Source organism: Miscanthus floridulus, unplaced genomic scaffold (assembly GCF_019320115.1).
Source record: "Miscanthus floridulus cultivar M001 unplaced genomic scaffold, ASM1932011v1 fs_720_4, whole genome shotgun sequence".
Taxonomy (NCBI): Eukaryota; Viridiplantae; Streptophyta; class Magnoliopsida; order Poales; family Poaceae; genus Miscanthus; species Miscanthus floridulus.
The window spans coordinates 3945-76033 of NW_027097165.1; the positions used below are offsets into that span (position 1 = coordinate 3945).

Below are 72089 nucleotides of genomic sequence, written 5' to 3' on the forward strand. Positions count from 1 at the left end.
ATGATTATTTCAAGCTCAAGAATGGAAATGAAAAGCTCAAGAAGGATCTTGAAAAACTATCGACCACAAACACAATTGTGATAGAGAATCTTGACAATGATCATGATATGGCTCTTGAGAATGAGATGCTTAGAGAAGAGAACAAGAGACTCAATATGGAGAAGAATAATGATGAATTTAGAGAAGAAAACAAGAAACTCAAGTTGGAGAAAGAACATCTCAAGACCGGTTTGAGTAAGTTCACAAGAGGCCAATATCTCCAAAGTGAGCTACTTATGAACACCGTGATGAAGATGGATAGAACTGGTATTGGGTTCTTGGCAAATCAAGAGAAGAAAGCTCAACATCAACATCAACAACAATACAAGTCAAAGCCTAAGCCAAAGAGATGCTTTGAGTGTGCACAAGAAGGTCACTTTGCTCATGAGTGTGAAACTCCACCACCACAACCCTTGCCCAAGCATGCTAGACCCTTTGCCTTCAATGCTCACTACATGCTTAGAAAAGATTCTAGTGGAAAGATGAAAGTCATGTTCTTAGGCCTAAGCAAATTTGGGTTGCTAAGTCACTAGTTGAGAAAGTCAAAGGCCCTCATCAAGTTTGGGTCCCTAAACAATAAGCTTGATCTCTTATGTATGTAGGTGAACTACAAGACCGGTGGAAGTCGTTGGGTTATTGATAGTGGTTGCACTCAACATATGACCGGTGATCCTCGTATGTTCACCTCACTAGATAAAGAAATAGATGGCCAAGAAAGTATTACATTTGGTGGTAATTCAAAGGTCAAAGTACAAGGATTGGGCAAAATTGTAATATCAAATGATCACTCAATATCAAATGTGCTATATGTTGCTTCATTGAGCTTCAACTTGCTATCCGTAGGTCAATTGTGTGATCTTGGCTTTAATGTTTGTTCACCGAGAAGAAAGTGGTTGTGTCAAAAAGAGATGATGATCAAGATATATTGAAGGGCTTTAGATACAACAACCTATATCTTGTGGATTTCATCTCTAAAGATGCAAACTTGAAGACATGCTTATTCACCAAAACATCACTTGGGTAGCTTTGGCATAGAAGACTTGCACATGTTGGGATGATCTCACTCAAGAAGCTAATGAAGAATGAATTGGTGAGAGGTTTGAAGGATATGAAATTTAAGAAGGACAAGCTTTGTAGTGCATGTCAAGCCGGCAAACAAGTTGCAAACACTCATCTAACCAAAGCTTACTTGTCAACAACAAGAGTGTTAGAGCTTCTCCACATGGATCTATTTGGACCAACAACTCACAAGAGTTTGGGAGGCAATCTCTATTGTCTTGTGATAGTTGATGACTACTCTAGATACACTTGGGTGTTCTTCTTTCATGACAAGACCGAAGTGGCCGCATGTTTCAAGAAGTTTTCCAAGAGAGCACAAAATGAATTTAAAGTGAAGCTCAAAAAGATAAGAAGCGACAATGGGAAAGAATTTGACAACACAAACATTGAAGCATATTGTGATGAAATTGGGATCAAGCATGAGGTCTCCGCAATCTACACTCCTCAACAAAATGGTGTAGTAGAGAGAAATAATCGAACACTAATCACCCTTGCATGAACAATGCTTGATGAGTACAATACACCTCAGTATCTATGGACAAAAGTCATCAACACCGCATGCTATGCATCCAACCGCCTATTTCTTCAAAAGTTTCTTGACAAGACCCCTTATGAGTTGCTCAATGGGAAGAAGCCGTACGTCTCATTCTTTCGAGTGTTTGGTTGCAATTGCTACATCTACAAGAAGCGACAACACCCAGAGAAGTTTCAAAGACGTTGTGATATTGGTTTTCTTGTTGGTTACTTATCAAAGTCCAAAGCATATCGAGTATTTAATCATGCCATCGATTTGGTTAAAGAAACATACGATGTGGAATTTGATGAATCTAACGGCTCCCAAGGGGCACATGAGAATCTTGATGATGTAGGTGATGAACCATTGAGGGAGACCATGAAGAACATTCCGGTTGGAGACATCAGACCTAAAGATGATGAAGATAATGTACAAGTGATTGATTGACCCTCTTCATCAAATGTACCACAAGATGATGATAAAGATACTCATGTCTCCCATGATCAAATGGTGGCACAAGCCCAAGATGTTGATGCTCCACAACCTCCTCCTCAAGCGGTTGATAGAAGAAATTCACCCCTACTACAAGTACATCCACAAGATCTCATCATAGGGAGTCCTTCAAAGGGTGTAATGACTCACTCTCAAAAACTTGCTTCATTTATTGAACATCACTCGTTTGTTTCTTGTATTGAGCATAAGAATGTAGAAGAAGCTCTTCAAGATCCGGATTGGATAAATGCCATGCATGAAGAATTGAACAACTTCACCCGTAATAAAGTTTGGACACTTGAAGAGCGACCACAAGATGCAAGAGTCATTAGAACAAAGTGGGTGTTTCACAACAAGCAAGATAATCAAGGCATCGTTGTGAGGAACAAGGCAAGGCTAGTTACAAACGGGTTCTCTCAAGTTGAAGGGTTGGATTTTGGAGAGATCTTTGCACCGGTTGCAAGACTTGAAGCCATTCGTATCCTTCTTGCATATGCATCTCATCATGAAATCAAATTATATCAAATGGATGTTAAAAGTGCATTTTTAAATGGTTCATAAATGAACTAGTCTATGTTGATCAACCTCCTGGGTTCGAAGGCCCTAGATATCCTAATCATGTTTATAGGTTGTCTAAGGCGCTATATGGGCTAAAGCAAGCCCCAAGAGCTTGGTATGAGCGCCTTCCGGATTTCCTCATTGAGAAGGGTTTCACCATTGGGATGGTCGACACCACACTATTCACCAAGAAGCTTGATGGAGATATCTTCATTTGTCAAGTATATGTTAATGATATCATATTTGGCATATCAAATGAAAACTATTGCAAAGAGTTTGGTGAATTGATGTCGAAGGAGTTCGAGATGTCTATGATTGGAGAGCTTACATTCTTTCTTGGTTTTCAAGTCAAGCAAATGAGAGAAGGGATCTTCATCTCTCAAGAAAAATATACCAAGGATCTTCTCAAGAGATTTAAAATGGATGAATGTAAGCCAATCAAGACACCAATGCCATCTAATAGACATCTTGACCTAGATGAGGGAGGTAAATCGGTTGATCAAACTCTCTACAGTTCTATAATTAGTAGCTTGTTATACTTGACCGCATCTAGGCCTAACATCATGTTTAGTGTGTGTATATGTGCTAGATTTTAAGCTAATCCTAAGGAGGCTCACGTGGTTGCCATTAAAAGAATCCTTAGGTATTTTAAGCACACACCAAGCATTGGTCTTTGGTATGCCAAAGGAGCTAGATTCCAACTAGTTGGCTATTCCAATTCGGATTATGCCAGTTGCAAAATTGATAGAAAAAGCACATCCGGAAAGTGCCATTTACTTGGTAGATCACTAGTGTCTTGGACCTCTAAGAAGCAAAATAGTGTGCCCTTGTCCACCGCCGAGGCGGAGTATATTGCCGTGGGTGCTTGTTGTGCACAAATTCTTTACATAAAGCAAACTCTTCTAGACTATGGTGTAGTTCTAGAAAGAGTACCTCTCTTGTGTGATAATGAGAGTGCGGTAAAACTTGCTAATAACCCGGTTCAACACTCTCGCACCAAGCACATAGATATTCATCATCACTTTCTTAGAGATCATGTTGCTAAAAATGATATATCACTATAAGGTGTAAGGACCAAGGATCAATTGGTGGATATCTTTACAAAACCGCTAGATGAGGCTACGTTTTGTTGGTTGAGGAATGAGCTCAATGTGCTTGGTCTAAGTAACTTCACAAAAAATGAGCTTGTGTTGTCCCTTGTATTGCATTGTAATATAAAACATGTTTAATTTTTAGTAATGCACTTAGGGCTTGTCTAACATGGTTAAGATAACCGCCAAAAAGCGTGTGAAGAAGCTTAACCTTGGATCAAACTTGATAAGCAACTAGATTTTCTTTCAAGTATTGTATTGCATATGCATGTGTGTTGCTTTGTCGTTTCTTTTCAGTTATCTTTTGAGCATCCGCTGTGTTCGTCCACAAATAGGGAGAGCATTTGAAGCTCCTATTGGTTATAAACCCTATTGGATGGCCACATGTTGCTCCTTGCCTCTTTTGTTGCTTATTTTTCTAAAATGAATTATAGCCGAAGGCAAATTATTTTGAAAATTTTGAGGGTTTGAGAGAGGTCTCCCATATATGTCCCAATTAGTGGTTATTTTGGTCTTATCGAAGTTGGGGCTTGATTGGGAGAAAGCATCACGAGGAAAGGAGAGGAAACTGCTTTGGAAGATGGACCGGACGTAGGGACCAGACTCACCCATGGTAGCGTCAGGTCATTACATCAAGAGGAGATGCATGTGCTGAAGAAGACCAGATGATGAACAGTGTTCCATCCGCTTCCGGTGATAAGTTGAATCCACGTCCAGTCAGGGCAAGTTGGAACACAGGAATGACCACACTCAGAGCTGCGTCCGGTCCGGGGTAATCGGATGCGTCCGGTCACATTTTGAGTCTCTCTGTACCTCTTTGTACTTGACTGCACTCTCGGAAGCAGCGTCAGGTCATTTTCACCTGTGCATCTGGTCGCAACTATCAAAGCAAAATAGATATATATTTTCTCTATCTGATGCTAGGGGCCCACACATACTTTTCTACTTCTCCCTCATATGCCCACCCCATGCTCCTTCCTATTTTCATACGCCGCTGCAACTCACCCATGCGCTAACCACTGTCGCAGCCGCCGTGCATTCTCTCTAGTGCTGCCATCTCATTCTCGCGCCATCGCATCACCTCCGTGCTGTGCCCATGCCACACCGCCACACCCATGCTGCGCTACCATGCTCGCCTGAACCCTAGCGCCGCCGCAGCGTCACTCTGGTCACCCTTCCGCACACCCACTCTCCCCACGCTCGCGCCCCTCCATTGTCGCCGCGGTGCCCTAACCACAGCCACCTTGGGTCGTCGCCACCACCATCGAGGTCCTTCGATCGACCTCACCGTTGATTCTCTTGACTCCAGTGAATGCGTACGCCCATCCTCATTGTTTCCTTAGCCGATTGAAATCATTCCCTAGTGACATTGTTGATTCCCATGTGGTGCCCCCCATGCTCGGTGTCTCATCCTTTTGTAGGTCCCAGACTTGATCTAAAGTAGCAAGCCATTCCATTTGTTCACTTACCTAATTGCTTGCTTCTTCTAAGGACCATCGCACCCCTAGTATATAATGTGGCTTATGTATACTTCCTACTCTATCTTGTGCAGCGAGTTTGGGCAGTGAGTTTGCTTGTTAGTGTTTTAGTTGTAGATAAATTCGGGGCCAAGCCCGCGCGTACGGAATAGAGGCCAAGCCTCTTGAGTGTCAGATGGCAGTGATCTAGCGGGAGTGTCAGTGGTCAGCAACAGTTGTATGTTTTGGCAGTGAGTTCTCTTAGTTTTAGTGGTTCCTTTTAGTGTCAGATATGGCTCATTGCAAGAACATCGGGGGTGGTCCCAGCATTGATGATGAGAGGCGTCCTCCATGCCTAACAACACAGTAAAAGGGGAAAAGGCCAAAGAAGACCACTACAAAGAAGAAGCATAAGAGAGGTGATATAGAGACAGAGAGCAGCAGCAGTGGCCGCCGCCGCAGAGCATGTTGAGAGAGGTGGCAGAGGCAGTGGTATTTGCATTGGCGATCAGTTGTCACCAGCTCAGAGGACCATAGTTTAGTAGCTTGAGGCTAGTCTTGGTAGTCCTCCTGGTACTATCTTGCTTGGAGGTCGGCGTATTGCTCTAGAGGATACACCAGAGGGCACTCAAGTGGAGGAGGTTGAGTCTCAGGAGGAGACCGAACAGCACGTAGAGCTAGCAGAGGAGGCAGAGGAGGCAGAGCAGCCACGACTTCAATGCTCTAGTCGCACTCACACCTAGGTGTCACCGAGGCCTCAGACACAGAGACATGGCTCTTGTCCACCTCCTAGACCACAGGGTCCACCTCCAGTGGTACACTTGGACCTGAGGGCAGCCATAGCTAGGCTGGTGTAGCAGCTCTGTTTTATGGAGTTTGAGGAGTGGTTTCCGCCAAGGCAGGATGTGCGTGCTTCAGAATAGTTCTACACAGTGCTATAGGAGGATTTCTACAATGCCTACCTCAACAGTGGTGTGGCATTCAGATCATAGAGAGTTTGCTCGTTAGAGGCTATAGTTGCTATTACAGGAGAGCAGATCTGTCCCCACCTCAACTACCTACCAGGTCTGGCAGATCTTCTAGGATGGACTGGTCGATATGTTCCGTCATGGGCCAGAGAGTTTTATGCTTCCTTGTGGATTGACCCGAGGCACATGTTCATTCACTTTGCCTTTAGAGGTTGTGACTATAGGCTATAGAGCCAGAGGGCAAGAGAGATATTGAGGATTCCAGAGTCTCCTATTTGGATTCATAAGATCTATTATGGAGAGACAGAGCCACCGAGACACCCTCACGGTGGACTAGTAGTCTAATCCTTCTCGGACCTAAATCTTAGTGCTAAGCAAGCTTGTAACACCAGGGGTGTTACAGGGGCACCCACACCGCTTGTATATTCAACTATGCCCAGCTATTGGGCTAGCGGCCATGGTGAAGGAGGCCCGTGAAGGCCAATTGAGTCTACCAACTTGAAGATCAAGGCACCTCAAGAATATCCGAAGCCATCATATCTGGACGATAGCGTAGGATCAATTTAGAATGCATTCCATGTAATAAACTAGGAATCCAATCTGCTAGCTGATCGCCCTCATTGTATGCCTATTCCCTAAGGCTATATAAGGGGGTGTAGGGGCCTCGCGATCGGGACAATTCATTGTCTTTGACCCCAGCTACTACATAGCTATGAGCAACAACCCCTATAACCGAGCATACGAATACAAAGATCCTCCTTGAAACTAGACGTACAACACCCCACATGCCTGAACCAGCATAAATCCTACGTCTTGTGTGCTACCTTCTGATTCATCTTACGCGATTAGTTGCTATGTATTGTCAGAGCTAACTCTTCTGATAGTTGGCACACTAGGTAGGAGCCTTTTGCATATAGATTCGTATTGTGTTCTAGATGGGTATCATCGACTTCAACTTCAGTGACGACGCAGAGAAGATGCATGAGCCGGTTGAGAGCATGAGTTCAATGTTTCTTTCTAGATCTGGAAGGATCAGGATCCCGCCCCTGAGACAGATCTGACATTATTGCTACCCGATCATGCTCCCTCTCGATTTCTAATTGGGTTAAGGAACATGATATTCCCATGATTTGGAACACTTCAATTGGTCATTAGTGATGGAGGGCCGCATTTCATTGACAAGACCTTACGACAGTTCCTGGCAAAATATGGAGTCAAGCACAACATTACAACTCCACACCATCCCTCAACAAGTAGTCAAGTTGACTGTGCATGAGATGGGTGAAAGGATCAAGATGCCCAAGAGCGGGGGTGAATTAGGCTAATTCTAAATTTCTTTCAATAATTAAGCCCTACACTTAGCCCATTTCATCCCCTTTGCCTAGAAGTGTTTCTATTGTTCTACCGTACAAAAGTTTTGCACCCTAGATTCTAATCCTACTCTAGCATGGCAATTCTAAGCATGTAAAGACATGAATTGAATTGATCAAATATAAATGCTCAAAGTAAAGAGAGAGAGAGAGAGGAACACGACGATGTTTTTTGAGGTATCGGAGAGTCGTCACTCCCCACTAGTCCTTGTAGGAGCACCCGCGTAAGGGTGTAGCACCCCCTTGATCTGTGCAAGGATCAAGTGCTCTCTACGGGTAGATTCTTTGACACTCCGTCATGGTGAATCGCCCACAACTGCTCACACCATGACTTTAGTCATCTACAAGCTCCACCGGATGATCAGCAAGCTTCCAATCACCATCGAGCCATCTAGGTGATGGTGACCACCAAGAGTAACAAGCACAAACTCTCACTTGACCAAGACAAGCCTAATGAGAAAGGTGGATGCACACTTGCTACTCCCTATGCACTAATGAGGTCTTTAATCTTAGATTATAAAATTTCAATCACCCTAGTAGGCTTTTGCTCTCCCTTGCACTCCAAAGGTGTTTCTTAGCTGAACAAATGGGCAAGAGAGCTCAATTAGACGAGTAGGATATGTATTTATACCCCCATTCAAAACACAACAGTTGGGGTTCAACTCAACATTTTTCGGGGTGACTGGACATGTAGGTCCATGTGACCGGACGCATCGGTCAATAGCCAATGGCTACATGGCATCACCCTATCAGAGAGGGCCGTTGGAGTGACCGGACATAGAGGAGCGTCCGATCCTCCTAGACCTGATGCGGCCGATCCTCAAATTTCCTCTCTAGAACCTTACTGATGTTGACCGGACACTGCAAACATAACATGTGGTCATTCACTGTTCAGCGTCTGATCCTTTATCAACACTGAGACCTAGCTGCTACAGTTGGTCGGCACCAGCGCGTCCGGTCCTAATCAATGTGTAGCATCTGGTCTCTCCTTGGCTTTTGTTGTGCGCGCTGAACATGGACCAGACGTAGCATCTGTGAGTCCGGTCAACACTAAATCACCGTCTGGTCTATCATTTGACCATTCATTCACATCCAATTCAAAATCCTTTGTGAATGAATTTGACTCCAATTGATCTTAGGGCTATTCCTGAGCTACCTAGTGCTAAGTTTGACAATAGAGGATAGGATCGTCTCAATAGTCCCTGTGACCAGAGTGGCTGTGGTAGGAGCAAGGACTCAAAACTCAGGCGGTGTAGGCTATCCTATGAGCTCACTGAAAGTAACACCCAAACTCCTAGAGATAGGGATGTCCATCACTAGCACTGATGTGGACTGAGTAGGAGTGAAGCCCATGACTATAGGAGTGAAGTGATGAGCCTGCTCTGTCCCTGGTGAAGCAAACCACTGAGACATCTGCTCGGTAGGTGAGGCAAACTATGCAACTGGCTGTCACTAACTCTGAAGCCCACTGGGCTATACAACTAGAGTCACTAGGGTAGTAGTAGCAGGCTGACCAAGCTGCAACGTGGGCTAGTGAGGAGCAATCCCTATGGCAGAAAAGACATGCTACATGAACCCAACAAGCTGTTGCCGAATGACTAACTGTTGCTGCTGCATGGCCTGCTGCTACTGCTAGAACTAATCCTGGTGTGCCTGCACCTGAGCAATGGCAACTGTTGTCTCCTATGCTTCACGAACCTAGTCTACCGCATGCTCTCAAGTATAGCCAGCAAGGCGAGGTCTATCCGCGGTGGCTGTGGCTATGGTGGACGTGGTGGCATATGCATGATAGGCTGGTAGTCCTCATCTAAGCTATCACTCAGGTCACTCTCGACCATGTCCTCCTGTTGTGCCTCTAGCTGCTCCAGCTCTATCTCAGCAATGGCCCTAACGGCCTCATCCTGCTCAACTACAGTTTTGGGCACCTCTGGTCTATGACTCAGCTGGCTAGGAGTCCTCCCATGATTGTGACATAACAGCTGGCTCATATCATACTATGGGAACTCTATAGTAGCACCACTCAACTCAGCCACTGTCTCTAGGGACATCTATGAAACTGCCTGCCTAACAAGACATGTGATCCAGTGAGCATATGGCAACTGACGATGGCCTCTAAAACCCTCTGCTAAGGTATCCTCCATCTCTGAAAGCATCATATCCCAAATGTCAAACACTATTTGGGAGACCAAGTGGTGGACTAGCCAAAGCTGAATATGGGTCAGTCCCTCTCGGTAGCCCCTCCTCAGGAGCAAAGACCTCCTTATGACTGCATCAAGGATACGAGCTATAGGTGTAAGGCCACGCGGTGTCCGACTCTATCCCTCTCCAAACGGCTCAGTGAAGCAAGCCCTGACCAAGTCTAAGTTTCTAGGTTTTAAAAATTTATAACGCACGTGAGGCGAAAAACAATTTCTATGAACAAGGATCAAACATAACTTGTATTTAGCACTTAAATAAAGTTGGAAGTGCAAACTTTGTAGATGACAATGCAACTTTAAGTTTTGGAAAATAGATGTTGTTAACTAACGTTTTGGGGAGCTCAAAAATCAAATCTAACGTTAAGATAAGCTCTTTTTGTTGTCGGAGAACACTTGAACTTATGTTTAAAAGTACCATTTTTGGCGAATTATATTGAGCAAACTAATTAAGTAGTGCGTAGATATTTGTTCTTATAAGTGGTATAAAGTATGGACTATTGCATGAGATATTTGTTAGTTGAAAGTAACAAGGTTTAGACCTTTTAAAAATTAAGGCAAAAGTGCTAGGGAATGTTAGTTCTAACTAAACCCTTGAATTCCCTAAGTCTGAAATGATAATAGACAATGCCATGTTGGCATTTAAATTCCAACAAAAATGATTAAGCCTTAGATCCATGTTCTTGTACTATTGGTTGTGTCAAAGTGTGTACTTGAGCATGGTGAAGGTTATAGCCATGTTGGGTGTCATGTTGTACTCATAAAAATTGCCCAAAACTCCTTAGAACACGCCGTGGATCATGTTTCGGTGCTCTGTTCGTGGACTGGCGTTCGGTGTGATGAGCTCATGTTGGCATGCTTCTATCCCCCTCTCTAGTCGCTCTCGGGACATGAGATTTGCTTTGCTAGCTAGTGGATATTGCTAGCTTTGGGTTAGAGTAATTGGTTGAACCTTAATCAAGTTAATCGATAGTTTTGATTCGCTTTAAAACTCATGCATGTCACCACTTACTCTTGTTCGGCATGAGCCGTGGTCATGGTCCACGCGTGAGCGCTACTGGTGCTGAGCTCCAACTATGGTCGGGCCACTACTGCTGGTCGGCTCAAGCGTCAGTCGGTGCCTCATGGCGTCCGTGTCCTGGTGTTGGCCGGTTCTGGCTGGCCACGGCCTGACTCCTGCTATCGCTATGCCGCTAGGCTGGGTCGAGGCAGAGACGGAGTCACTGGGCTAATGTGGTGCTCCTCCCACCCTCCGTTTGACCTACCGAGTCAAGCTCTAGGACATGCGCCACTGTTGTTGCATTAAGGTCACAGTGGCGATGGCGATGCCTCTCTGCCTCATTTGCCCCCGCTAGCCAATGTCGGCAAGCCAGCTTGGGCCTTGCTACTCCAATCCAAGCATGTCACGCCAAGCTCCTTTGTCTCGTCGCCTAGGTGCACATGCTCAGGGTGCCACTAGCGCTCGGAGCCACTGTCTTAAGCTGCTCGAGTTCACTCGCGTACCCCCCCCCCCATGAAATAACCTAGCCAGAGTACTGCGCCGCCGCCCATCGATTCACCTAGCTCAGGGCATTTGCAACTCGGGTCTTTTTCACCTGTAAGTGGCATAGGAAGCCAATTAGGTCCTCCATCTTCCTCATCCCTGGCCAAGCACTACGGACGGTCAATTTGGCGTCTTGATCATAGTCGATCGAGATGCCGCCATGAATTTGAACTTTGGGGAGAGGTATGATTTGTGCGGTAGTAGTTCGATTGTTTGCAACCATGAACTCGCCTTGACCCCATCCATCTGGTTGTAACACCCTCGGTGTTACATTGTATAGTTTTTGCTAAAACACTGCATGAGCATCATACTTGTTTGTAAATGTGTGTAATATAGGGTATAATTCAATGTACGACACTTGAAACATTCATCTAAAACACGAAACAAATGCTACATTTCATGTTGCTTTATATCATTTAGGGTTCTAAGTGAATTTTTATCGAACAAAAATGCTACAAAACGCATATGCGAAACTTTGATAAAGTTCATAGTACGAACTTCGTAGGCGATGATAAAATATGTGCGGTCGAGGACGAGGTTCGCTAGCTAGTGTATCACGTAGCTTGGAAAAGGAATTCGACGTGAAACCATTTGAAGCTAAGTCATTCCGTGTAAGTTGGAAAATGGGTCGACGAAGCCATGTTCGACAATTTTTGTAGAACGATCGGGTTAAGAAGTGGCAAGATATTTTGGATTAGGTCGATAGCCCTATGTACCCTCTTGAGGATAGAATAACTGGTTTGGCGTTTGGATCATCGGGTTTGTGTTTTTAGGATGCTTTAAAAAGCATGCAAGTCGCATGTTTGAATGGTGCCAGCGCCTGGGCGCGGTCACCATCCGGCTCTCGGTGTTGCCGCGTCGGCCACCCGTCACGCCTACACGCGCACACCCGCACGTTGGCTCTACGATGCCGGCCATGGTCTCCTACAGCAGCGCTCTGGCACACGACACACCCACGCACTGGGCTCGGCAATGCCTAGCTACTCTGCCCCCCTCCATCGCGTCCGCCCACGGCTACTGCTCGCTGTCACGTTGCATTACACCCCGGTTGCACTGTGCACCATCCAGCGCTGCCACACAGCTACTGCTCCCATTGAAGTTTGGCTGCGCACACATGGGCTTGCCCTCGTCCTCATGTTTGCACATGAGGCCATGCCAAAGTCTCCCAAGTCTGTGCATCAGATTCGTCAGTTCCTTGGTCTCGCTGGGTACTATCGGCGTTTCATCCTAGATTTTTCCAAGATAGCTCAGCCAATGACCAAGCTGCTCCAAAAGGAAGCTAAGTTTGATTGGAGCCCAGTCTGTGAAGAAGCCTTCCAAGCTCTAAAGACATTTCTGACCACTACTCCTGTGTTGGCCCAACTGGATATTGACCGACCCTTTGATGTATACTGTGATGCCTCAAAGACGGGGTTGGGGTGTGTGCTTATGCAAGATGGGCATGTGATAGCATATGCTTCGCACCAACTAAAAAATCATGAGGTGAATTACCCCACTCATGACTTAGAGCTGGCTGCCGTGGTCCATGCTCTGAAGATTTGGAGGCACTACCTATGGGGCAACAATGTGCATATCTTTACAGATCACAAGAGTCTCAAGTATATTTTCACTCAGTCGGAGCTGAATATAAGGCAAAGGAGATGGTTAGAGTTGATAAAGGATTACAACTTGGAAGTCCATTATCACCTAGGAAAGGCCAATGTAGTGGCTGATGCTTTGACCTGAAAGTCACACCAGGTTGAGGAAACACCTTTGTCTCTCAACCACGCAAAGGTGTTGGCTCACATTGCAATGGCCTCAGAATTACTGGAGCAGATTATTCGGGAACAAAGGGAAGATCCCGAAGAAATTCCCCACATCAGAAAATTGATTGCCAAAGGGCGTGGCCCTCACTTTAGTATTGATGAGCATGGTGTAGTGAGATACAAGGATAGACTGGTGGTTCCATTCAGTGAGGAGCTGAGAAGCAAGATTTTGAGTGAAGCCCATCATTCAAAGTTGTCTATTCATCCTGGCAGCAACGAGATGTATCATGACCTATGCCACTTGTACTAGTGGTCCAACATGAAGCAGGACATCACCTGGCACGTCACGGAGTGCGACACTTGTGGTAGGGTTAAAGCAGATCATATGCGCACCCTAGGATATTTGTAGCCCTTGCCCATTCCTGTTTGGAAGTGGGAAGATATTTCCATGGATTTTATGGTGGGTTTGCCTTGCACATCCAAGGGCTATGATTCTATTTGGGTCATTGTGGACCGTCTCACTAAGTCGTCTCATTTCATCCTAGTGGACACCAAATATACAGCCAAGGAGTATGTGGAGATATATTTTGATTGGATTGTGACCTTACACAGAGTTCTCCATACTATCATCTCCGATAGAGGGTCTGTTTTTGTCTCCCGTTTCTAGGAGCAACTACAACAATGCCTTGGTACTCGTCTCCTTAGAAGCTTCGCATATTATCCTTAGACTGATGGTCAAACTGAAAGGGTGAACTAGGTGCTCGAGGATATGTTGAGAGCTTATGTCATTTCTTTTCCTCAAAAGTGGGATGAATGCCTGAAATTAGCTGAATTTTCTTACAATAATAGCTACCAAGAGAGCATTCGCATGGCATCGTTTAAAGCTCTATATGGCAAGAAGTGTAGAACACCGCTTAACAAGGTTGAAGTGGGTGACCATGGGTACTTTGGTCCATAATTCATCGAAGAGGCTCGAGAACAAGTCACCATTATTCGGAGACACTTGAAGGCAGCTTAGAGCCGATAGAAGTCTTATGTGGACAAGCAAAGAAGGCTTTTGAAGTTTGGAGTCCTATGAGAGGGGTGCATCGGTTTGGTATCCATGGCAAGCTAGCTCCCCGATATGTGGGTCCCTCAAGGTTTTGGCACAGTGTGGCCCAGTGGCGTATCGTCTCCAGCTCCTCGATATCTTGTCTATGGTACATGATGTGTTTCATGTCTCACAGTTGAAGAAATGTCTACGGGTGTCTGATGAAGCTGTGGAAATTGAAGGGCTTCCCCTCCAGCCTGATTTGACTTATGTTGAGCACCCTGTCAAAATCCTAGACAAGAAAGAAAGAGTGACCAGAAACAGTGTGGTAAAGTTCTACAAGTGCAGTGGCAAAATCACTTTGAGGATGAGGCCACATGGGAACAAGAGAGATATATATTAAAGCATTACCCCACCTTCTCTCTAATCCTGATAGTTAGTTGTTATGTTGAAATGTACTCCTATCTTCTTCTCACACTAGGCACATGAAATATCGGGTCGAGATTTTGTTTTAGGGGGTAGATTTGTAACACCCTCGGTGTTACATTGTATATTTTTTGCTAAAACACTGCATGAGCATCATACTTGTGTGTAAATGTGTGTAATATAGGTATAAATCAATGTACGACACTTGAAACGTTCATTTGAAACACAAAACAAATGCTGCATTTCATGTCGCTTTATATCGTTTAGGGTTCTAAGTGAATTTTTATCGAACAAAAATGCTATAGAACGCATATGTGAAACTTTGATAAAGTTCATAGTACGAACTTCGTAGGCAACGATAAAATACGTGTGGTCAAGGACGGGGTTCATTAGCTAGTGTATCACATAGCTTGGAAAAGGAATTCAATGTGAAACCATTTGAAGCTTAGTCATTTCGCGTAAGTCAGAAAATAGGTCGACGAAGCCATGTTCAACAATTTTTGTAGAACGATCGGGTTAAGAAGTGGCAAGATATTTTGGATTAGTTCGATAGCCCTATGTACCCTCTTGAGGATAGAATAATTGGTTTGGCGTTTGGATCATTGGGTTTGAGTTTTTAGGATGCTTTAAAAAGCATGCAAGTCGCATGTTTGAATGGTGTCAGCGCCTGGGCGCAGTCACCATCTGGCTCTCAGCATTGCCACGCTGGCCGCCCGTCGCGCCTATGCGTGCACACCCGCCCGTTGGCTCTGCGCTACCTGCCACGGTCTCCTGCTACCGCGCTCTAGCACACGGCACACACGTATGCTAGGCCCAGCAATGCCTGGCTGCTCTGCCCCCCTCCATCGCGTCCGCCCACGGCTGCTGCTCACCGTCGCATTGCACTGCACCCCGGTCGCACTGCGCGCCGTCCGGCGCTGCCACACAGCTACTGCGCCTATTGACGTTTAGCTGCGCACACATGGGCTTGCCCTCCTCCTCACATTTGTGCGCGAGGCCACACCAAAGGTTCCCATCATGTCGCCTGGAAGGTCACCGGCCGGCCGAGCCACGCCAAAGCCAAACCAATGAGCTGGCCCTATCCTTGTTACTGAGCATGTTTGGTGGTCGAGTGGGAGGATAGCTTCATGCCTAACCTGCCACTGTTGCGGTGGTACAATGGAGGGGCGTCAATTTAAGGTTTTGCCATTGCCGGCCACCATAAGTCCATAGGCGTCGTCCTAGCAATTGGCCTCGCATACTCCACATCTTTCCAATTAACCATACACACTACGAGCTCTGATAGTTAGCTTTCGATTGGAGTTGTCCCGATGTTCGTTCGGCCTATAGTGAGGTAATGCGGGTCGTTCCCTTCGCGGTGGTCCGCCATGGCCGTCGAAGCGGGTGCACGGCCATGGCATCACATGGTGCTCCACTGTTTCAATTAGGCTGTGCTTTGTGTAGTGATTGACTTGGTGGCCTTGCTCGTGTAGCGGTTTCACTAGCGAAGCAACGGGTCACCGGGAACATCATTGCCGCTCTTGCCGGGAACCAGAGCAACCCCGCGTACATGGCCAGTCGCCTTGTCATGCCCCGTGACCTCATCCAAGTCATCCTACGTGTCTCTGGTAAGGCCCTCCTACTCCTAGGATAGTTGGGTGAGTTAATTGGGGCCGAGGCTGGCCGGAGTGCGTGGCCACCGCCGGCGGACGCCGTGTTGTCACTGTGTCCGTGGTCGGTTGGATTGGGAGAAGGATGGCTGTATCTAGAACCTCTAGGGTGTTATCGGTACTCTAGGAATGGAGGCTAGGAGTAGTGGTAGCGCTAGGCTGGACGTTTAGCCGGCGTCGGCGTCACCACGGCCAAACCCACCGTGGTGCATGGTCATGCCTCTGTACGCCACCAATCATGATGATGGGTACCTTGTTCAACTGTGTTTGCGTTGAGGAGTGTCTCGGTGGTGAGTATTGCTGCCAAGAGGGTCGGTGCTCGCTGGCATTGGCCGGAGACGCCGCGGCCCCTATTAAATCCGGCCACGGGTTGTCATAATGTAAATTCGAGATGAGACGGGCGGATAAATGCGAGTGTTAGTTAGAGAGTAGAATAGTAGGAGGGACGGTGGATTCATTTAGCGGAAAGTCAGGGTCTCTTTTGCATATTCGCCGGCGCGCGCGTGGGTCTCCCGCGTTGGGCCACCATCGTGGGAACGGGCCATCGCGTGGGCCACACTGGCGCGCGAGCGCGGGTTGCTGTTGTGGGCCGAGCCGCGTTGCGAGCTGGGCCGCGCTGTGAATTCATTTTCCAATTTTTCCCGCGATTTACAAATGTTTATTCAGTATAGTTTCTAGCTGAACTTTGATAAATTGTAGTAAATCTTGTAGATGTCCAAAAATAGTGAAACCAAGTTCGTTAGGTTCACAAAAATGACATCTATCTGTTAGTGTAGTTAGATTACAGTTAGCTATGACAATGGTAGGTTCATAAATTCAAACTAAAGAGCTTAGTATTACGTAGATTAATATTTGTAGGAATTTTTGTGGTAAATTGGTGATAGCTATAGCTATAAAAAAAATACAGTAGGCTCACTAGATTATTATGTACTTGCCGTAAATTTTGTAGTCCTAGAGTAGGTTGATAAATAGAGTAGTTATTATCCCTGTTTTATCATATATAGAGTAAATCGGTATTAAGAGTAAGAATACCTTTAGTTGCTGTGATGTTGTATGTCATGCTTCATACTTGTTAGTGGTAACAGTAGGTAGCTTAGCACTTTAGTTGGTAGAACTCACTTAGTAGTTTGATAGATGTATTCTTATTTTAAGAGTTGCTGTTGCCGTAATACTAAGTATTGCATCATCATTTCATGCATATAGATCATGAGTTGGTAGAGTTCATGCCGATGGACGAACAAGATTATGAGGAGGTCATCGAGGAGTACGAGGAGGAGATCCTCGTGCAAGAGGGAGCCCCGAAGCCTTTTGGAGCTGACTTTGCTGACACGTCGCCAGCCCAAGGCAAGCCCTGGTGCATAACCCATATTTTACTGATCACTAAATCTATATATATATGATGTGCATTTAAGTACAGGCATTTTATGAAACTACAAGCATAAATATATCTACATATGAGTCCTGCTAGTATAGGTCGAGTAGTTGCTATGCTCAGAATATCGGTAGCGTGAGTAACCTGCCGTTAGTCACAAATAGGTGACAAATATGATCACTTATGATAAAATGGTGGGAAGGAAAATAGTGACCGAGTAGGGGTATGGTTGGGTACTGGTGGGTGTAAGGAGTTATGTCCTGCGGCCAACAGGGCATAGCTCGGTTACACTTTTCCCTATCTATGTCAATTAAGGACCGGTCGTTGCATAAGTCTCAAGGCAAGTCACAGATCTATTATCCTGAACACATACTTGGGTATGGGCGCAGGGAAGACTCGTTGCTCTCTTATTGTGGATTCGGCTCTTTCTAGACCGACTGATTGGAGACATAGATGGTGGAGGTCCTTGCACCGCACTGAGTCCGAGTGGGGCTTGGAGTCCAAGTTTAGACGGAGACCTAGACACCCAGGATAGGAGGGTGATGGGTTAGTCCTACTTGTGCCTGGGGTACAAGCGGGGCATGTGTTTTTGAGGTACCCGGCTGGGGGCATTGATTTGCGAATCATCGGGCATCCAGTACGACTTGTTTTTGGATCTTGCACCGTAGTAAGAACTGAAAGATGGAAGGTGATGAAATGGAACTGATTGCTCAACTCTTGTTTGAAAGTAGAACAGGTGCTTATATAGACTGGATAGATAATAACTTAATACGGCTGATAATAATAACATAAATAAGGACTCACTATTAGTATTGCTTTCTGCCAAAAGAAACCAGCAAACCATAAAGCTTATCATATTCCTTGGAGTCGAGAAATTATTCCCACTAGTCGGATAAGTCTTGTGAGTACATGGTGTACTCAGGGTTTATCTACCCCTATTGCAGGTAATGCATGAGAAGTACCATTGTGTGGAGGATTCTTCTGGTGGGCACAGACAGATCCTCGTTCTTATCGCTAGATGATTATTTTAAATTCCGCTATTTATTATTCCACACTCTAACATTTGGTAATGTAATAATGAAATTTTTAAGAACTCTGATGTATTAAATCGACCAGTATTGTAACTCGATCTCATTATTGGATCCTTGGGAAAAATGTAGATCTTTCGGGTTCTCCCTTGGGGTGTGCCCGACGGATACCGCCCGCTGTAGCTTGCTTTTGGAGTGCTTAGTGTCTAGTGGAAGACGAGTACCTCCGTAAGCGTGTTATTTCGGGTGGTTCTGCCACACCGGTGCTCGGGCTGCTTTGTCCAGGGTGCTCATCAGCGGTGCGGTGACGCGCTCGGGCCGCCGTCGCCCAGAGCGGTCGCACGTGGCCAGGCCACCTCGGCACTGCTCCGCCTCAATCGCCACCACAGCATGAATTCTGGTGAGCTACTAGTGCTTACCCGCTATCTCCACCTCCCGATAGTGTCGTAGGTCATCGGGATGGGCGCGCCGCCGCCATAGTTAGCCACGTACCGCTGCTGCTCACGTCTGTGCATCGCCGAGTCCTTAACCGCCGCCTACCCCTGTGAGTTTAGCCGTAATAAGTGATCGGCCCTTTTGGCCTACCGTTGCGGTTCTTGGTTGCCTGGCGTAACTACCGTTGCCGTCGGTGAGCTGCGCCATCGTGAGCGGGCGCGCCGGGGACCGTCCCATTGTAAAGACAATGTTTCGTGGGGTGTTTTGTGCAAAGCTCTAGTCTGGTGAAACAGTGTCACACTGTATCGTTTGATTTTCTAAGAGTGCGAGTCCTCTTTTGCAAAACGCCAAGCGCACGCGGGCGCCCCGGACTTAGGCCGCACTAGGCCGTCACGACTCGTGCGTGGCCACACCTCGCGCTAGGCCGCTAGGCTGCTAGGCCGATTGGTTGCCTCCGGCCCTTTTCCTTTTCTAAGCATTTTCTAAATTAGTTTCTAAGGCAAACTTGTGAATTTAAAATAAAATTTTGTATGAATCCAAAAATTGTGAAACCAATTTTGTTTAGCTTCTAAAATCATGATCTACCTGCTAGTGTACTTGGTTCACGTGGTTCTAAAATATTTTATGGATGCTTTAAATGTTTTAACATGCTCTAAAATTAAGTATGAACTTGTAGGAATTTTTGTTGCAAAATAATGATAGTCTTAGCTTTGAAAATTTTATAGTAGCTTCACAATATTATTATGTGCTTTCTATAATTTTTGCAGCTCTAGAATAATTAGTTTGCTAGAATACCTATTAAGCCCTGGTCTGCAAATATATTAAATCAATAAAAATGAATTGAGGATATATCTGGGAGTTTGTAGCTAAAATAGTTATTGGGAAGTAATGCCTCATCGGACAACATGGATATGTAGCCTTGTACATTAGTCGCTAGAGCCAGCTCGTTAGTTTAGCAGCGTAATCATATTTTAGGGTTGCGATTGCCGTGATTATTTATGTTTCTACATTGCATCCATGTATATCATAATAGGAACAACCATGGATCGTGAAGACATCTGGAGTAGCAGAAGCAGAGGGTGACATGATGATCATGCCACCATGACGAACAACTAACTTGGTTATATTTTACCCAGACAAGCCCCGATGCATAACCCCTATTATTCTGCATATATATATATATATATATATATATATATATATATATCCTTATCCTATGTGTCTTACTAGTATAACAGGATCATGTAGATTACTATGCTACAGGACTCCGGTAGAAGTCGAGTGATTGCCTGTCACTCGCGAGAGATAGGAAATATATTATTGTTACTATTATCATGTTACTATCATATGGAATATATATGGATAATAATTGGAGACCGGGCGGGAACATACTTTGGATTTGGATTTGGACTTGGTTAGGTAACCGAGCGAGGCTCTGGTTGCATTTGTCCTGCCTGTGTCAATTGAGGACCGTCCGTTGTAGTGGATTCTATTCAGGTCACAGACTTATTATCCTGAGCACATACTTGCATATGAGAGCGGGAAGGCTCGTTGCTCCCTTGTCGTGGGTTCTGGCTCTTTCCAGACCGACTGATTGGAGGCGGGAATGGTGGAGGTCTAAGCACCAAACTAAGTCCAGGACTCAGGAGTGGGGGCTTGGAGTACAAGTTTGGACAGGGACCTAGACCCCTTGATAGGAGAGTGGTGGGTTGGTCTTGCTTGTGCCTGGGGTACAAGCGGGGTGTGTGTTTCGAGATACCCAGCTAGGATACTTTGGTTAGCGAATCGTCGTGTAATACGGTACGACTTGGCTATGATCTAGCATCGTAGTAAGAACTGGAACTTGGAAGGTGATAAAATGGTTCTGATTGCTTACCACCTGCTTGAAAGTAGCATAGGTGCTTACCTAGAATGGTTAGATAATGAACTAATGATGACTGCTAATAAAATTGAATATAAGAATGCATATTTAGTAATGCTCCTGCAGATGCAATAAATCCACAAGCCAGATAGCCTTGCATATCCTTGGAGTCTTTTATTTTCCCCTGACGGGTAAGTCTTGCAGAGTACAATTGAGTACTCAGGGTTTGTTCTACCCTGTTGCAGGTGACAAGTGGATGCTAGAGCTGACACTTTTGTGCGGAAACCTCCTGGTGGGCTCAACGAGGATTTCCTTAAGGTTGTGGACATAGAGTTTATTTGAAACTTCCACCCAAAATGTTTGACAATGGAAAAATTTATAACCTGTTATGATGTATATAACAGATCATCATGTTAATGTTTAACTTGTCATTAAATGATTTTATTTCTGCTGAAACTCTGATAACATGGTTATATCCCGCTATTATAAACAATAAATATTATACTCTGATGTTGCATGAAAAATGATGTAAGAAATGGCTAAAATATTGTAAGCTTTATTCTCCCATTTATGATCCTGTTGAAAAATATGGATTTTCGAGTTGTCCCATCGGGTGTGCTCGACAGAATTGTTTAAATTAGCTCGCTCTTAGGGTGTTTAGTGTCTAATAAAGACAAGCACCTCCGGAAATGAGTTATTTTAGGCAGTTCTGCCACAACCCCTGACCCATATATCCAACACCTGGCCTCTCCGTCGTGCGGCAATAGGGGTGCTCGGACAGGGGGCGGACCACCATCACTCCTCAAACCTACCAACATCTGAGGAGACGCAGAATAAAAGAGGAAAGTAGGAAAAAACAAGAACAATAGATAAGAGATTCCATTAGATAGAATAGATCAGGATTTGTTAGAAAATATATAGTTTACTCAAAGAAAGCATTCCAAATCTATAAGCACTCTTCATTAAGCGTTTCTACCCCTATTTTGAAGCGAAATGGTGATTTTGCCCTCGTTTTTTTTTACTTTATGATTTTACCCCTACGACTTCAAAACGAAAGGAGACTTTACCCCTGACTTGTGAAGTCCCTCTAACAGTGTTAATTTTTGGACAAAGGGATAGCTTTGTTCATGTGTTTTTACCCCTGTTTTATTTGGATAATTGTGTTTTACCCCTATTTTCATGTAAGCAAATTGGCAGTTTTGAAACAGAATTTTTAGAAAAAATCGACAACATTCCAGCTAACAATCAATATAAACAGAATTTAATACTATCACACAACAAATTAATATCATGTATATTGCATTAATGGCAAAGCATAGGCCTGCTTGATATTATGATTCATGCCAACAAGTAATTCTCAATACTCTTTTTTGGGACAAGTAATTCTCAATACTCTCTACTATAATGGACCAAACAAAATAATACTAGGTCCCCTTAAGAAAACGTCCCCCGCTGAGAGCTTCAAGCCATTGTACACTTAGAAAATGCACACAAAAATTCGTCTCTATTAAAATCAATGACTAATAAAACACCTAAACCAAATTCGATGACCATTATTTAATGTGGGATGCTAGGCTTCTCACCCCGCACCCTCCTCGCACTTCAACGCACACACGCGCAGGCTTCAACGTGCGTCATCCGCAAACCCACCCACGATGATCCAGGTTGAAACCCTGCTAGCTACCAAAAAAACAAAAAAAACCGAGCGACGAGGGAGGGCCAAGGGGTGCAGGGTAGGGCATGCCGGCGCGTGCGGGTGCGGCAAGCTGCCTGCAGGGTCCATGGCTCTGCCGCTCCACCACTCCGCGGACACGTGGCCACTCCGGGTGGCACACAGTAGGGACGTAGCCGCGCAGGGCGCTAGCTACAAGGCGCCGAGGCGCCGAGCGTGAGGCCACGAGCGCCGGACGGTCGGGCACCACGCCGTCATGGGCGGAGCTCCTCCTTCCGCTCGCCCAAATCCAGGTGCCCCCGTGTCTGAATCCGGCGCCGCCCCACCCTTATCCATCTGATCTGCGCCGAATCGTCGTAGCTCGGGGCAGAACCCTAATCCAATCTCAACCCGATTCGTCGCGATGGGCGCCGGTCGTGTCTGCCGCGGCGGCCCCTCCTCCACCTCCCCCGCCACCGGAGCCACCGTGGGGCAACCATTCCTAAGGCCCGCCACGTCCTCACCCCCGCCACGCCGTGCGGCTTCAAACCATTCCAACGCGAGCGCCCAAGCAGCTACGGTTCGATCCCTAACACTGTCTCTTTTTCTTTACCATCCCTTTTCACTCGAGCAATCGTAGCACCGACTCCTCTCCCCCACGCCCAGCACCAGGGAGCCGCCACCGCCGGTGGCACAAGGGGCCGCGCGGGGCTAGGCGCCACCCGCAGGCGCAGGACCGCGCGAGGGAGGCCGGGCGCTGTGGCCAGGCGGAGCGACGACAGCTAGGCCGGTAGTCGGCGCGACAAGCCGGTGCCCGCGGTCGCCCGGTGGCCCACGCCCGGCCAGCCCCGGCAGCCGGAGCGGCCAGCTCGACGGTGGCATGGCCAGCCACGGCGCCCTCCCCCTCCTACCCGCCTCACCCTTCCAGAAGCTTTCGAAAGTGAACCCAAGCAGGTAGCCACGTTCCCCCTCAACCCGAACCCTAGCTCGACTAGCCCCTCCCTGGGATTCCAACAGATTTTTAGACTTCTCTGCTGGCGATTTCGGTGGGAGCAGTTCGTTTGTTTTTGTATTCCCCCAGAACTTATCCTACGATTTTTTTGGTGTGGGCTTCCTGATCGCTCATGGCTCTACTGCGAACTCTAATAGCGATTGTGTTGTGGTGCTTGTTTGGTGGTTGCAGAGTTTGAGGGACGACAAGGGGTTGTACCTCACCAGCAAATCAGACGAGCAGCTGTTGATCTACATCCCCCTCATGCAAGTGGTCAAACTGCATTCCGCGCTATTCAAAGGTCCCGATGAAGAGGGTGAGATTTGCTACTCCCTGTTTGAGTTCTGTGCGTTGCGGCTAGATTTGTGACCAATTGGGGAGTACTACTTTCCGAAGATAGATGCAATAGTGATAGCTAGATCACCTAATGACCTGATTGATATTAGGTCTGTGAGGATCCTTGTGATATCATGTAACTTCAGTTGTGCTGCTGAAAAATATCCTTGTGTTTAGAATTGCAACAAAGGTGCTTACTTGTTTATATTTCTGATACTTGCATTAATATTGCCAGTGTTAAGTCACCATTTTATTGGAGACAATTCCCTATTTGACACCGCATGAAAATTCAGCCTCTCTTATTTGACATGGGTTCTTACTTTCATTCCCAATAATCCTTGCTTTTGATGGATTCGATCAGGTACTGAAGGCATGGTGGCATGGTGCCGACGAATATGTTGCCTAATTGTCCTTTTTTAGATTTTGTTTGCCTCACTGTATGATGTTGCCTTACTATTTCAGACATCTCTGCTCAGGAAAATGGCAGGGTCGAAATTCGAAAATTGTAGAGAAAAGGCAGCCAACATCAAATGAGAATGATGCCTCAGCCAGTGGGAAACAGTGTCTTGCTGTCTCTGATGACTCTTCTCATGTGTTTGCACTATGAATATTTTTTTGTTTAGGTTGTGGTTGCAAGGCCATGGTGCTATTACTGAAGGAGCAGGATTGCTGGTTCTAGGTTCATCAGGTCAGTTGTTTGTAGTTCATGTCATTGTAAATGGTTTCCCTTTTACCAATGCAAATGTCAAATTATTAGTAATAAATTCAATAAAAGATGGTAGTGTGATAGAAAATAGGTAGCATAATAGAAATTTTTGATCGGTTCCACAATCGAGGGCCCTCGACTAGACACCGAGAAGTATGTGTTTGTTCATGCATCTTAATTGGTTAGTCTACTAATTGGAGATGGCTGGGTGAGGAATCTAGAGGCTCTGTGCCAGCATGCAGTAAATTGTATTGCTAGGAAGGAAGAAGGAAGAAGAAATGCTTCTAACTGTAAAGGAAAGACAGGCAATTTGGATACGACGTAGTTAGCTATATAATGAGAACTTTGGGCGTATATGCATCGCGCAACAACTTATCTATATGAACTTTGGGCATTGCGAGGTTTCTCTTATCACTTTTCTTGTCAGATATAGCACTTACACTATGATGTATATTTGACAAGAGAATCTATGTTTTGCAAACACATTCGGCAATCTAAGCATGGCTGTTTCATGACCGAATGCCTACCTGAATGATCATCTTTACTTGTCCTTTTCATGTCTTCATGCTCATGGAGGAGTCACCAAAATTTTGGAGAAATCAGCTTTCATAGATTCGTGATAGTTTATTTTTTTATATGGCCATCAACTGTCCCCTTCTTTGAATTTAAGATGTGTATAAATGATTTTTTTTATTTTTTCTGCCATCAACTAAGCTTGCGTATTTATATGGTTCAAGAGGAGTAATTCCTACTGTCATAAACTTGTATTTTAATGCACACTTGTTTTCTAGATTTCTTAGATTGATTCAAGTTCCTAACTTTTTTTCTCCATGTTGCAGCAACTAGCTGATGGCGGGAAAGCCAAACGGAAGCATGAAAAATAAGCCCATGGGCGTCATTAGCGTCACCAAGGGCCAAAATGACGTGGCATGGCAAATGATGGAGGAGCTCACCGGCTTCCCTAGCTACAACGATGGCAAGGGCCCTTCAGTGACTTCCGTGTCGACTTCAAGGGCCTACAGCGTCAGGTGCGTTCGTGATGTGCAAGCTATGGCTGTGAAGTGAGGTGTTGGTTTCCAACGGCGTGTGCTTCTTTTCGCAGATTGGTGAGCTGGCCTCGTTCTTCGACTTGCCTGCGACGTCTGTGACCCGCATTCTGTACACCGACAAGGATGTGTAGGCTCGAAGGTAACACAGTTGAGATTCTGTTGTCGTGAGAGCAAGCGACATTACTTACCTTGGGCTGATGTGATTAAAATCAGATGAACCGTGCTTAATCAGCTATTATAGGGTTGTTATTTTGTTAATTTGATCAAATAACTGAAAATTATCAAGAAATTACATTGCTTACCTTGGCTTTACTTCTGAATAGACTGGGGTCCACTGAATGCAAAACAGGTATCCCTGCTCTTTAATCAAATAACTCAAAATTATCAAGAAATTACATCGCTTACCTTGGCTCTACATCCATGATTTGGTTAGCTTTATTTTTTTTCTGAAAAGTATGACGTGCTTCAGCATCGGTTCAGTTACTGTCCATTCAATGGGACGGTAGGCTTCATTTGTTTGGATGCAAATCCTATTTAATTTTGCTTTTGCTACCAATTTCCTGACTGCTTTTGCCATTTGTTTTGCAGATGAGTCACTTGATCTCTTCTTTTTAACATCTTGCCCTCGGACGTAGACAGCGATTTAGAGATGGTAATAGTCCGGCATGCTGACTTTATGTGCTACAAGAGGCAAAACATTATGGTTCTTTGACAGGCCGTGCTTTCGGTTCATCGGAAGAAGCAGGCCAGCCATACTATGGAAGATTTCTTTCTAGATGAACCGATCTTTGGCCCACCTACTTTTAGGCGGTGATTCAGGATGTTAACAGAGTTTGTGCTCCTTCACTGCAGATGGTATGCTTATCTTTTCCACAATACTTACTCATTTGCAGGAGCAAGACACTGTTTGTTACCAACTGCCATCAGTTACTGTATTTTACGATTTGTCCATAATTTGAATTGTCTTAGTTGACAGCTGACAAGTTGCAGACACACGACAACAACAACATAGCCTTTCAGTCCCAAGCAAGGTGCAGACATAGCACTATAAAATTTGATATCTCGAGTCCTGAATGCCGTTCCTTTTTCCTCTTTTTCAAGGCTTGGGACTTAATTCTATTTACTGTCTACTTCATGGTTTGCACAGTTCGTGGCAGGGAGACACATTGTGTACTCAGAAGATTGATTCTAGCAAAGGAGAGGAGTTTATTATTTTTCACCTTTTTATTTATTTAAAAAACTGTATACTATGTAATGTAACTTGGATAAGTAGCGCTCACTACACTATGTACTAGAATTTGTCACAATCTTGCAATTTACTTGCTGGGTAATATTTGCTTCTAAACTTGAAAGTCAACTCGAATGGTTGGTGCTGGTGGCATGATTCCTAATCATTTGACTTAATGTTTAAGCTTTCTTTGCTACTGGTCTTGCTACACTATGATTTTTTAGGAATCTTTGACTATGATGGTTTAGATCACATGATGCCATTTTTTAAGGGATGAGGCAGGCAAGATTTGCAATTCAATCTATCTCACTATGCATTCGTCCTGTCCTAACTATGCATTTTTTTGGCATGAATCTTAGAGCATCTCTAAGAGTTTGTCAAATTTTACTTGGCAAATCTTGTGATTTGCCAACTCCCAAAATTATATGCAAGTAAAAAAACAATCTATCTCCAAGAGTTTGACATTTTTGACTTGGTAAAATAAAAAAACCCGTTAACAAAACGAAGAGGCCCGCTAAGCGAACGAAGAGCTCCGCTAAACGAACGAAGAGCCCCGGATGCCAAGCCGTATACGCGCGCGTATATTTGCGCGCGCGGAGGAAAGATTTGCCAAGTTACTATTGATGCCAAGTTGTTTTGCCAAACTGTTGGAGGTTATTTTTTCTTGTTTTGTCAAAATTATATGGATGCCAAGTTGAGATAGCAAACTCTTGGAGATGCTCTTAATCTATCTCACTATTTACTTCATTTTTTAAAAAAAATTATTATCCTTTTGGTTTAACCGTAGCGTTAGCACGAGCACGCTAAACTTTACCTATAAGAACTAAACATGTCTATGGCAGCCTGAAGATCGAAAGCCCAGGTCACATGATTGTTGTCCTTCAAGTTACTGCCGATCCATTCTGAAAGAGACTTTGAAAATCCAAGGCTGAGCATGTGGTCCACAAACCACCTGGTGGCAAGCAACTACTGAAATCAGCATTAAGGATATGAACACATGTAAACCATTTAACATGTGCAGTTCCATACACTGCTAATGCTAAACATTCAGAAAGGTCCAAAATATTTCCTATTCTTGAACATTAATAGTTGTTTGCCAGATTGAATCTACACTGAAAAGAAAATCATTGACCTTCAGGCTTCAGGCATCACAAGAGCATATTTCAAGCTGAGAGTATTTTCAGCTTTAACACAAGGTGTTTTCAGGTGGAAATCATGACAGTAATAAATCTCAGATTTGCCTCTGCAAAGGTTCAGCCAGCAAACAGTTGGTCGAAGCAGTTACCATCACGTAGCCGTACCCAAGCACAGTTGTCGCAAACTGTTTCGCACAACAGGAAGGAAGGGAAGAGAATGGGTCTGCATACCTACTGGTGGGTGCTCGTCGCCGGCACCCCGAGCCCGCGCGGCCTTGTGGCCCTACGCTAGAGCGACCCGGCACCCCCGACCCAGCGTGACACGGCACCCCGCTCACCGGCGGCGCGGCACCCCCGAGTCGCGTGACCTGGCACCCCACTCGCCGCGGTGGCTCGGCGCCCTGTGCCCGCGCGCGCTGCCGCCCCCGCCCCCAGCCCTCGCCTCCAGATGCGCACCGCGCTGCCGCCTGGCCCATGCCGACACGCCGCCGCCAGACCCGCCGTGAAAAGCTAGGGTTTCGCCTCAAGTGCCGCCCGTGTGAACGAACCCATGAGCTCAGCCGGTCCGATGGGGAAGGGACTACGAAGATATGGATAAGGGGTAATCTGGTCCTTTTCCTTTTGTTTTTATGGGGTTTATTTTTTAAATCATTTAATCTAAATTGATTTGATGGAGATTCAAAGCAGGGGTGGACAGAAGCTTCGTTTCAAAATAACGAGGACAAAATCGTAAAAGTTAAAAAAGAAGGGGTAAAATCATCATTGAGCTTTAAAGTAGGAGCAAAAACACCGAATTCCCTAATTATTTAGTAGTAATTTGCTTGTATTTCAGTTTGTGACTTCGGCGGTGTTCGCTGGTCTGAAGGAGACCAGCCAGCCGGCTGGTTCCCCTCACGCGATACTGTTCATCCATCCAGCCAAACAGTGTTTCTCTCTCACACAACCAGCCAATTTCAGTCAAGATTTCGTCCAATAGATCAATAATTAGCATCACATTATGAGTCCATCTACCAGTTCCTGCTATCAACATTCATATTAACATATGATTGTCTAGTCACGTTCACGTAAGTCTCTTTTATGGCTGTATTTTATTTAAACTATTTATATCGTAATTTGTCATCGATTGTAGCTTAATCTTTGAATTTAAAACTTATCGTATTATTTAATACATGCAGTTTTTTATCGAATTGGAATATGGTTTTATTGAATCGGAAGTGGTTTTACCAAACTGGCTATCATTTTTTTTACGGCATATCATATTGTAAAATCCTAGGTCCGCCACTGGTTGAAAGGGCAAAAGAGAGAAAGTAGATTGATTTTGTCGATTGTGTCGTGGTCCTCTAATATAAATACAAGAAGTGATCTTATCCCAGTAGAAATTCTTTTCCAAATGAAATCTTCAAGTTTCCCACAATAATGAAAGTGTTTTCACTGAGTAAGGGGCGAGGGGCTCCTCCGAAGGCTTTCTCCAAAGGATCCAGAGCCTGGCTTTGTTTTCACCAAAAAAAAAACGACTCCTACAAAACGTAGTATGGCTCCTTCGGATGAGCCGCAGCCGGAGCTAGGGAGAAATCCTACCAAACAGGCCCTAAAACTCAATTTAGACTCGTATTGGGAAAATTGACCCATCGGTTTTTTGCGGGGCCTGGCATAGTGTTGGTTGAGTTCCAAAATCCAGCTAGGACGGTTTTTATGGGAAATCTAGCCCGACGTGTTCTAAAATCTAGCTAAGCATGTTTTTCTGCATCAGCCTCCAAGAATCCTCTTTTCTTCATCCAGTCTTCAAAATGAGGCAATCAATTCATTTTTTCGATTGTCTCAACAAGAGGAACGCATTGGTGAGTCAATTATTCCTTTTAACAATTTTGGTTCTCAACACATGCATAGACCTCAAAGCACTTAAGAAAGGAAACCAAATAGTACACAGCTTTGCTTGGGCCTTGTTTAGTTGGTGATTTTTTTTTGAAAAATGGTACTTTCGTTGTGATTTGGTAATTAGTGTCCAATCATAGTCTAATTAGGCTTAAAAGATTCATCTCGTGAATTTCGTCTAAACTGTGTAATTAATTTTATTTTTTATTTATATTTAATGCTTCATGCATGCGTCCAAAGATTCGATGTGACGGGGAATCTTGAAAAATTTTGCAAAATTTTAGGAACTAAATAGGCACTTGGAATCCTCGCTCATCTCATCGAGGCAGCACATATCAAACCTTGAAACCAAACGCCCAATAATTTCTCTCTCTTAAGAAACGTATGAGGCCGGCCTCAGTGAGAAGTTTATGCCATTGTTTCGAAGACTTCCGTGTCCTATAAAACGAAAAGAAGCATCGATGAATCACCCACTTTTAATAGACAGTTTCATTCTATGATTTAATATACAGTTAATTTTAAGACTTATATAGAATTGATAATCATATTAAAAGAGTTTCTTCTCGATGAAATTCACTTCTTTTTTCTTAAAAACATGTGGCAGTCTGTTAAAGAAATTTCCACCAAAAATGAGCCGAGAGCCTCAGCCGGGGTCATGCTTTTGGTCGTCCGCTCTTAAAATCGGCGGCGCGGGAGAGCGGGCGGCCGCGCCAGCAGCTAGTGATCCTGAGCCCGCAGCAGGCAGGTCAGGTCCCTCTTCCTCCTTCCCCGGCCCCCCGGGCCCCCGAGCCCAACCCCACGCGAGCGAGGCGCGGCCATCATAGCGTCCCCCTTCACGCTCCTCCGCTCCACTCCAAATCCTCCTGCCATTTCAAAACCTCCTCCTCTTCTCCTCTCCTCGCCTCAGCTCCCACCATTTCCGCAGACGCCTTGTCCCCTTCCCGGCTTCCCCTCCCCACCGCGCCGCACGTCCGCAAGCCCCACGCCACCGCCATGTCTCCCACCACCACCCCGTCGCCCGCGCCCGTGGCAGCCCCGGCCTCCAAGGGCGCCAAGCGCAGCTTCATGTCCTCGCTCATGGACGCCACGGCGCTGCTCCGCTCCTCCTCCTTCAAGGAGGACTCGTACGTGGCCGCCGCGCTCCCGTCGTCCGAGCTCCGCGCGCTCGCCGACCTCAAGGCGCTGCTCGCCACCCACCCGGACCCCATTTCCATCTGGGGCGTCCCGCTGAACCCCCACTCTCCTCCCGCCGCGGCGGACGACGCTGCCCCTGCCCCGACCCCCGGCCCGGTCGACGAGCGCGCCGACGTGGTGCTCCTCAAGTTCCTCCGCGCGCGGGACTTCCGCGTCCGCGACGCGCACGCCATGCTGCTCCGCTGCGCCGCCTGGCGCGCCGAGTTCGGCGCCGACGCCGTGCTGGACGAGGACCTGGGCTTCAAGGATCTCGAGGGCGTCGTCGCCTACATGCACGGCTGGGACCGCGACGGCCACCCCGTCTGCTACAACGCCTACGGCGTCTTCAAAGACAGGGACATGTACGAGCGCGTCTTCGGCGACGGCGACCGCCTCGCGCGCTTCCTCCGCTGGCGCGTCCAGGTCATGGAGCGCGGCGTGCGCGCGCTCACCCTCAGGCCGGGGGGCGTCAACGCCATCATACAGGTCACCGACCTCAAGGACATGCCCAAGCGGGAGCTCAGAGCCGCCAGCAACCAGATCCTCTCCCTCTTCCAGGACAATTACCCGGAGATGGTGGCGCGCAAGGTAATCAACGGCCGCATTTCGTCGACCACCTACCTTGCCTGCCTGGCATTTCCAATTCGTATTCCTGAGCTAACTTAAACGATGCGGCTGGCGCATGACCCACCCGCCCGCAGGTGTTCATCAACGTGCCGTGGTACTTTTCCGTGCTCTTCTCCATGATCTCGCCCTTCCTCACGGAGCGCACCAAGAGCAAGTTCGTCATAGCGCGCGAGGGCAACGTTGCCGAGACACTCTACAAGTATGTACAGTAACTATCAGGCCACATTGCCGATTTCCTTCTTTCACATTGCGCGCATCTGCGATGCAAAATTGACACTACTAACAAGTCTAAGCCCGAGTTGCTCCTGCAATTTTAATCGCAGGTTCATCCGGCCGGAACTGGTGCCGGTGCAGTACGGCGGGCTGAGCCGCGCCGGCGACCTCGAGAACGGACCACCAAAGCCGGCGTCCGAGTTCACCATCAAGGGTGGCGAGAAGGTCTTCCTGGAGATTGACGGTATCGAGGTATATACCCCCAATTTTGCATTGCCGCTGCCTATTCGGAACGCAATGACACACTTTCAGATTGTTGGCATTTGTAATTGCGCATTGTTCAAATCTGCGTACGTAGGTACGTACAAACAAATTCCTCAGATTCCAGTGGGCGCAAAGAAACCACATGGTTAAAAAACTAGAAGCAGTATTCTGGGGTCACTTCAAATTTGGCCGAGCATGCATCACTCTCATCTGCGTGTCTCCGGGATGCCAATTTGCGGGCTAAACAATTGCATCACCACCTGGGTACTGCGTGTTTGCTTTATGAACAAAGATCAGACAAAGACGAACACCCAAGAACAAGAACAAGGCTCGTTGAGCTTTTTTCCGGCTTTCACCATGTCCTAGGTTGCTTGGTTCGAGCTCTTTGAGCTGACCATGTTTTTCTTCAATCTTTTTTGGGACGTGACACGCAGTACGAGGAGTGTGTATTCGGATGAGCTATACGGAGTACACGTAGTACTAGTACGAGTAGAAAGAGTTAAACGCACCGTAGTTCCATTAACTTTTGGTTACGTGTTAGTTTCATCAACTTTTAAACTGTATTCTTTTTTGGATCCATTAACTTTTGGTGGTCCGTCATCTAGGTTCATCAATTTTTAAACTGTATTTTTGGGTCTATTAACTTTTGATGGTGTCATCTACGTCTATCAACTTTTAAATTGCATTTTTAGGTTCCTAAACTTTTTAACTGGTTCACCGTAGATCTATATCCCTTTATTTAGCGAATAGATCTGATACGGCACGCCAAAAAAAATAGCCACCATGAAGTACAGGACAAGATCACCATCCGGAGATAATCTTCGATACGAAGAATAGGATCACCATCTAGGGTTTCTCGAGTGGCGGCTCGACGGGGAATAAACTCCATAATAAAATCTAGTTTAATCTACCCGGTATAAGGCCGAAGGCCATAGGTATAGGCACGTAGGCCACCTGAACCAAACAAAACTCGGACACCACCTACCCAACTAGGATCGATTGAACCTAAATCCCTGATTCGACTAACATGTATGGCACGTCTAAACGCAACCACCAATTTGATTCACGTACAGAAGTGTATGTAAGCACTAAAAGCTAGATACTAGATAAAAGATTGTATATCACAACTAGATAGAAAACTAATGCATAAAAATAATAAAATACTACGGCAAGGATGCTAATCAGTTAGGAAAATTCCATTGATGATCTCTACCCTTTTAAAATTAGTACTGATGTATTTTGTTGGCTTCATTTTCTCCTCCTTTTTACGCAATAATAAGACATCTTTATAAAATATTTTTGATGACAGTTCAGCAGTCGTAAATTTTTTTCATGTCCACAATATATTTATCCTTAAAAATAATAGTCCCAAATTTAATACCAAGGAATATTAACGAATTACCAGCTGCTACATTTGAATTATTGTTAGACAAGTCTCCATGAACATCTTGAGGGACTATGGACTCATCACCTACTCCGCGGTGGCTGCTTATTTGGCGTGTCATGTCAGGTCTATTTGCTAAATGAAGGGTTATGGATCTACGGTGAATCAGCTAAAAAGTTTAGGGTCCCAAAAATGTAATTTGAAAGTTGATGGACTTAGATGATATACCACCAAAAATTAATGGACCTAAAAGGCAATTTAAAAATTGGATGGATCTGGACAACACACCATCAAAATTTAATAAACCTAAAAATATAATTTAAAAATTGATGGGATTAGATGACAATTCAGCAAAAATTAATGATCTACGTTTCATTTAACTCGAGGAGAAATGGTCGAGTTGGCAGTGGTGCAGGTGCATGTGAGGGCTGGAGTCTTTTTTTTTAGATTTTGAAATCTGTGGTGTGGGAGCTGTCCATCAAGCTTGTCGCTGGGCACGCTGCAAAAGCAGAGGACTTTGAGCCCTGTGCTGTTGCACCGCGCTGCCTTTTACTACCAGTAAACACTGCTCTCTGGAGCAGAGCTGCCGCTGCTGCCCCATAGGGTTGACTGATAAGCTACGATTAAAAGGATCGTTTGTTATGAAAAAATACTATTCATTAGTTAAAAAAAAAATACGGCAAGTAAGCCCAGCGAACAAGGCGCTCCGCCCGTTCGCTGCGTGTCGTGTCTTCCGGTTCACCGTTCACATGAGGAGGGAGGGAGGGAGAGGTTTTGTTGGAGAGCTCACATGACAAGGGAGGGAGAGAGATGACAGCTTTGCCATTAGCCGTTTCACACAAGTCATGCACATCCAGCAGCTTCCGATCCATTCATCTCAGAAAAGGAAAACTACTTGCCATTGCATGTGATGAATTGCTTCCATCTAGGTGGAGTTTAAATTTTGCAACGCACCTGCACACTGCACTGGCCAGTGCCCAGCTCTGCACACCATTGCTGTCAACTGTCATGACCTCGGCAATGTGAGAATTTCGTGAAGGGTAAAAAGTCGGGTGCAGTATACACACAGCACTGCCACAGTACACACGCCAGGTAGCTTTTCTTTGCGGTTCACGCCACGGCGCGAGTCTCCACGTGCTGTCATCTCTTCTGCGCTCGGCGCAATACGGGGTGCATCCGTGCATGCGGGCCTGTGAAAGTTTAGAAAAGGCCGTCGCTGTTCTTTTTAGTTTTTACCTCTACTAGTAACAGTGTAAACGAGGCCTTTTGCGGGAAGCTTTGCATCTACTCAGGCTGTTGTTTATTTTTGCCTAATTGGGATTTGAGGTCTTAATAAGTGGCTACTACCTACAGTATTACTGAGGAGTGCTTGATTTATTAATCTTGCTATTGCTGTCAGTGCCAGTTCACTTTACCCCCTGTAAAAAGTTGGGCACTGTGTTGGATTCTCATTCTGGTATGTACTTCAGGGCAATGTTCATGTGAGTCTTGCACATGGTAGGGCCGGCGTCTAAGAAATTATTGTAGTATCATGGCTATCAAGACATGCCAAGATCAACCGAAATTGTCTGATGTACAGAAACAAACAATCAAATATATGTTTTTTTTCCTGTTTCCAGGGATAAGCAAGATGTGAACTTAGTTTCCATGAAGATTATTTATTTATGCATGAAGTTAATACCTAGTATGACTTGTGATCATAGGCGGAACCAGCGACTTTGATTAAGGGAGTCCGGATAAATATGATTAAGTGTATACTTCAACAACTTTTTTTAGTGCTTTTGCATGTGTAGTTAGTATTCATAACGAAAAATAGATAAATTATCACACTTTCACAATATTATGATTAAAAATAGATGAATGGTCGCGTTTTTGTGCTGTAAATTAACAAACTTTATAAGGATACTTAACAAAGTTTCACTATGTTTGGGTACATTTCAGCCATAGAACCGTGTTTTCTCTCACAACATTTCAGCATAAGCATCAACGCCAAATTTCAGCATTAGCGAACAGGGTAATGGAGCGTCTTCTCTAAACCATTGTCTTTGTAATTCAGGCCGGTGCAACAATAACGTGGGATCTGGTCGTCGGGGGCTGGGACCTCGAGTACGGCGCCGAGTACGTGCCGGTGGCCGAGGACAGCTACACGCTCTGCGTGGAGAAGACGAGGATGGTCTCGGCCACCGCCGAGGAGCCCGTGCACAATGCCTTCACAGCGAGGGAAGCCGGCAAGATGGTGTTGTCCATAGACAATTCTGGTTCCCGGAAGCGGAAGGTTGCCGCCTACCGGTACTTTGTGCGCAAGCCGTCGGTGTAGGCCTGCTGCCTTGTGGTGCTCGTGGCGGCCGGCGCCTTGCCGGCCGGTGGCCGCGAGGGGAGGTTAACGTTGAACAGACGGTGAAGTGCTTGCATGCTTTGCTTGGGCTTGTTGGTGGACTTGGAGAGGGAGAGGTTAAGCTAGCTATTTAATTATTAGTGCTATAACGACATGCATGTATTATGCCATATGTAGAATATAATGTAAGAGCTGTTGAACTTTTGTCACCACCACTGTTATAAAAGCTAATGACGAGTTAAGTTTTTTGGGTACTCACCTCTTCATTTTTTGCTTTGGATTCCTAGAGGGATTTTGGAGGGTACAATGGATGTTTCCGGTTACCAGTTTGTCTGGTGTCCACCGATTAAAATGCTTTCTTTTGGAATTTTGCACTGTTCTGAATTCTTTGAATATATATACGGTTCTACTAATATTATGACACTGCAAGAGCGGAGAAACATAAGAGAATGTACTGCTAGAGTGCTGGTCTACAAAATGCTTTGGATTCCTACCCTACGCCGAAAGAGCGGAGAAACATAAGAGAATCTACTGCTAGAGTGCTGGTCTACAAATGCTTTGGATTCCTACCGTACGCCCATGCGAGACATGGATAAAAATAAAGCTGTTTATATACGACCTACTACTCCTACATCAATAGAAAAAAAATATGTTATTCTATCTTTATTCTAAGTTAAACTATCACGAGCTTAGGCTAATTTATATAATAAAACTATAAAAAACTCATATACTCCGTACGTCTCTAATTAACTGTCATTTTCGTCTCCTGAGAAACAACTTTGACTAGATACATATAAAGATATTAATATTTATGATACAAAATTAATATTATTAGATAGATCGTTGAAACAATTTTTATAATAAATTTATTTAGAGATACAAGTATTGCACGTATTTTCTACAAATCCAGTCAAACTTACGTCACAGAAACAAAAAACGATAATTATTTAGAGACGGAGGGAGTATATTGTATTGAATTAGTATTATTAAATTTATTATGAAATATACTTTTTTATAAAATATTTATGATATCAAATTAATAGTAGTATTTTTTTGGAGCTCTTGTGTTCTTGCTCCTACTTTGATGTGCAATTGTGATTTTACCCTTATTTTTCTAACTTTGTGATTTTGCCCTTAACTGTAGCAAAGTCAACGCGATTTTGCTCCTGGTCAACGGTAAAAACAGGGGTAAATTCGCGTTGACCAGGGGCAAAATCGCGTTGACTTTGCTACAGTTAAGGGCAAAAACACAAAGTTAGAAAAATGAGGGCAAAATCACAATTACGCATCTGTGTAAGGGGCAAGAACACCATTTTCCCTATTTTTTTCATGAAATTATAATATATTTTTGCAATATACCTATTTGACGAGTAACTGTTGACACATTTGCTTGATAAGCTTAGTCAAATATAGTGCCTATAAAACCATAACTAAATTTTGTTTTAGGACAGGAAGGGGTGTTTGCAGAGGTGCACTTTTACTAGTGTTTGCCACTGCCAAAAAATGAATCCTAAATAAATGTGACTTTCTTATGCCACTACTAACTTATTATTCAACAAAGAGTAATTTATTCATTTGGGTGTGAGGACGCAGGCATTAACATTTATGATACCAAATATATACAATCGGATTAGTTATGTGATATAATTTTATAATAAACCTATTATAAACTCGGTTCAAATTAAGAAAATTTGGGTCATCCTAAACCTAGAATTCCTTTTTTTGAGACAATGAGAGTAAGATTCATTTTTATAATATTTTTTATTAGTAATTAGAACTAACACAATGTAAATTTCGTAACAAAAATTGAAAGCAATTTCGTAGCATCTCGATGTTATTGTTACGGGCAGTGTATTATTTTAGCAACTAATGAAATTTCCTAGACCACACTTTTATCATTGCGAGCAACCTATTGTAATTATGCCCTCGTTTGGCTTGCTTTGACTAAAACTGACTGAAAAACACTGTTCAGACTGAATTATTGTAAGAGAAAAATACTGTTTCAACTAAAAAAATAAACTGAATAAGCTGAATATGGGGTAAACCCAACGGGACATGTAACAACCAAAGTCTAGCCTTAAAGATCACACGAAGTCAAACCATGAGATGGAGTAGCAGTACACCATTTAAATTACTATCTTCATGACTATACTAGAAGAGCAACTGTAATAGGACCACCTAAATTAGGATCCTCACTTTTGATTTGGGTGCTCCTTTATTTTTGTTGGTCCAGATTTTTTTGCTTTCTCTCCAACAATAGCCTATAAATTTAGGCCCCAAATCCATTTTGATAGACACTGATGAAAGGATCCACTCGTCATTCACTGTGCTCTATCTGCTGAGCTATACGTGTGGGGAAACAGGGGAAGCGCCAGGGCAGGAGGCGAGATTCGGACTCCGGAGCTCGGTAGCGCGGCGTCGGGGGAGTCCGGATCTCGGTTGTGCGACGCCTCGGGGAAGGGGCGCGGCGGCCGGTGCCGGCGCTGGCGTCGGCGTCCGCATCGGAGTCGAGGTTTGGGATCGGGAAGGCGAGGCTCCTGAGCGCCCGCGCAGCGGACCGCCGGGTCGCCACTGGAGGGATGGCGTCGCGCGGCCGGAGGGGGGCAGCGCCGCCAAAGCTCGCTTTCGCGGGGCCGAAGGGGAGGGCGCCGCCGGAGATTGCTGTCGCGCTGCCGAAGGGGAGGGCGCCACCGGAGCTCACAGCCGCGCAGGGGAAGAGAGAGGAAGCGCGACGCGGGGGCTGGGACACGAGAGGCAGGATGAGGGCCGGGGTGGTGGGCCAACAGGATAGGGTCTTCGGGTAGAACATGTGTCCATCCAAATTTCAGAGCCCTAATAGAGCCTTGCTGAGCATATTTAGCGGTTGTTTGGATCAGATGACCGAGGTGTCACGCGAGGGTATAGCACGGGATATTTAAATACTAATAAAAAAATAAATTATAGAATATATCGTGTTTTTTATGATAAATTTATTAAGCCTAATTAATTTATTATTAGCACATGTTTAGGGCTGAAGTAGGGGCCAGACTTTGCATTTGAGAACCACCCTGTTCGCTAGTTGGTTTCAGCCAGCCCAAATCAGTCAGCCAATAGTGTTTTTCTCTCACAATAAACCAGCACCAGCCAGCTCAAACCAGCCCAAAAACCAACCAGCAAACAGGCCGAACAACTGAACAAGACAATCAATAATGCCTGTGTACAGGCTTTTGTACGTACTACGGCAATGGTGGTCTGGATCACTTTCTGCCGCAAAGCTAGGGTTTAAGATTAGGATAGAATAAAACGGGTCCTTAAGCAAGGGAAGGAAGAGCTATTACGGGCGAACGTATGATTTCTTTACGGCCCCCGAGCCCGAAGAAGGAAGAACCTAGCGGACGCTGTGATAGGGTGGTCCTAAGCTACTGCTGGTCCTTGTGTTGTCTGGTATGCGGCCTGTTTGTTTGGTCGTATTTAACTTATAAATCATAGTTTATTAGTTAATAAATAATATTTTTTTCTTATACTAAATTAGTTAATAGTACTTTCAGTTACGGTTTATAAGCCAAACCATCACCATAGTTGAGGAAGCAAAACTGGTGATCGCAGGCAGGCCGATGTGCATCTTTGTTGCTGGTCGGAGGGTCAAGTGCTCATCCTGCTTTATTTATCTTTTTTCCTTCTTTTTTGAAACACTGCCAGTGCCTCAAAATAAAGCTGCCCCCTTGACCCTGGCCCTCGTCGCCTCTCGCTCCTCTTGCCTCTACTACTACTATTTTACAAATTTTTGGGGGTCCTGAGGTATTTGAATACTCCTGCATTTTATTTTTTTATAACTAATGCTTTGCTGACAGTGCTGTTGTGCATCCACAGAGTATGTTATTAGCACCCTGCATTTTGTTGAAGCATATTTTCATTTATATATATTTTTTTATTAAAAACATATTTTTGGAATTAGAATTCAGCCTACTGGCCAAATGATTTCATAAACTGACTCCAATTCATCGTTTGAAACGTTTCTTAAGATAATCTAAATGCAGAAAGTTTCTACTAGAATCTGAATTCCTGCTAAACGGACCCATAGATAAGATCATCGCACTCAGGTCCCGTTCGGCTGGCAGAATTTTGGCTGAAACTGGCTGAAAACACTGTTCTGGCTGAATTGTTATGAGAGAAAAACATTGTTTTGGCTGAAAAAAGAAACCGAATATAGGGTAAGCCGAACGGAGCTCAGAAGCCATAATCATGGTGTACTTCTTGCTTACTAATCATGGTGTACTTCTTGCTTACTGGTAGTTATGAACTACTAATATAATAATACAAGCATCAAAATGTGAGAGTGAAAAATGTTTGCACACGCGTGAGTATTTTGATTAATCACATGTCTTTTTTTTTCCCAAAAGTAACCAAAAGGATTAGCACGACAATTCGCAGGCATGCGAGCATGCACATGGGATCAATGATGCCACCAGGTAATTAAAGTGGAATGATGCCTACTCATGCCATGTTTTGCATCATTACGATTGCAAGGTTTATTGGCTACATCAAAGTTGGGTGGGGATGTAGTACATCATATACCCATGCTCTTTTGGGAGGGGGTTCAAATGCCAGTTAGCTGCAGGTTGTATGCAGTGGCCGTGGGCCATTGACAGCCCAAAATCTCGCTCCAATTTCCGAGCAAAATCTCAAAGTATTTTGATGCCTCAATCTTTTGCTCCAAAAGATGTGTCCACTCGATAGGCAACTACCAAGCGCGTGTTTAGTTTCCACCCTAAATTTCAAAAAAGTGTTATAGTAGCCATCACATCGAATCTTGCGATACATGTATGGAACATTAAATGTAGATAAAAAAAAACTAATTTCACAGTTTGGTTGGAAATTGCGAGACGAACATTTTGAGCCTAATTAGTCCATAATTGAACACTATTTACCAAATAAAAACAAAAATACTACAGTAGCCAAATTTCAAACTTTCACCCAACTAAACATGCGCCAACTTGTAAACTAAAGCCATCAAAGACCTCTACTTAATGTATACTAGATTAAATCACACAAAGCTACCGGGTTTGTTTCCATGGTAGTGACGTCTACGTCTTGTTCGCTTCGCTTATAAGTCATACTTTTTCAGCCAACAAATAGTATTTTTCTCTCACAACAAATCAGCAAACAGTACTTTCAGTCATAGCTTATCAGCCAGGCAAACAGGACGCTAGTATTTTTATTTTGAGACAAAAGTCACGTCTATTCATGTAGCTAGATCCAAGAGCAACGCTCAAATCAAAACCCTAACACATGCTGCCTCCAAGTTTGTACAAACCAAGTAATATAATGATCGTGGAGTCCTAAGCCAAGCTAATAATATGAGGAGATATAGAGGAAGACCGAAATTGACATGTGGAGACAATAAAAAGATATTTGAAAGTTTGAAATATATCTAGAGATCTATGTTTGAATAGAAGTACTTGGAAAGCAGCTATTGAAGTGTTTGAACCGTGACTTGAGGCTCTTGGTGGGTTTTAACTCTAGTCTATCCTAACTTATTTGGGACTGAAAGGCTACGTTGTTGTTGTTGGATTCGTCATGAATGTATTTGAATAGTATATCTATTGCTTTCATAAAAATTAATACTTACTTTTTATAAATTTAACCAAACTTTAGATAGTTTGAGTGTTTGACTATAAATAAAACTAGAACTTTATTCTTTTATGGAAGGAGGTAGTATCGTTGTGCACTTCTCCGACAAACATGTATTATCATATAGAAAAAAATACTTATGACTCAATTATGTTTAGAACTATTTAGCACTGTATTGTACAAGGGTGTAGTAACACTTGATCTTACTGATTAGATTAAGATCAGACATCCAAGATATATAATTAAATAAAATATTATCAAATAGTATATCTATATTACACGTACTACGTCTCCACGTAAGGTTCAACATTGAAAATATTGGGGGTGTTCCTTCACGTGGGTCCCGTCAACTCTGTAGACATCAACAGGGACAACTCCACGTCGTGACCCTATTCGTCACTGGCGCTATGCGCAGGCGTCGTCTCCCGATCGAGGCACTCCACTCCGTCCTGGTGGACATCGTGGTGAATTGACGCGCCTGTCAGTCCTCGTACGAGGGTTAGGCAGAACAGCATCGGTACACCCGACATTGTTCCTGATGTGAATCCCTAGGTATATCCCGTCACGGCCACGGGTTATATCGGGGCGTGCTAGTCACCTCCCTGGTGTCAGAGCTTTCACCCAGGCCCCTTCGCTTAGACCTAGAGTGGTTGGCGGTGGTATGGGTCTCCGTCGGGCAAGACAGATCCCCTGGCCTTGGGGTCGGTCGAGGCGGAGTCCCCCCCCAGAGGTCGGGCAAGGTGGAGCTCACCCCCAGAGGCTAGGTGAGGCGGAGCCAGCCCTTAGAGGTCGGGTGAGGCAGAACCCGTGGCCTCGGTGTCAAGCGAGGAGGAGCCCGTCTTTAGAGGTCGAGCGAAGCGAAGCCCGTGGCCTCAGTGTCGGGCAAGGCAGAGCCCGCCCTCAAAGGTCAGGCGAGGTGGAGCTAGCCCTCAGAGGGTGAGCGAGGCGGAGCCCGTGGCCTTGGTGTCAGGCGAGGCAGAGCCCACCCTCAAAGGTCGGGCGAGGCGGAGCAAGCCCTCAGAGGTCAGGCGAGGCGGAGCCCATGGCCTCGGTGTCGGGCGAGGCAGAGCGCAAACCAAGGGTCGGGCGAGACGGAGCCCACCCCTAGAGGATGGGTGAGGTGGAGCCAGCCCTCAGAGGTCGGGTGAGGCGAAGCCCATAGCCTCAGTGTTGGGTGAGGCGGAGCCCGTCCTCAGAGGTCGGGCGAGGTGGAGCCTACCCCCAGAGGTTGGGCGAGGCAGAGCCCATCCTAGAGACCAGGCGAGGTGGAGCTAGCCCTCAGAGGTCGAGCGAGGTGGAGCTTGCACACCTAGAGATCGATTAGAGCAGTAGTCGCGCTCTTGATTGCTCGGATGAGTTAATGTTGATGGTTATTAGCTCCTCCTCTTTAGGTACCCAAGTATTGGTCCCCGACAGTAGCCCCCGAGCCTACGGAGGAGTAGAACACTCCTTCGGAGGCTTTTCCGAATAGGACTCTGAAGGCCTCGGCCTTCTTTTATTGCCCACAGCGTGACCTGGGGGCGGTGATTACCTTTCCTCAAGCCCCTCCCGTAGTAGGGGCCCGGTCGAGGATCGGTTCGTCTTTGCGATTGTCTTCCCTCAAGCGTTTTTTCCGATAAAAAAGGAGGGGCAGAGCCGTGCCACGATTTTCCTCTAAGGATGAATCATGGCACCCGGTGAGCTGTTAATAGGCTAGTCTGAGTGGGGTCCCTGACATCCCATTCATAGGGATCTAGCTTGGGTTAGTTTGGTGACTAACCTCAGATTCTCAGCGGTCAATCCATATAGTTCTCGGGTTCGTTCGACCGGTCCCGAGGGCTAAGTACCTTTCTTCAAAAAAAACCATAGATCATAACCGGCCGAGACTCGAATGTGGGCCGGGATGCCCGCGACGCTCATGCGCCAAGGTACTGGCCGCTAGCGGGCCCATCCCTTTCCTCCTCTCACCCTAAAGGTGCCTAGAGCGGTTGTCGAACCTGTCGATGGGCTGACCTGCGAAGTCCTGGGCCTAGTCGGGCTGTAGAGGCGCTTTTAGATCCGTATTCCCCTTACTCGTGATGAGTCATGGCCCATCTGGAGAGGCAAAACGTCCAGCGAGTTTCCTGATGGAACGGACATAGATTGCGTGCGCACGTCCCATGGTGGGACATTGCGACAGATCGTGGCAGGCGTGGAGATATAGGCAGGCGGTTGGTTTCATCGTATCCGTCGCCCCTATAAAACCAAAGGGTTCACCCCCCAGATTCTATACCTTGCATCCTTGCCTCTGCAGCCATGACCGCCACCACCAATCGCTCAGATTTTCTGTCTCTGCATCCCCACCACTATCGAGCTCGCATCCACCCGCCCCCATATCCAATGGATCCGTGGTGCCGCTCTGATATCACCTTCCAATGCATGGAGGGCCTCATCTGTCATGGTCTTCTCCGTGCGTTGACCACAACCGAGGAGTGGTTGCTGCCCGATGAGGAGGACATATCGTCGCCGCTCAACGGCTATATGGTGTCGTTCGCCCACTTCCACGAGCATGGGTTTGCGACTCCCACCCACAAATTTTTTTGGGGCTGCTGCACTACTACAAGATCAAAACTGCAGCATCTCAATCCCAATGGGATCCAGCACATGGCGACGTTCGTCGCCCTGTGCGAGGGGTTCCTGGGGATCAGCCCCCACTTTGATTTGTGGAGGTACTTCTTCATCATCACCCTCCAGAAGAAGAGGGAGAAAAGCGGCAGGCAGGAGCTGCACATGCCGATGGGGTGCGTCGACATCTAGCTCTAGAACAATCGGGTCGGTGAGTGCTCGTCGATGTGGCTATCAACGTCTAACAAGGGGTGGCACTCGTAGTGGTTCTACCTCAAGAACGATGCCGCCGCCCCTCTGCCGGAGTTCACTGGGCGCTTGATCAAAGAGGCCCTAGAGTCGTGGAGGAAGTGGGGCATCCCAGAGAAGGGCAAGAAGAAGATCTGGGACCACATCATCGCCATCCACATCCTCAAGGAGAACGGCTTGAAGGGGTTAGGCATCATCAGGGCCTACTGATGAGGACATCACTTTTTAAGAGGTACCCACTGATCCTCCAACCGTCATGCAAGGTCCAATGACCTGGGCTCGAAAGCGACAACTCAATTTAGAGGTGAGCTCATTCTTAAGCGATACTTTTCATATTTTTGAGAATAGACTACTACCTAATGATGTTATCTTGCTTAGGAACATTGGAGAGGGTCATGAAAGACTTAGAGGAAGTGGTGGAGGTGATGATGACCAGCAAGGACGTCCAACACAAGTCGGAGGCACAGTCCAACAAGAATCCGAGTCTGCCTCGGCCTCCAGGACCAGTCTGCCTTAAACTGGTCACCCAGGACGCATCCGGACTCCGTTTTCGATGATCCACATATGGATGGAAAGATAATTTGATAAGGAAGCCAATCCAAGTTGTTTCACGTCAAAACCTCTTCGGAATCAACAGGAATTGTCAAAACAAATCTGCGTCCAGAATCTGCCAGGGTGCTGCGACACCTTCTTTTGATCCGTTGGACCGTGTATCGTGTTTGGGCCCATTAGGGGGCACGTCCAAGGTAGGCGACGACCTTAAGACCTTTATAATCATATGCCACTGCCATCATTAGGTTTCAGATTTTGCTTAGATTAATCTATCAAGAACAGTTTCGCCGTTCATCGGTTTGTGAGACCCCAACTTCGTGAGTTTAATCTTTCATCTGCAATTTGGTTGCGTTCTTTCTTGTTCTTGCTTGTGTTCTTCATTGCGTAGGCAAAGATTAGCCTTCTTGGTGAGGTCAACCTAGTCCATGACTCGATTGATAACCAGAGGAGCTGTGGTGCTAAGATTGCAGGGTTTGATCTTTCGATCTGAAGCCGGATCGGTGTGTCATTCTCCGCCACAACGATAGTTACCATCACCTGATGGAAAATCGGGATCCCCGTCTCCATTGAGTGGTATCAGAGCTAAGGTATACCGTCAGGTTCACTTTTATTCCCTAGTTTGAGTGTTTCGCATTCGTCCCATAGTCTAGTGCCATACTTGTTTTTCCTGTCCTAGAACCTTCCGCGCCATAGCCTTTGCATATTTCAGTTTTAGAGTCCGTCGTGTTGAGTTTGTGCCCTGGTCGAGGTCTTGTTGCTGGTTAGGTCGTGTTAGAGTCCAGTTCGTGTGTTTTTCCCTATCGTTTCCATCAAATCTTGGCTGCTATGACCAATTTTGCACACATTATTTCCGTTTTGTCCTCTAATTCGGAGCCAATTCTTATAACTGGTCTAGTTTTCGCATACGAACTCCGTTTTCGATGTTCCATATATGCAAATCGATCAGAAAAAAATTTCAGATCTATCCATCCCCAGCATGGTCGGGGTCGGAGATTTTTAAATTGGTCAAAAAGTGGTCACAAGATCCTCTTTTTTCTGATCACAAGGTTTTTGTCGATTTGATCCAGTTTTCTGATAATTCCACAGGCCACGTCTTTCACTTGTTTGAACTCATATTTTCTGTGGTTACTTCTTTTGTGCTCCTAAGTAAAGAAAAATATCAAAAAAATAAAATAAAAAGTCAAAATTTCCCAAAAAAACAACGACAGTCCAAAAAATAGAAAAAAAGAGAGAGGCAAAAGAGGAACAATATTTAGAGGAGCACATAGAGAAGACCAAAGTGAGCTATGTTAGCGTGTGTTGTCTGGTTCCTTGTTTGTGTTGCTGTCTCCATCCACCATACTTGTTTTTTCTCACACCTATCACCTTGCTATCCACCATACTTTTGTCACACACCTGGTACTTGCAACACTTTAGACCAGCAATGAGAACAAGTATTTTGGACTATAATTCAGCATTACTTTCTGTTACTGACTTGTGTACCAGATATACATATTACTCTTTGTTTGCCTTCCAAGCTCCACAAATTTTTAGATCAGTATAGACAAAGGGCTTTGCAATCTCGGTACCACAGCCTCACAGGTATCACGAACCAGTCGCCGGTTGTACCGCCCACTGCTTGCGTTGGTAAGAACTTTGTAAGAGCTTGGTAAGGTGCCTCCACTTGCTGTGAAAAGTGACACCACTGTAACCACGTAGTCATTTGGTAGGGATAACTTTCACCATTTGTTTCTATTTTTGTGTTTACAATGGCAGGAGGTGAATAGACTGGAGATAACAACCCTAAGGGTTTCAACGAGTGTGTCAGTCAAGAGCAACTACAAGCTGTTGTAGAGGATGCCCAAAAAAGGATGAATGAGGCCATCACTAACGCACTCATTGAACTCAACATTGGCAACAGCATGGAGAGGTTGGACAAACGAATTTCCACACTAACTGACAAGGTTACTGAGTCGGAAACATTGGTGGCGGTCAACAACAATGACGTCTCCGGCAGCAACACCGATGGTCTCTTGCCAGAAGACACAGTGCATGATGTCGTTGGAAACATGGATCGAGCAGCCTTCTGACAAGCAAGATTACGACGACGTCTTCGCCGCAACACGACAGGTATGGGTGGTGTCCACCACCATTAAGGTAATAATCACCGTGTACCCGATGGTCCTTATGCTAAGATTAAGTTCACAATACCATCTTTTTTGGGTCATTACGATGCTGAGGGATATCTTGATTGGGAGATGACAGTAGAACAAAAGTTTAGTGCCCACCTTGTCCCTGAGCATCATAGAGTTCGTCAAGCTACTAGTGAGTTTAAGGATTTTGCCATTATTTAGTGGAATAGGCTAGCTGCATAGGATGCTTTACCTGGTACATGGGAAGAACTTAAGGTAGCTATGCGTGATCATTTTGTTCCTCCTTCTTATCATAGAGATTTGCGTAAGAAATTGATGCGTTTAGAATAAGGAGATAAATCTGTACAGGATTACTATGGTGAGCTCCAAAAGGGATTGATGCGCTGTAGTGTTGTTGAGGGAAATGAAGATGCCATTTGTCATTTTTATTCGGGTTTGAGGCATGAGATTCAGGACATTGTTGATTATAAAGAATTTAACACTGTCAACCAGTTGTTTCAGTTTGCTATGCTTATAGAAAAGGAATTGTAGGGGCATGAACAGCAGGGCAAGAGCAAGGTCAGCATCACATACATGCCACGCTCGGCACCATCATTGGGGCTGACCAAGCCAACCACCTTTTGGCCGCCTCCTCCAGCGAGCAAGCGACCAACAGCCTCTGGAGTTTCCGCTACACCTAAGGCACCTCCCACATGACCTTTAGATTTAGGTAAAAATTCTTTGTAGGTGCCTACCAAGAGTTCCTCATCCGTTGCATCGACGGGACGCACTTCGGGCATTTAGTGCCACCGCTGCCATGGCATTGGCCATGTGCAGAAGGACTACCCAAGTCAGCAGGTATATATTGCTACAGAAGATGGTTACATCAGCACCTCTGACATTGAGGATGAAGAAGACCAAGATGCAGATGAGGAGGACGGCGAAGTCCTTGGTGACAAGGCCACGGTGGCTTATAGGAGCATCATTGTACAATGGGTGCTCAGCTCACAAGTCTAGCAACTTGAGAAGCTACAACGCCATAACTTGTTCCAGATTTTCTTCGTCATCAGCGACCGTCGCACACGTGTCATTATTGACGGAGGTAGCTGCAACAATTTGGTTGCGTTCTTTCTTATTCTTGTTTGTGTTCTTCGTTGCGTAGGCAGGGATTAGCCTTCTTGGTGAGGTCAACCTGGTCCGTGACTCGGTTGATAACCAGAGGAGCTGTGGTGCTAAGATTGCAGGGTTTGATCTTTCGATCTGAAGCCGGATCGGTGTGTCATTCTCCGCCACAACGATAGTTACCATCACCTGATGGAAGATCGGGATTCCCATCTCCATTAAGTGGTATCAAAGCTTGGCTTGACCACACGGCCACACCCACGTCCATACCATATTCAGTGGCTAAATGATTCTGGTAAAGCAAAGGTAACACAAACTTGTAGAGTTTCATTTTCCATTGGTTCTTATGCTGATTCTGTTGATTGTGATGTGGTACCTATGCAAGCTTGTTCACTCGTATTGGGTCATCCTTGGGAACATGATAATGATGCTACACACAATGGTAGAAGTAATAAATACACTTTTATGCATAAAGGAAAGAAAATTACTTTGGTACCATTGACCCCTGCTCAAATTGTACAAGCTAATAGAGAACGCGCTGCTAGTTTCAATGATGTTCAATCTAAAAATCAGTAAGTTGCTAATTCTATTTTCCCACCTAAAAAGGATAAGTCTTCTTTTTGGTGATTGATGACAATACCACCTCGAGTATGTGAAAGAGTTGAGGTTTTTAACATGCTTGGATCATATAAGCTTTTGTCAATAAGAATAAAGGTGTTAGTCAAGCCTATATGAACCAAGCCAACATGATGTACTCAAAAGATATGAAATAAGCATGAGTACAAGTAATAAAGCTCATTTGCATCGGAGTAAAACACGGAAGCGAAGGCAAATGAGCAACACACAAGTGATATGACATACAAAGAATTCAAAGTAGAGAGCACACATGTCATATATCACGATCACGTAGATAACACTAACACATATATATAGTTCAATGCATGAAAGTAAACACACGATGAATGAATAATAGTGTATCACACATAAAAACTCCAAATGTAATGCATAATAGTGTATCACACATAAAAACTCCAAATGTAATATATAAGCTAATATAATAACTAAGCTCCCCCTAGATAAGTGGCTCCCCCTAAGCCTAACATACTCATAGATAACACTATCACATATATATAGTTCAATGCATGAAAGTAAACACACGATGAATGCATAATAGTGTATCACACATAAAAACTCAAAATGTAATATATAAGCTAATATAATAACTAAGCTCCCCCTAGATAAGTGGCTCTCCCTAAGCCTAACATACTCAAACCCTCTCCCCCTTTGGCGTCAAACACCAAAACCTACGGGTCAGTCGGTGGGACTGCAGCAGACGAGCCAGGCATTGAGGTACGAGGGGCAAGGTGGAACTAGGTGCCATCATCGTCTGATCTGGAACTCTAGGCTGTCTGACCCTCTGTAGCTGGCAGTGTTGCTGAAGCGGTCTAGGTCTGAGCTGGGATAGGTGCTGCCTGTGACTCTGCTGGTATGCCTATAGTAGGATCTGAAGATGCAACTGAGGAAGGAAGCCTCTGTGTAGTTACGGTGACAGGAGCTGCTGTAGAAGGACCTAGGGCATACAAATGTGGTTGTGTAGGCTGCCCTATCAACTCACTGAAGGAGGCTCCAAGACTCCTGGAGACTAAAGTATCTGGCTCAAGCAGCGACGATGTCTATGCCAGTGTGTAGCCTGTCTGAAATGGAGTGAACTGTGGGGCTACCACTGGCGAAGCGAACCACTAGGACACCTGCTCTATAGGAGAAGCATATTGTGCTGGTGGCTGTCCCTGACTCTCAAGCCCACTGGGCTATAACGCTGGAGTCATCGAAGTAGTAGCTGCCTGACCAAGCTGGGGTGAAGGCTGTGGCGGTGGAGCCCCAATGGCTGTGACTGCATGCTGCATAAATCCAAGAAGTTGCTGCTGCATGAGTATCTGCTGCTACTATAGAGCCTGAGTCTACTGCTTAATAGCTAGCTGCTGCTGCAGGATCACCTGTTGCTACTGTTGGAACTCATCCTGCCAAGTCTGAAACTATGCAAACATAGCAGCTGTCTCCTAAGCCTAGCGTGCCTAGTCCTGCCTCATCCGCTCAAGTATAGCAAGGAGAATGGGGTCTGTCTGTGGGGCAGGTGGCGCTGAACTGGAACTACCGGCCTCATGATCATGCTGACATGTAGGTATCTGAGGAATAGGCTGGTAATCATCATCTGAGCTGTCACTAGGATCGCTCCTCTCCTGCTGAGCCTCAAGCTACCCCCCCTCAGTAACTGCAATACCCCTAATGATCTCATCCTACTGGGCTATAGACTCTGGCACCTCAGGACATTGACGCGGCTGACTTGGTGCTGTAGGTATACTGTGCCTGATCATCTGTGTCATGTTATAGGCATGAAACTCTGTGGTGGCACCATTGTACTCAGCAAGCATCTCTGGCGGCCTCATGGTGACTGCCCTATGGATAAGCCATGTGATCCAATGAGCATAAGGTAGCTGCCTGTGTCCTCTGAAACCCTCAGGTATCGTGTCCTCCATCTTTGACAGAATAAGATCCCAAATATCAAAAACTATCTGCTGCATTAGAGAGTTGATAAGCCAAAGCTATATCCGAGTCAAGCCCTCTCTGTATCCCATCCTGGGAAGCAGTGTCCTCCTGATAATAGCCTCAAGTATGCGAGCAGTGGGATTAAGGTCACTAGGGTTCCTACGTGATCCCTCTCCAAAGGGCTCAGTGAAGCAGTGGCAAACCAAGTCCGTAGGGGGCACATTGCCACCATGAGGGTGTCTACGGGGTGCTATCTAGCCATAGCACACCTCATGAAGTCTAACTAGCTGCTCCTGAGGTCTCAGTATCTCCTTAACCCTCTGACTCGTCAGGAGGTAGTCTCTTCCTCCGAATGCGAAGTGAATATATCTATGCTGTGGGTCAATCCAGAGGGAAGCATAGAACTGCCGAACCCAAGATGGAACATATAGTCCGGTCCGTCCAATCAAACCTGATAGCCCCGGCAAATATGTGAGGTAGGGGCAAATGTGCTCTCCAGCTGCTGCAACTATAGAGTCAATGTGGCACACCCTCTGAGATCTAAAAACTACACCACTATTAAGATAGGCATTGTAGAAATTCTCCTACAGTGGAGTGTAGAAGCCCTCTGAAGCTCTCTCATCCCTCCTCGGCGGAAACCATACCTCAAACTCAACAAATCTCAGCTGCTGAACCTACTTGGCCGTGGCGGCCCTCAAGTCAAGATGGGTCACTGGAGGCAGACCCTATGGTCTGGGCGGTGGATGAGAACCCCTCCGCTGTGTGTTAGCCCTTGGCATGACTGGGACATGAGTACGACCAGAGCGTTGAAGCTGAGACTGAGGTGCCTGCTCTGTCTCCTTGGTCTACTGGCCCTCCTGAGTCTGCTCTGTCGGCTCTGCTGGTGGGGGCTGCTGCTGTGGCTCCTGCTGTGACTCCCCCTGAGGCTGAGGCTCCACAATGGGAAGACGTCATCCTTGCATCATGACAGTCCCAGGTGGACTACCATGAAGACGCTCAATACGCTGAAGTCTACCCTACGCTTCTGGTGATAGATGATCTACAATAACAACTCCACTACGAGCTCCTCCTCTCTTAGCACGCTCTGCGGCCTCTGCAACTCTGGCGGCCCTCGCTGTATCTGCATCTGGATACTTGTGCTTTCTGACTGCCAACTTCTTAGTCGCCTTGCCTTTGGGGTCTGTAGGCTAGCGAGGCGGGGGCCTCCGATCCTCATCTCCTAGACCACCACCGACATTCTTCGTGCGAGCCATCTGATGAATCAAAGAGGAATCAACTACCCTTGACAAAGAAACAACTGCCTCTGTCGAAGATCAACTACCGCTGACACTTTCGAGGCTTGGCCTCGTTCCTTACTCGCGAGCTTGGCTCCGAGTTAAACTATCAACTGCCACACGATCTCAACGGCACCGACTCGCTGCACGATGGATTAGAAGGATATACAGATAAATACGATATATATCTAATAGATGCGAAACCCTAGGAAGCAAGCAATTTAGATACGTAATTGAAACGCGGGGCATTGCTGTAACACCTCGGGTGTTTAAATACTAAAACAGGACATGTCATCATATGCATTGCAAAGCATTTGGTCATATGGAAAACTTTGATATGCATTCACTAAAACAAGTTTACATTTATGTTATGAGTGTTGCCTTGTATGGTTTGAATTGAGTTAAAATTTTGGTTTGGATTTTGAATTTTCAAGAAAACCTTGATTTTTTAGTATTTAAAGCCTACCCTGAAAAACTCATTTCAAAATCTAAGCATATTTTGGGGTTGAGCCTAAAAGCAAAAGTGTAGAGCTTGTCAAGTTATACAAAGTTTGTTTTTGGAGTTTTCAAAGTTATTTAGAAAAATTTGAAGTAATTTGAAAAGGCGAGATTCTTTAAATGTTCCCTTTTTGAATTCAAATTTGCATTTCAAAATGTAGACCGAATTTGGGTATGGTTATAAAAGCAAAGTTGTAGAACTTTAAATTTGGAACAACTTTTATTTTTGGAGATTTTTGAGTTGTTACATAAATTTGGGAGTAATTTGGATTTTTAAATCGAATGGCAGTTTGGTAATTCTGATGAACAGTAACCGCAGAAGCCAACTCACCGTCTATGATCTTCCTTCTGCTTCCAGACGCGACGGTGGCCACCCTTGGCTTCGCGTTGGCACGGGAAAGGCTCCTGCGTGGCTTCTCCTTGCTTCTGAGCCACTCTATAAGGACTTCACCGTCGCCGTTTTTCACCACTCTCCTCCTCTGTTTTCCAGTCACCATCGTCGCTGCTCTGTCGTGCGTTTGCTGTCACCGTAGTGCCTCCACCATTTTGGCAAAGCTTGTTCCAGCTCCGCCTACTCCTTGCGCACCTAGCCAACTAAGTCTTGGTGTCTGATTCCACTGGGAACCCGCTGTGCACGCCTTTCTTCCTCGCGGCCGGCAACCTCACCGTCGTGCTTGCGCCATCGTGGCCAGCGCTCTCCGTTTTGTCCACCGCAGTCGCCGGAGCACCGCCACCGTCGACGTTTTGCTCTGCCGTGGTTGCTTGGATCGTCGACCTGCTTCACCGTTGCTTCTCCAGCCCTGTTCTTTGCTCTATCAAGTTCAGGGTAAGCTACTGGTGCTTCCTGTGCACGTCGAACCACTCATTCGTTGTTCTTTCGATCCAGCTTTATGCTCTAGTGCATTCGGGGTGAGCTCCAGGTTCTTTTCCGAGTTGTTTTTGTGAGCTCCAGGTTCTTTTCCGAGTTGTTTGTGTGAGCTCCAGGTTCTTTTTCGAGTTGTTTGTGTGAGCTCCAGGTTCTTTTCCGAGTTGTTTTTATGAGCTCCAGGTTCTTTTCTGAGTTGTTTGTGTGAGCTCCAGGTTCTTTTCCGAGTTGTTTGTATGAGCTCCAGGTTCTTTTCTGAGTTGTTTGTATGAGCTCCAGGTTCTTTTCCGAGTTGTTTGTATGAGCTCTAGGTTCTTTTCCGAGTTGTTTGTGTGACTCCTGGTTCTTTCCGAGTTGTTTGTGTGATCGGGTGAGTTCAAATTGGAATTTTTCCTTTTTCAGAAATGATTGAATAGTGCTGTAATTTGTTATTTTTGTGTAGATTTATTTAGAGCTCCAAAAGTTATGAAAATTTTTGTGTGACCTCTCTGTGATGTATATTATTTAGCAAAAATATTAAATGTTACTTTTCAGTAATTTTTGAATGTGAAAAAAATTGCTCAATTAATTAATAAATAAGTTTCCATGATTTTTCTAGGCTTAATTAATTATCCAAAAATTATGAAAATTGTTTTGCCACTTAGTTATCATGTGATGAACCTTTACAAAAATTTTGAGTTCAATTGAAATAAGTTTTATGAATATGTTTAATTAGTTGTTAATTGGCATCCATCATCGAGCATCATATTTTGTATCTCGCATCATGTTAAACATGGCATTGTTACTACGTGTAGTGAACAAAGGTGAACACGTGGTAGTTAATCAAGTTGTGGAGGAGGTTAATCCGTCTGTTGAGGTCGCATCGAATACGTGTGAAACGTCGCAGGAGCCAGACTTTTCCGTCAACGAAGGCAAGCCCTGGATGCATACAACCCTACCTTGTGTTTTATAAATTAATTTCGCTTTTGCTTTCCGTTACTGCATTAAGTGATTAGGAGTTAAGTAAGAGCCTAATTGGTGCATTACCAACCTTGTTATTCCATATTTACCATATTACCAGTTCTAAATTCGTATATGCCTAGTTTTGCTTAGCTATGCGTAGAACGATAAAGTCAGGTGATTAATTGTCACATGCAAGTTTCAAATGGAACCTTGGTTACTTATGTTATCATGTGATATGGGAATGTGGAGTAATAAATCTAGACCGGGCGGACTCGGTGTGAGTGAGCCACAAGACATGGAGGTCTTGTGGGCGGGTTCTTTCCGCCTGTGTCGATTAAGGCACGTCCGTTGTTGAATTGCATGAGGTGAGAATTTGTAGTACTAACCACATACTCCGGTAAGCCTGAACTTGGCAATTCTATTACAAGAATGGCTACTCGCGCACTGGGAGTGGAGAGATGGCGGGAATAGCGTGTACCCACGTGGCCATGGGCTGGAATGGTGGAGTACTGTATTCTCGGGTGGTGCGGACCCGTTCTTGCTTTAGAGGATCCGAGGGTAGGTTGATATATGTGAGTCGGGGACCTGCATATGTCGTGTGGTCTGGAATCCCTAGCTGGGTTTAATCGGTTCGAATCATCATTGCTCCTCGGTTATGGAGACTCAACTCACTGTTCATCATCGTAGTACTAATAACTGGAACTCAAATAAGGCTTGTGAAGGTGTTGGATATGAAGTTTCATGATCTCATTATGGATCATGTCAGCTTTGTATATGATTTTATGAAGCTTTCTATATAAAGAATTTTGTTAAAGAACTTTTACGCAAAAGAACTTTGATTATTGTTAAAGCCATACCTTGAATCCCATAAACCGGCATTCCTGAGTTCTATCAGTTTTATTTCGGTTAACTCTTGTTGAGTACTTTTGTACTCAGGGTTCGTTGACCCTTGTTGCAGGTGAGCCTCATGAGCAGATCTGTTTTGGATCGTGCTGCATGACAGTTGTACCTTGTGATGCCGATGAGAAGTAAATGTGTGGCCCTTGGGCAGGGCAATCTCCTTGTGTGTTTTGTATTATATTATTATGCCACTCCACTATTTTGTTTTGTAATAAACATCGAACCTAGTTGCGAGGTTTGAAACTACTGTTTTGTAAATTATGTTATTGTAAGACTTCCGTTGTTTTTACTCTGGTGCTGATACTTGAATAAATGTTGTAATACTGCAATGACTCTGTAACGTGATCCTGCTTGGAAATCGTGGATGATTTGGGGTTCCCCGAGGACACCCGACAGTCTTTTTAAGTTAATGGAAACATATGCATAAATGTCAAAGGTCGTTGGACAGTGACAGGCGCATGTGGGCCCTATAACTTAGGAGGTTCTGCCACATAATGGTATCAGAGCGATCGTTACAAGGTTTTTGTTGTATTGTTTTACAAAAACTTCAAAATGATTGGGATGACTAAATTTAACTTGCTAATTTGGTCCAAATTGCTTCTGACTTATCTTATTTCTTTCTCACCATTCCTTATTTGATTAAAAGGGTCTTGAGTGGTGGAGTAGTAATCTTACTATGCCCTATATAAAAATAAATGTTGTTTATGTGCATTATAAACTTTGATGTTTTTGTTCGTAAGAACGATTCATGCATCATTATTAATTCACTCGTTACTTCCTTCACCTCTGAGTCTGGAGTGAGTAGTGAGACTGGTTTGAGTAATGTAATCCATCATAGCTGCTCTTTAGACTTTGATCAAATGGTCTTACTTGGATTAAATTAGTTTCCTACAGTATGGCTCGTGCCAAGATGACGCCCCGTAAGTCCACTGGACCCAAAGGAGTTCCTCGTCACCAACTTGCCCCTAGAAACGATGGTGCTAGCAGTAGCAGTTCTAGGCCTGATCCCTAGGTGGAGATACAGAGAATTTCTACAGAGTTAGCACAAGCTACTAGAGATAGGGCTTTGGATGCTATACAGGTAGGAGAATTACAGGATCAATTGAGGCGTCTCACCACCGCACACAGGAACTATGAAAGCATGTTAGTTCGTACGGTGGAGGGACAAAATGAGGCTTGGCATAGGGAAAATGTAGCTAGAGCTAGAACTCATGAGCTAGAATTCTATGTAGAAGATTTAGAAGAACATAATACCTATCTACATGAGGAAGTTCATAGGCTTAGCAATCTACTAAACCCGAATCATGAGCCTCAAGCTGATGCCATGGACCTAGGTGTCATCCTTGCTGATGAAAGTGAATCAGAAGAGGAAGAAGAAGAAGATCCTAAAGAAGTAGTAATGATAGATGAAAGTGATAATGAAGGCGGTAATATTTCCGGAATGGATACCGAGCCTGAAGTTTGAAGTGCTCAGGGAAAGGAGTAGAGTTGTGTAATAGAAGATCTAGTTAAGCTAGTAGTCTTGTTTAGATGTGTTCTTGTGTTTAAATAAGTGGCATCGATGTAATGCGGGTAGTAAGCTCTTTGATCTTTGAATAAAGACTTGTGAATAAAGTTTGGTTTGTTATGAACAGATGCGTCGTACGCGGGGATCGCATATTCCTGGTACTTCACAAGATGATGATGATATCCCCAACCCGCCACCAATGCTGACCAATCTGGCTGATGCTATCGCTGTATTAGTCAATGTGACTGTGGAAAATTCTCATTTGCTTCATGAGATGGCTCAAAGTAATCAAAATCAGATGTATGGAAACCGTGGCCGCAATCATAACAGGCATGAGGCTACCTATGTGGATTTCATGGATACAAAACCCCTGGTGTTCACCAAGGCAGATGAACCACTGGAGGCTGATGACTGGCTTAGGACCATGGAGCAGAAATTTGATCTTATTCACTGCACAGAGTTTCAGAAACCGGTGTTTGCTGCCCAGCAACTTAGAGGTGCAGCTGGTGCTTGGTATGCAAATCTGATGGCCATGCAACCCGCAGGCGTTCCATTAACTTGGACAGAATTTCGCACTGCTTTCAGAGCCTATTATATCCCAAAAGGAGTGATGGCTATGAAGCTGGATGAATTCCTTGCTTTGAGGCAAGGGGATTAAACGGTTATGCAGTATGTGGGAAGATTCAATCATCTGTCGCAGTATGCATCTGAACATGTCAATACGGATGCCAAGAAAAAGAAATGGTTCATGAGAGGTCTGAATACCAAACTGCAGACAATGATGACAGCCTGTACAAATATCACTTATCATGAGGCAGTAAATATTGCAATTGCTTCAGAGGCAAAGTATCGGCAGCATAAGGAGCTCAAGAAGAAAAAGAATGTGCCGTCTGGACCTTTTGGTGGAAACCAAAAGAGGCAGAGAGTGATTTATCATCCAGTAAACCATTATCGTCCTCCTTATCGTCCGCCGCAGTTCCAAGCCGGGCAACAGTCAAATGTCCGTCCTGCTATAACCTATCCAAACTCACAGTCAACCAATGCTCCTGGTGGTAATGCTCCAACATCACAGGGTCACAACTATCTGTGTTACAATTGTGGAAGGACTGGTCATTTCTCTAGGGAATGTCCATATCCTAGGCAGGCTAATCAAAATTATCAGAAGACCCCTGCCAATCAACAACAGGGTCAGGCACCAAACAAGAACCACAATCAGAATGCTCAGAAGGGCAAAGATGAGAGGAAGACCGGACGGGTGTTCTATATTCAAGCTGGAGAAATTCCGGAGGGGGAGCTAGTGATGATGGGTATGTTTCCTATTGCCAATCACCCTGCAGTTATACTTTTTGATTCTGGCGCATCGCATTCATTCATCAATAGAACATTTGTCATGAAGCATGAAATTTCAATTGGGGCAACAAAGGAAAGTTTCTTTATACAGTCGCCCGGGGGACGTCTGTGTACTAAGGAAATGGTATACCAGGTACCTGTAAACCTGGGTGGGCATATTTTTCCCACTACCATGATTATCCTTAAGGATCAGGATATAGATGTAATCTTGGGAATGAATTGGATGTATCAGCATAAGGCTGTTATAGATGCTTTGAATAGGACTTTAAGAGTAAGTTTGCCTGATAGTAATTCTCAACTTCTCATCCAACTTCCAACCCTAAGAAGATCAGTGGGCAAGATTTGTGCAACTACTGTCAAAGAGATTAGAGATATTCTGGTAGTGTGTGAATTTCTGGATGTGTTTCCTGAAGATTTACCCGGTCTACCACCTGATAGGGATGTACAGTTTAACATAGAGTTACAACCTGGAACAGCTCCGATTTCTCGGAGAGCTTATAGAATGCCACCTAAGGAATTGGCCGAGTTGAAGGCTCAGTTATAAGAATTAATTGAGAAGGGGTTTATCCAACCTAGTTCCTCACCTTGGGGATGTCCAGCAATTTTTGTGAAAAAGAAAGATGAGACCCTGAGGTTATGTGTTGACTATCGTCCGTTGAATGAAGTGACCATCAAGAATAAGTATCCATTACCTCGGATAGATTTGCTTTTTGATCAGTTGGCCGGAGCCAAAGTTTTCTCCAAGATAGATTTGAGATCAGGGTATCACCAAATTGAGATAAAGCCTGAAGATATTCCCAAAATGGCATTTACCACAAGATACGGATTATATGAATACTTGGTGATGTCTTTTGGTTTGACAAATGCTCCCGCTCATTTCATGTATCTGATGAACTCAGTATTCATGCCTAAGCTAGACAAGTTTGTAGTGGTATTTATAGATGATATACTAGTATATTCCAAGAATAAGACAGAACATGCAGAACACCTCAGAATTGTTCTGACTCGTTTGAGAGAACATCAATTGTATGACAAGTTCAGCAAGTGTGATTTTTGGCTTAAGGAAGTGCAATTTCTTGGACATGTCTTGTCAGCCGAAGGAGTTGCAGTTGATCCTAGCAAAGTGAAGGATGTGCTTGATTGGAAACCGCCAGCCACAGTTCATCAAGTTCGGAGTTTTCTGGGATTGGCGGGGTATTACCGTCGGTTTATTCCAGATTTCTCAAAAATATCAAAGTCCATAACTGAATTATTGAAGAACCAAGTTAAGTTTGTCTGGTCATCTGATTGTGAGAAGGCTTTCCAGACTTTGAAGAGACTGTTAACCACTGCACCAGTATTAGCCCAACTTGATATCGAGAAGCCGTTTGACATCTCCTGTGATGCTTCAGGTATTGGTATTGGATGTGTGTTGATGCAAGAAGGCCGAGTCATTGCCTATGCGTCTAGGCAACTTAAGCAACATGAAGAACACTATCCTACTCATGATTTGGAGTTAGCAGCTGTGGTTCATGCTCTGAAGATTTGGCGGCATTACCTGCTTGGTAATACGTGCCATATATATACCGACCACAAGAGCTTAAAGTATATCTTTACTTAGTTAGAGTTGAACATGCGACAAAGAAGATGGTTAGAACTAATTAAGGATTACGATTTGGAAGTATATTATCACCCTGGTAAAGCAAATGTAGTTGCAGATGCTCTCAGTCGCAAAAGTTATTGCAATTGTTTGATAGTGAGAACAATGAGTTTGAATTTATGTCAAGAAATGGAAAAGTTGAATGCAGAAGTAATTCAATAAGGAAGTTTGACCAACATAATTGTTGAAGCTACTATTCGAGATCAAGTTATTGCTGCTCAAAAGGAAAACAAGGGTGTATCCCATATCAAGGAAAGAGTCAGGGATGGAAAAGCAGAATGTTTTAGTATAGATGATGAAGATATGTTATGGTTCAAGGATTGCCTGGTGGTACCAAAAGTTCCTGAGTTGCGGCAGTCAATTCTAGATGAGGCACATGCTACTAGGTTATCTATCCATCCGGGAAGCAACAAGATGTACCATGATTTGAAGCAAAGATTCTGGTGGACTAAAATGAAAATAGAGATTGCTAGATATATAGCAAAGTGTGATACTTGTCAAAAGGTGAAAGCTATACATTTGAGGTCTGCTGGTGAATTACAACCATTACCTATTCCATCTTGGAAGTGGGAGGACGTCAGTATGGATTTTATTGTTGGTCTACCCAAGACATCAAAGGGATTTGACTCAGTATGGGTTATTGTAGATCGACTCACTAAGTCAGCACATTTTCTTCCAGTCAAGACAATATATCCTACGATCCAATATGCCAAGATGTATTTGGCAAGAATCATGAGTCTCCATGGAGTACCCAAGACTATAGTGTCAGATAGGGGTACACAGTTTGTCTCCAGCTTTTGGAAACACTTACATGCTTCGTTAGGTACCAAACTTATAGCTTATCATCCGCAGACTGATGGACAGACTGAAAGAGTTAATCAAGTACTTGAAGACATGTTAAGATGTTGTGTCCTTAACTATTCCAATAAGTGGGATGAGTGCTTACCTTTGGCCGAGTTCTCATACAACAATAGTTATCAGGAAAGTATTAGAATGGCTCCATTTGAAGCACTCTATGGTCGTAGATGCAGAACATCATTGAGTTGGTCTGAGCCAGGAGAGAGAAGATTCTTTGGGGTTGACCTTGTAAAAGAAACAGAAGACAAGTTTAGGCAAATACAGAATAATCTGAAGATAGCTCAGTCCCGCCAAAAGAGTTATGCGGATAGACGACGAAGACCATTGGTATTCAACAAAGGAGATTTTGTATATCTGAAAGTATCACCAATGAAGGGAGTTAACCGTTTTGGTGTTAAAGGAAAGTTGGCACCCTGATACATTGGACCATATCAAATTTTGGAGAGGTATGGAAAAGTGGCATATCGCTTGAAATTACCTGAACATCTCACAGCTGTGCATGATGTGTTCCATGTTTCTCAATTGAAGAAGTGTCTCCGAGTGCCTGAACAGAATGTTGAAGTTGAAGGAGTGGAACTAGAACCGGATTTAACTTACTCCGAATATCCTATCCGAGTGCTGGATCGGAAAGATCGTGTTACTCGAAGACGGACAATCAAGTTCTATAAAATACAATGGAATCAACATTCAGAAGAGGAAGCTACTTGGGAATCAGAAGATTACTTGTTAGAAAAGTTTCCAGAGTTTCTAGCGTCAATATAGAATAGAGTAATGTTAGTTGAGTTCGGTTGTACAAGTTGTGTTTTGAATAAGAACCTCAGTTGTTTTATGGAAAAGTTCTGGATGTTTTTGGATTGACACATTTCCTTTTCCATTACTTACTCTATGGCTTTGAATCTCGGGACGAGATTTCTTTTAGGGGGAAGGATTGTAACACCTCGGGTGTTTAAATACTAAAACAGGACATGTCATCATATGCATTGCAAAGCATTTGGTCATATGGAAAACTTTGATATGCATTCACTAAAACAAGTTTACATTTATGTTATGAGTGTTGCCTTGTATGGTTTGGATTGAGTTAAAAATTTGGTTTGGATTTTGAATTTTCAAGAAAACCTTGATTTTTCAGTATTTAAAGCCTACCTTGAAAAACTCATTTCAAAATCTAAGCATATTTTGGGGTTGAGCCTAAAAGCAAAAGTGTAGAGCTTGTCAAGTTATACAAAGTTTGTTTTTGAAGTTTTCAAAGTTATTTAGAAAAATTTGAAGTAATTTGAAAAGGCGAGATTCTTTAAATGTTCCCTTTTTGAATTCAAATTTGCATTTCAAAATGTAGACCGAATTTGGGTATGGTTATAAAAGCAAAGTTGTAGAACTTTAAATTTGGAACAACTTTTATTTTTGGAGATTTTTGAGTTGTTACATAAATTTGGGAGTAATTTGGATTTTTAAATCGAATGGCAGTTTGGTAATTCTGATGAACAGTAACCGCAGAAGCCAACTCACCGTCTATGATCTTCCTTCTGCTTCCAGACGCGACGGTGGCCACCCTTGGCTTCGCGTTGGCACGGGAAAGGCTCCTGCGTGGCTTCTCCTTGCTTCTGAGCCACTCTATAAGGACTTCACCGTCGCCGTTTTTCACCACTCTCCTCCTCTGTTTTCCAGTCGCCATCGTCGCTGCTCTGTCGTGCGTTTGCTGTCACCGTAGTGCCTCCACCATTTTGGCAAAGCTTGTTCCAGCTCCGCCTACTCCTTGCGCACCTAGCCAACTAAGTCTTGGTGTCTGATTCCACTGGGAACCCGCTGTGCACGCCTTTCTTCCTCGCGGCCGGCAACCTCACCATCGTGCTTGCGCCATCGTGGCCAGCGCTCTCCGTTTTGTCCACCGCAGTCGCCGGAGCACCGCCACCGTCGACGTTTTGCTCCACCGTGGTTGCTTGGATCGTCGACCTGCTTCACCGTTGCTTCTCCAGCCCTGTTCTTTGCTCTATCAAGTTCAGGGTAAGCTACTGGTGCTTCCTGTGCACGTCGAACCACTCATTCGTTGTTCTTTCGATCCAGCTTTATGCTCTAGTGCGTTCGGGGTGAGCTCCAGGTTCTTTTCCGAGTTGTTTTTGTGAGCTCCAGGTTCTTTTCCGAGTTGTTTGTGTGAGCTCCAGGTTCTTTTCCGAGTTGTTTGTGTGAGCTCCAGGTTCTTTTCCGAGTTGTTTTTGTGAGCTCCAGGTTCTTTTCCGAGTTGTTTGTGTGAGCTCCAGGTTCTTTTCCGAGTTGTTTGTATGAGCTCCAGGTTCTTTTCCGAGTTGTTTGTATGAGCTCCAAGTTCTTTTCCGAGTTGTTTGTATGAGCTCTAGGTTCTTTTCCAAGTTGTTTGTGTGACTCCTGGTTCTTTCCGAGTTGTTTGTGTGATCGGGTGAGTTCAAATTGGAATTTTTCCTTTTTCAGAAATGATTGAATAGTGCTGTAATTTGTTATTTTTGTGTAGATTTATTTAGAGCTCCAAAAGTTATGAAAATTTTTGTGTGACCTCTCTGTGATGTATATTATTTAGCAAAAATATTAAATGTTACTTTTCAGTAATTTTTGAATGTGAAAAAAATAGCTCAATTAATTAATAAATAAGTTTCCATGATTTTTCTAGGCTTAATTAATTATCCAAAAGTTATGAAAATTGTTTTGCCACTTAGTTATCATGTGATGAACCTTTACAAAAATTTTGAGTTCAATTGAAATAAGTTTTATGAATATGTTTAATTAGTTGTTAATTGGCATCCATCATCGAGCATCATATTTTGTATCTCGCATCATGTTAAACATGGCATTGTTACTACGTGTAGTGAACGAAGGTGAACACCTGGTAGTTAATCAAGTTGTGGAGGAGGTTAATCCGTCTGTTGAGGTCGCATCGAATACGTGTGAAATGTCGCAGGAGCCAGACTTTTCCGTCAACGAAGGCAAGCCCCGGATGCATACAACCCTACCTTGTGTTTTATAAATTAATTTCGCTTTTGCTTTCCGTTACTGCATTAAGTGATTAGGAGTTAAGTAAGAGCCTAATTGGTGCATTACCAACCTTGTTATTCCATATTTACCATATTACCAGTTCTAAATTCGTATATGCCTAGTTTTGCTTAGCTATGCGTAGAACGATGAAGTCAGGTGATTAATTGTCACATGCAAGTTTCAAATGGAACCTTGGTTACTTATGTTATCATGTGATATGGGAATGTGGAGTAATAAATCTAGACCGGGCGGACTCGGTGTGAGTGAGCCACAAGACATGGAGGTCTTGTGAGCGGGTTCTTTCCGCCTGTGTCGATTAAGGCACGTCCGTTGTTGAATTGCATGAGGTGAGAATTTGTAGTACTAACCACATACTCTGGTAAGCCTGAACTTGGCAATTCTATTACAAGAATGGCTACTCGCGCACTGGGAGTGGAGAGATGACGGGAATAGCGTGTACCCACGTGGCCATGGGCTGGAATGGTGGAGTACTGTATTCTTGGTTGGCGCGGACCCGTTCTTGCTTTAGAGGATCCGAGGGTAGGTTGATATATGTGAGTCGGGGACCTGCATATGTCGTGTGGTCTGGAATCCCCAGCTGGGTTTAATCGGTTCGAATCATCATTGCTCCTCGGTTATGGAGACTCAACTCACTGTTCATCATCGTAGTACTAATAACTGGAACTCAAATAAGGCTTGTGAAGGTGTTGGATATGAAGTTTCATGATCTCATTATGGATCATGTCAGCTTTGTATATGATTTTATGAAGCTTTCTATATAAAGAATTTTGTTAAAGAACTTTTACGCAAAAGAACTTTGATTATTGTTAAAGCCATACCTTGAATCCTATAAACCGGCATTCTTGAGTTCTATCAGTTTTATTTCGGTTAAGTCTTGTTGAGTATTTTTGTACTCAGGGTTCGTTGACCCTTGTTGCAGGTGAGCCTCATGAGCAGATCTGTTTTGGATCGTGCTGCATGACAATTGTACCTTGTGATGCCGATGAGAAGTAAATGTGTGGCCCTTGGGCAGGGCAATCTCCTTGTGTGTTTTGTATTATATTATTATGCCACTCCACTATTTCATTTTGTAATAAACATCGAACCTAGTTGCGAGGTTTGAAACTACTGTTTTGTAAATTATGTTATTGTAAGACTTCCGCTGTTTTTACTCTGGTGCTGATACTTGAATAAATGTTGTAATACTGCAATGACTCTGTAACGTGATCCTGCTCGGAAATCATGGATGATTCGGGGTTCCCCGAGGACACCCGACAGTCTTTTTAAGTTAATGGAAACATATGCATAAATGTCAAAGGTCGTTGGACAGTGACAGGCGCATGTGGGCCCTATAACTTAGGAGGTTCTGCCACAATTGCTACCTGACGAACCGGCGATCCGAAGAAAAGAGAAGCGTCACGCAGGGGAAACACTGGAACCGGCTAGGTTAAGGTTTCGGCGATGAAAAATTCGATGGCCGAGTGATGCAATGGAGGCTCTAGGGTTAAATGTGGTGCTTGGAATGAAGTAGCCTTGTCGATGCTAGGGCACACAAGGGTACTGTGGAGCAGGGTGGTGATGTTGTGCAGCAGCGGTGCTTGGAGCACGTGGCGACGCGGGGCGTGGACGGCGTGGGAAGGCGCTGTGGGCGGCGGCACTGGAGGATGGCAACCGGCGGCGCTGCGATGGCGCTGTCATGCTTCGATGCGAGGATAGGTGGCACACGGGCGGCGTCACGTGGGCAACAACGAGGCAGCGGTGGTGCGAGGGCAAGCGGCGGTGTGCGCACGGGCTGCAGCGGTGCGCAGGCGAGTGGCGATGGCGCGCGTGCAAGCGGTGGCGACGCACGGATCTGGCGAGTGGGCGCGGCTGCGACGTCTCGGGGAAGATGGCGCGGGATAGGTCAATGAAACCACGCATGTGGATTATATGGCCCCCCTGGTGGATCCAAAAAGGAAAAGAAAAAGAGACCTAAAGCCACACGAAAACTACTGACCGGACGCTCCGGTGGTAGCGACCGGACGCTACCACCCAGCGTCCGATCAATTCTAGAGAGGTTAAAATCCTCTGGAATCACGACCGGACGCATCCGGTGGACACTGACCGGACACAAACAGAGTCCGGTCACTTAGCCTTGATGTCTTCATGATCGATCGGACGCTGGAAAAACACTGTTTCAGCGTCCGGTCACTCCTTCGGCAGCAGGTACACCTCCTGTGAACTGACCGGACGCTAGACATCAGAGTCCGGTGCAATGTTCGATCACTCCTTCTTCAGCAAATCTTCAGAGTCATTCGTGCTGCCTGTTCCCAATCAAGTCCCAACTCCAACAAGATCCAAATAAACACCAATTGAGACTGATGTGAGTGACCTCTCTCAAACACTCAAGTTTTTCAAAATATTTTGCCTTAGGCTATAATTCTTTTTAAGAAAATAGGCGAAAAGAGGGCGATTTGGAGACAAACAACAAAACAACATTCATGCATATGCAATGCAATACTTGAAAGTAAATCTAGTTGCTTGTCAAGTTTGATCCAAGGTTAAGCTTCTTCATACGCTTTTCGGTGGTTATCTTAACCATGTTAGACAAGCCCTATATGCATTATAAAGCATTAAACATGTTGTATATTACAATGCAATGCAAGGGACAACACAAGCTCAATTTTTAGTGAAGTTGCTAAAATCAAGCACATTGAGTTCATTCTGCAATCTACAAAATGTTGCCTCATCTAGCGGTTTAGTAAAGATGTCCGCCAATTGATCCTCGGTCCTTACACCTTCTAGTGATATATCATTTTTAGCCACACGATCTCTTAGAAAGTGATGGCGGATATCTATGTGCTTGGTGCAAGAATGTTGAACTGGATTATTTGCAAGTTTTACCGCACTTTCATTATCGCACAAAAGAGGTACTTTATCTAGAACTACACCATAGTCTAGCAAAGTTTGTTTCATGTAAAGTATTTGTGCACAACAAGCACCCGCAGTATTGTATTCCGCTTCGACGGTAGACAAAGCCACACTATTTTGTTTCTTGGAGGACCAAGACACAAGTGATCTACCAAGCAAATGGCACCCTCTGGATGTGCTTTTTCTATTAACTTTGCATCCGACATAATCCGAATCAGAATAGCCAACTAATTCAAATATAGCTCCTTTGGGATACCAAAGGCCAATGCTTGGTGTGTGCTTAAGATACCTAAGGATTCTTTTTATGGCAATTAAATGAGCTTCCTTAGGTTTAGCTTGAAATCTAGCACACATACACACACTAAACATGATGTTGGGCCTAGATGTGGTTAAATATAACAAGCCACCAATCATAGAATGGTAGAGAGTTTGATCAACCGTGTTACCTCCCTCATCTAGGTCGAGATGTCCATTAGTTGGCATTGGTGTCTTGATTGGCTTACATTCATCCATCTTGAATCTCTTGAGGAAATCTTTTGTATATTTCTCTTGAGAGATGAAGATCCCTTCTCTCATTTGCTTGACTTGAAAACCAAGAAAGAATGTAAGCTCACCAATCATGGACATCTCAAACTCCTTCGACATCAATTCACCAAATTCTTTGCAAGAGTCTTCATTTGATGATCCAAAGATGATATCATCAACATACACTTGACAAATGAAGATATGCCCATCAAGCTTCTTGGTAAATAGTGTGGTATCGACTTTCCCAATTGTGAAGCCCTTCTCAATGAGGAAGTCCCGAAGGCGCTCATACCAAGCTCTTGGGGCTTGCTTAAGCCCATATAGTGCCTTAGGCAACCCATAAACATGATTAGGATATCTAGGGTCTTCAAACCCGGGAGGTTGATCAACATAGACTAGTTCATTAATAAAGCCATTTAAGAATGCCCTTTTCACATCCATTTGATATAATTTCATTTCATGATGTGATGCATATGCAAGGAGGATACGAATGGCTTCTAATCTTGCAACCGGTGCAAAGGTCTCTCTAAAATCTAAACCTTCAACTTGAGAGAACCCCTTGCAACTAGTCTTGCCTTGTTCCTCACAACAACACCTTGATCATCTTGCTTGTTTCAGAACACCCACTTTGTTCCCATGACTCTTGCTCCTTTTGGTCGCTCTTCAAGAGTCCACACTTCATTGCGAGTGATGTTGTTCAACTCTTCATGCATGGCATTTATCCAATCTGGATCTTAAAGAGCTTCTTCAACCTTAGTAGGCTCAAAACATGAGACAAAAGAGTGATGATCAATAAATGAAGTAAGTTTTTATGAGCGAGTCATTACACCCTTTGATGGACTCCCTATGATGAGATCTTGTGGATGATCTTATAGTAGAGGTGTATTTCTTCTATTGACCACTTGAGGAGGAGGTTGTGGAGCATCAACATCTTGTGCTTGTACCATCATTTGCTCATGGGAGACATGTGTATCTTTATTTTCTACTCTCCCATCTTTTTCATCATCTTGTGGCACATTTGATGAAGAAGGTGGATCAATCACTTGTACATCATCATCATCATCTTTAGGCTTGATGTCTCCAACCAGAATGTTCTTCATAGCCTCCCTCAATGGTTCATCACCTACATCATCAAGATTCTTATGTGCTCCTTGGGAGCTGTTAGATTCATCAAATTCCACATTATATGTTTCTTCAACCAAGCCGGTGGCATGATTAAATACTCTATATGCTTTGGATTTTGATGAGTAACCAACAAGAAAACCAATATCACAACGTCTTTGAAACTTCCCTAGGTGTTGCCGCTTCTTGTAGATGTAGCATTTGCAACCAAACACCCTAAAGAAGGAGACATCCGGCTTCTTCCCATTGAGCAACTCATAAGGTGTCTTGCCAAGGAACTTTTGAAGGAATAGGCGGTTAGATGCATAGCATGCGGTGTTGATTGCTTCTGCCCATAGAGCTTCAGGGGTGTTGTACTCATCAAGCATTGTTCTTGCAAGAGTGATTAATGTCCAGTTCTTCCTCTTAACTACGCCATTTTGTTGAGGAGTATAAGTTGCGGAGACTTCATGTTTGATGCCAACTTCATCACAATAATCTTCTATGTTTGTGTTGTCAAATTCTTTCCCATTGTCACTTCTTATCTTCTTGAGCTTCACTTCAAATTCATTTTATGCTCTCCTGGCAAACTTCTTGAAGCAAGATGCAACTTCGGATTTGTCATGAAGGAAGAATACCCATGTATACCTTGAATAATCATCAACAATCACAAGACAATAAAGATTTTCTCCCAAACTCTTGTATGTTGTTGGTCCAAATAAATCCATGTGAAGGAGTTCTAGCACTCTTGTGGTTGACATGAAAGCTTTTGTTGGATGGGTATTTGCAACTTGCTTGCCGGCTTGACATGCACTACAAAGCTTGTCCTTCTCAAACTTCACATCCTTCAACCCTCTCACCAAATCATTCTTCATAAGCTTCTTGAGTGAGCTCATCCCAACATGAGCAAGTCTTCTATGCCATAGCCACCCAAGTGTTGTTTTGGTGAATAGGCATGTCTTCAAGTTTGCATCTTCGGAGGTGAAATCCACTAGATATAGGTTGTTGTATCTAAATCCTTTGAATATCACTTGTTCATCATCCTTCTTAGATACAACAACTTCCTTCTCGGTAAACAAGCATTGGAAGCCAAGATCACACAATTGCCCAACGGATAGCAAGTTGAAGCTCAATGAAGCAACATATAACACATTGGGGATTGAATGGTCATTTGATATTGCCACTTTGCCCAATCATTTAACCTTGCCCTTTGAATTATCCCCAAATGTGATTCTTTCTTGTCCATCTACTTCTTCATCTAGTGAGGTGAACATACGAGGATCACCGGTCATATGTTGTGTGCAACCACTATCAATAACCCAATGACTTCCACCGGTCTTGTAGTTCACCTACACACAAGAGATCAAGCTTTAGGAACCCAAACTTGTTGAGGGCCCTTCACCTTCTCAACAAGTGACTTTGCAACCCAAATTTTCTTAGGCCTATTCTTATTGGGAGGTCCTAAGAACATCACTTTCATCTTTCCACTAGAATCTTTTCTAAGCATGTAGTGAGCATTGAAGGCAAAGGGTCTAGCATGCTTGGGCAAGGGTTGTGGTGGTGGAGTTTGGCACTCATGAGCAAAGTGGCCTTCTTGTCCACACTCAAAGCATCTCTTTGGCTTTGGCTTTGGCTTTGATTGTTGTTGTTGAGCTTAAGCCTTCTTCTTCTCTTGATTTGCCATGTACCCAATGCCACTTCTATCCATCTTCATGATGGTGTTCATTAAGAGCTCACTTTGAAGGTGCTTGCCTCTTGTGAACTTGCTCAATCCAATCTTAAGATGCTCTTTCTCTAACTTGAGCTTCTTGTTTTCTTCCTTGAGAGCCTCATTGTTCTTTTCTTCTTTGAGCTTCTTGTTCTCATCTTTGAGCTTCTCATTCTCAAGGATCAAACCATCATCATGAACAATAGTTTCTAGCACAATAGGCTTGGTGGTTTTGAGTTCTTCAAGATCTTTCTTGAGCCTTGCATTATCATGCTTGAGCTTGACAAACTCATCATAGTCATTGCACTCAACCACTTGCTTGCCTTTGCCACTAGATCCTTGCTCAATGCTCTCATCAATTAAATCATCACATGATGTAGCTATATCAATCTTAACAACATTATTAGTAGCATCATGTGGCTCATTAGGTAAAAATTCTTGAGCAATAACAAGATTGTCATGATTAATCTTGAGATATAGTATATTCATCTTTTAGCTTATTATGGCTAGTGATGAGCTCTTTGTGCACCCACTCAAGTTTATCATGTTTATCTTTAAGCTCTTTCTTAGAAGATTTGAGCTCCTTGAGTTTGGATGACATAGCATCATTTGCTTCTCTAAGCTCAACACTAGTCTTTTCGGCTATGTCACATTTAGCTAAAAGAGAATCATTCTTAATCTCAAGCTTTTCATTTTTAGCTCTAGTCTTTATAATGATCTTAGTGTATTTCTTTAGCAATTTAGCAAGATCATCATAAGTAGGTGACTCATATTCATCATCGCTATCACTATCACTATCATCATTATGAGCATGATCATCACCACTACTATCATCATCATGTGATACCTTGCATTCACCCTTGGCCATAAGGCATAGGTGAGTAGAGGATGATGGCGGTGGTGGCGGTGAAGATGATGAGTCAATAGCAATAGCGGCCACCTTCTCATCGTCACTATCATCATCGGATGATCCACTAGATGAGTCAATGTCTATGAGCCAATCACCGACAATGTAAGCCTTTCCACTTTTTTTCTTCTTGTGGAAGTCCTTCTTGCCATCTCCCTTCTTGTATGACTTGCTCTTTTTCTTCTCATCTTCATCTTCATTGCTTGAGTCATCTTTCTTGCCCTTGTTCTTGTTCTTGAACTTGTCTTTCTTGGGCTTTGTACATTGGTGAGCTAGATGACCAAGTTTGCCACAATTATAGCAATCCATCTCGGAGATTGGCTTTCTTCTTGAGCTTGTGAAGAACTTCTTCTTCTTGCCATCAAACTTGATGCCACTCTTGTTGAGCTTCTTTAGCATCTTGGTGGTTTTCTTCACCATGAGAGCAAGGCTTTCATCATCAACTTCATCATTACTTGAGCTCTCATACTCAAGCCTTGCTTTGCCCTTCTCTTGGCTAGCTTTGAATGCTAAGTCTTTTTCTTTCTTCTTTGTAGAGGATGAGCCATCTTGAGGTGTGATGTGCATATACATCTCATGAGCATTGATCTTTCCCAAGATTTGTGTTGGTGTAGCGGTGGAAAGATCACCTTGATGTAGCACGGTCACAATATGCCCATATTTGTCAATGGGGAGGACACTCAAGATCTTTCTTACAACATCGGATTTCCCTAGAGTATTTTGGGATGTTGGTTGGTGGTCGGTACCGTGGTGGGAAGGCGACGTTGAAGATGTGTCAGCCAAAGGCCTAAGGTCTCGATAGGCTAGGTCTCGAGCTTTGGTCCTCGCCACTATCGTAGCATCCGCCATGACGAGGATGGTAGCCATGGCTAGCTCCCTCCCTCGTATCGCCATGGGTACGCCTGTAAGCGTCGAGGGTGTCACACACGTCATGGTTGCGGCCGAGATTCTCATGCACCAAGACCGCGGTGCATAGCCTGCTACCTTGCAGTGCCTGGTGGGCTAATGCGTCCTTGTCGGGTCACTCCAAGGGTGCGCGCTGGCTGGCATCGAGTTTACGTCATCGAGACAAGCTTTTGGCTTGCTACGCTACCGCACGCTTGAGTAGCGTGTGAATCTAGGGATGGGCCTAACGATCCTTGGGATTCATGGGCCTCAGAAGCCCCCAGAGCAAGGCCACCACCACGGTGATGTTCTGGCTTGCCTGGGTGAAGTGCAGGAGTGCTTCATTGTCATCGATGATCCTCTGATTCACATCGCTGGGCGTGGTGCGTGCACACCCATAGTCTCTGTGGTGCTCGATTTCTCAATCGAGCTCCACGCGTTCCTACTCGAGCTAGAGTCGAACTTCCTCAAGCTCTTGGTGTCGGCCCTTCAGCTACTCCACCTGTAGGCAAGGTGGGGCCCTTGTATCCCCCCTGACCTCATCGTCGAGGTTGTTCATTGGGGTAGCTTCTTCCTCGTGGATGCTTTCGACATGTCCCTCGTGATGAGGACATCCCTTCCATTGATACAACCACACCTGCTGCACAACAAG

At 44.6% G+C, this 72089-nt stretch overlaps 1 protein-coding gene and 1 long non-coding RNA gene across 5 annotated transcripts; both read left to right on the forward strand.

The window, feature by feature from the left end:
* Window positions 1-22438: 22438 nt before the first annotated feature.
* LOC136532823 (uncharacterized) lies at window positions 22439-26937 on the forward strand. Of its 4 annotated transcripts, none has more exons than XR_010778319.1 (9): window positions 22439-23063; window positions 23150-23437; window positions 23667-23790; window positions 24172-24498; window positions 25356-25544; window positions 25619-25704; window positions 26154-26420; window positions 26535-26596; window positions 26713-26937. It is a non-coding gene; the product is annotated as an uncharacterized lncRNA (long non-coding RNA). The 4 variants fall into 4 exon arrangements; XR_010778320.1 differs by having other exon boundaries at window positions 23156-23437; XR_010778322.1 differs by lacking the exon at window positions 23150-23437 and having other exon boundaries at window positions 22441-22797; window positions 26713-26936.
* A 3480-nt stretch (window positions 26938-30417) lies between these two features.
* LOC136532824 (patellin-6) lies at window positions 30418-36042 on the forward strand. Its single transcript, XM_066525404.1, has 4 exons — window positions 30418-31562; window positions 31676-31800; window positions 31925-32066; window positions 35519-36042. Exons 1-4 carry the CDS (start codon window positions 30795-30797, stop codon window positions 35777-35779), a joined length of 1296 nt encoding a protein of 431 aa, XP_066381501.1. The 5' UTR covers window positions 30418-30794; the 3' UTR covers window positions 35780-36042.
* Window positions 36043-72089: the final 36047 nt, after the last annotated feature.

What these genes read in the sequence shown, in the direction of transcription:
- LOC136532824 (XM_066525404.1), top strand. Translation starts at nt 30,795, where the DNA reads ATGTCTCCCACCACCACCCCGTCGCCCGCGCCCGTGGCAGCCCCGGCC. An exon ending in CGGAGATGGTGGCGCGCAAG is followed by an intron (nt 31,563 to 31,675) that starts GTAATCAACGGC and finishes ACCCGCCCGCAG; the next exon opens with GTGTTCATCAACGTGCCGTG. An exon ending in TGGAGATTGACGGTATCGAG is followed by an intron (nt 32,067 to 35,518) that starts GTATATACCCCC and finishes TTTGTAATTCAG; the next exon opens with GCCGGTGCAACAATAACGTG.